This window comes from Bombina bombina, chromosome 5 (assembly GCF_027579735.1).
Source record: "Bombina bombina isolate aBomBom1 chromosome 5, aBomBom1.pri, whole genome shotgun sequence".
In the NCBI taxonomy this organism is placed as follows: Eukaryota; Metazoa; Chordata; class Amphibia; order Anura; family Bombinatoridae; genus Bombina; species Bombina bombina.
In genome coordinates, this window is record NC_069503.1 from 455,485,441 (window position 1) to 455,557,529 (window position 72,089).

The following is a 72,089-nucleotide window of genomic DNA, read 5'->3' on the forward strand; positions in this document are numbered from 1 at the left end:
TGAGAGGTGGAGCACCTAAAAGATGAATGACACTTCACAGGATTCAGAGCCTGAAGCTATATTGAAATTTGAGAAAGCAAATACCTGTATAAGTGTTTTATGCACATGACCAAAACAATGAGGAAACACTGAATGATGCAATTTGAGCCAATGCTTACAACTAGAATATATCACTGAGAGATAATTAAATACATATTAAGTAAATCAGGGCATTAAACAAAGTGAATCATATTAAAAATTAATGTGAAAGCAGCATTATCCTAAAAGTGCTGGGTACAAAATTAGGGGGTATACAATGATTTGTGGTACGATGCAGAGTAAACAAAACTAGTACAAGAGGAGGACTTCCTTGCAGAGACATAAGGTTTGTGGTAGACAGTCATGTGGGTCTAAAGTGAGTCTAAAGTGTATGGGAAGTGCAGAGACTGGCAGAGTGGAGCAGCTGATCGGTGACTTAGGTGGATTAGTCTAGTTGAAGCATTCATGATAGATTACAGGTGAGAGAAGCAGGGTTTAGGAAGTCCATTTAGAAGAAGGGTTTCAGTAGTCAATATGTGACAAAATGAGGAAATGACTGTAGTTTCTTGAGTAAGGAAGGGGCAAATTCTGGAAATATTGCATAGGCGTGCACTGCATGATTTGGTAAATGTTTGTATATGTGGAGTGAATGTGAGTTCAGAGCAGTGGTGTATTTAGGCTTTATGCTGCCCTAGGCACTCAAACTTATGCTGCCCCCAAAGGTTTTACTTCCCCAAACACAATATTGAGTGCTGAAATTGAACAGAACTAAAGGCAAGAGCCAGCTAAATAAATTAAATGTTCAGAGTTACCTCTAACCCGTAAGCTCCATGGGCATTCTCTTATTATACCCTCCTAGAATGCAAGCTCCTTGGGCAAAATCTCTCATTATATACCTGTATAATACTTCTAAAATAACTGTTAGCTCCTTTTAAATATAGCGACAAAAAATTGCAGCCTAGGCAAGAGCCTTGTTTGCCTAGGCCAAAATACGCCCCTGGTTCAGAGCCAAGTGTGACACTAAAACAGCAGACCTGTGATGAGTTGTTGAGAATAGAGACTCCTACAGTAAATTAAATGTCAAGTGTGGGATGTCTAGGAGAGGGAGGAATAAAAAGCAGCTCAGTGTTTGACAGATTGAGTTGGAGGTACTGTGAAGACATATAAGTGACTATTATGGAAAGACCTGATGCATGTGAAGCATGAAAACCCATAGACCCCTAAAATTGGAAGGGTAAGGGAAATCTCTCTGTAGTAATCAGAATATGAGAATATTCTAATCCAGCATTATAAGTATCATGTGGTATATGTCCTCGGTAAATGTAGCTTCTGGATGAGGATTTGTAGCTATTCACCTCATTCAAAAGACCCTAAACTCCCCACTTTTCAAAGTTCATAGTTCTAGTTATTGACTGCATCTGACCAGCAAAAAAAAAAAAAAGAAAGAAAAGCACTAAAGGAGCGAAATAAGGAAAATATTTGCTACAGTGAAGCTCTCACAACACGATACTCAGTAGTTTGAGTTGAAGCGCCACTACGGTAGCTTGATAATGTTTGTTGAACACAAGCGCCACACTTCAAACTATGCAGTGCTGGTCCCAGAGCGAAAGCAGAGTAAGATAAGGTTTTCTATAGATTAGAGACAGCATTTAATAAAAACCTGGAGAAAAACAGTAGGTTAATAAATGTACAAAAACAGGGATATATTTGTTATTAGAGATGTGCATTCATTTTAATAGGAATGCACATTTGTGACAAAAATCTGATTTTCGTTTAATTTTAAATTGAAACGGATATCCAAATGAATGCACCAAAGAAAATGAATCATTTGTTTCCTTTAATTTTTTTAAAGGGGTTAATACTTACCTTAACACACTCTCCAGCGCATAAAGATAAGTATTGTAGCTACAGCACCTGCCTGCCCCTTTATCAAGCTTGATAAAGGGGCAGATGTCCTGAAACGTTGCTTCATGTTTTCATGCTAATAAAGCGTCTTACACTTATTCAGAGAGTGCAGCTCCCCTGTTTTGTTAATTGGACCTTATTGGAGCAAGGGGATTGCTCTGCTAGCTAGAACTCTGAAAAAAATCTTTTTGGACTCTTAACAAATAAATGATGATGATAAAAATCATCATCATAGTCATCATCAACACCATTATTTTTCATTAAAAAACTTAAATCCTCCAAAAGGGTCTACATATTCTGACACAAGCGTTATTGTATAATCGCAGAAGAATGACTTTAGGACTTATACCACCACCCAATTTTTTTTATAACTTTCATTGTTAAAACATATAGATTATAGCATCAAATAAGAGATGAAGATCACATAGGGGTCAATTCTATAAAATCTGCAAGTCTAGATGTGATTTTCCATGCTGACATCCTGACACTTCAAGGAGCAGCCCTCACGGAATTTTATTAAAAAAAGGTTTGCAAGTAGCAGGATGTCTCTCATATAAATAATAATAGAACAGCGGGAGATCCTGGGGTATGTTTAAATTTTAATATTACGCCTAATACAAATCAAATTATGCTGTTTTTAGTGCACTGTACCTTAAAATCGCTGTTACTTTTGTATGCATCGATTTTCTTTTAAGAATAATTAGTTTTTTAAATATTTTAATAAAAGCTCATCACCTTTTCAGTCGCAAGAAAAAAAATGTGAGATCTGTAGGGCGAAAATTACAGAATTACACTGGGATTTGAGAGAAAATTTCATACACACCCATGTTCAGCCCATTTTACGAAAAAACATCAATTACGCTTTGTATTTTGTACTTATAAGTACAAATCTATATGTGTTTTTTGCACATCCAGGATACTTAAATTACAATTTACACTGTGCATATTTAAAATGATTTAGTCCTATGTAATTTACATAGAAATTTTATGTTTTTGATCAAATACAATTTTTGGTGAACAAGTTTGTTTTACGATTTTTGATCATAAGCCGGTGTTTTTAGGGTGTTACTTCTCTCTTTTTCTGTTCCTCAAATCTACATTTGAAGTTACAGTAGTTAGTACTGTTTACATCATTACGGATATGACATTTCATAGAATCATTGTATTTGTTGTCATTAAAATAATAATCTTTATGAATATTTATTTAACATTTTAGTTCCATACTACAGGAATATGTGCGATCTATATAATCATAATATATACATTTAGAAATTTAACTAAATAACACTTAATTAAATAATGTAACATCTAAAGTTCTAGTTGTAGCTTATAAATACATTGTTAATGATGTTTGCAGATAATTTATCTTTAGTTTGCTTGTTTTAGCATCATTTGTTTTTAGAATTTGAAATAATATATCATACTTGCAAATAAATGAATACATAAAAGTAAATGACAGTGTGTGTATATGTATGTATGTGTATATTTATGTGTATATATATATATATATATATATATATATTTATAGATACATTATTATTATTATTAGAAATGAAGAGGATTAAAAGTAGTGTCTAAAAGAGCAGTGGCAATGACAGATTGCTTGGAGGGAAAAAATGTCAACAGATTACATTCCATTCACATGTCTTAGCAATGTAAGAATTGCACAGGTTAATTATTTTTAGCAGCAGTAGAGTTAATGCATATTAGCAGACTAGTCCATAAGATGCCATTGGCTTTAGGCAGCATGACTTATGCACTTCATAAAATCCTAGCTTAGAGCAATGTCATTTCTAAAATTACAATCTAACATATAACGTTGCATCATACATCTATTTTAGTGCTGATATTTATTGCTGTCATTCAAACCTCTGAATTGCAATGGATTTCTTTAATATTGTATACTGTATTTTCTGATACATAAGACACACTTTTTTATCAGAAAGCATGGGTAATTAAATGTCTACTGAAATTTATTCATTGATAAAGACTATGAGTTTAAAATGGAGCTGAAATGTTTCTAGAGTACTAGTGGCATCCTTTATGCTGCCGGTTTTGATACTTATTAATTTTACAAAACACAAAAATATATTTGTGTTTTAATTTAAAGGTGTATTTAAATATGCACCATGCACCAGCATTTTAAACACATCACTTGAACAGAGAGCCTAAGGTGCTTGTACCATCTGGTAATGACTCAATTTGTTAATTGCTGACATAATTATTTATTTAGAAAATATTTTACCAGGAAGGATACATTGAGATTTCTCTCGTTTTCAAGTATGTCCTGGGTCCACAAAACATTGTATTGATACAATAGGGTACAATAAAATACAAAAACAATATTAATACATAAGATATGCAGCATTTAACATAGAACAGGTAGGAAATAAATAATCAACCATGACGGGTGCATTCTGTTTTGAGATATGTAGAGGGATCTCTTAAAGGATTTTAGACTTGGGGAAGGTTTTAAAGTGTGCGGGAGGTCATTCCATAATTGTGGTGCTCTGTAGGAAAAGGAGGATTGAGCTGCTTTCTTTTTGTATTGAGGCAGACTAAATAATGTGCTGGTACTGGATCGGAGGTTATGGGAGGTGGGAACAGCCTTGGAGAGCATTCTGCTCAGGTAGGGTGGGAGCTTCCCAGAAAAGCTCTTAAACACAAGGCTGGAAAGATGGAGGGTGCGTCTGGATTCCAGTTATTTTAGCATGTCACAATGGTGGGTCCTGTAATTACATTGTAGCACAAAGTGGCAGAGCGAGTTATACAATGTATTAAGTTTATTAAGTTGAGTTTGCGGTGCAGGTGCATATACTACGTCCCCATAATCCATGATAGGCATCAGCATTTGCTGTACAATCTTTTCCTATACTGTAGGGCTGAGGCAGGATTTGTTTCTGTACAGGGCACCTAGTTTTGGATAGAGTTTAGATGCAAGTTTTTCTATGTGGAGGCCAAAAGATAGATTGGGGGTCTAACATACCCAAGTATTTGAAAGAGTGGACTGCGGTCAGTGTGCCATTTTTTTTTTTTTTTTTTTTTTTTTTTTTAATCTTCTTTTTATTGAAAACTTAAATATTCACAATAACATATGTCAATATGGAAATGATTTTACAATATCAAATATTGCTAATTAAAGCTGTATGTTCATGAGTTTCGTTGCTGCTTTATAAGCTGTAGTTCCATATTTGTAGTGCAGTTAGTCCATGTAATTTAAATAACAAGATAGATAAACAAACAAACTAATCAATAAAATAAATATGATATCTTACGTCTGCATGTCTTTATCCGGATCGTCACTGGCTCTTGGAGTAAATGTTCAACTAAGTTTTAGTGTAATCTGTTCGCTACATAAAGAAGGTTTATATCTTTTTTGTTTAGTGGTAGTTGGTATAATCAACTAGGGAGAAGGAGTGGCTGAGGCAGGATTTGTTTCTGTACAGGGCACCTAGTTTTGGATAGAGTTTAGATGCAAGTTTTTCTATGTGGAGGCCAAAAGATAGATTGGGGGTCTAACATACCCAAGTATTTGAAAGAGTGGACTGCGGTCAGTGTGCCATTTTTTTTTTTTTTTTTTTTTTTTTTTTTTTTAATCTTCTTTTTATTGAAAACTTAAATATTCACAATAACATATGTCAATATGGAAATGATTTTACAATATCAAATATTGCTAATTAAAGCTGTATGTTCATGAGTTTCGTTGCTGCTTTATAAGCTGTAGTTCCATATTTGTAGTGCAGTTAGTCCATGTAATTTAAATAACAAAATAGATAAACAAACAAACTAATCAATAAAATAAATATGATATCTTACGTCTGCATGTCTTTATCCGGATCGTCACTGGCTCTTGGAGTAAATGTTCAACTAAGTTTTAGTGTAATCTGTTCGCTACATAAAGAAGGTTTATATCTTTTTTGTTTAGTGGTAGTTGGTATAATCAACTAGGGAGAAGGAGTGGCATTCCTAGGGTTATGTGGGAGGAGTGTTGTGTGTAGGGATTCCTGCCATATGAATTTGGCATCTAGTAGGGTGTTTACTTTGTTACGGCACAGGTAGCCGTATTGTTCTAATGTGAATTGTTCTTCTACTTCTTCAAGCCACATTGCTTTAGAGATGGTCAGGTGTTTCTTCCAGTTACGGGCTATTAATTTCCTCACGCTATTAAGGCCTATTTGGAGCACTAAAAGTCGCAGGCGACACGGTAAGTTAGGGAGGTCATTGAGTAATGCTATTTGTGGATTTAATGTAAATTCAGCTGAAAGATTTTGCCTGAAATGTTGTTCTACCGCCTTCCATAGGGGGCGTACTTTGGGACATCGCCACCACATGTGAAGTAGGCTACCATGTCTCTTGCCGCAGCGCCAACATCTATCTGATAAGCTTGGGTAAATGCTGCTTAGTTTTGACGGGGTTAAATACCATCTCATTATAATCTTGTAGTTAAGCTCTAATATTACTGGTGAGGTTGAAGATTTTTTAATCAACTTGAATATGTTGGCCCAATTATCTTTTGGTATGTGATTACCTATATCTGCATTCCATTTAGCTGAATATGGAGGTAGGGTGTCTTTAGTGTCCTTAATTAAAAGTTTGCGGGAGAGCGAAAGTGTTCCTCTTGGTATGATCCCTCCATGGCACAATGTTTCAAATGCGGTAGGTGTTCTTAGTAAGTCCATTTTGAATGGGGAGGTATGTACGAAGTGATGTAATTGTGCGTATTTTAGCCAATTATTGTATTTGCCTTGTGCTATGTTGGTTAATTTGTCCCTTTCTAGTAGTTTGCCTGCCTCTGTAAAATTTAGTAAAGGAATGGTATAGTCCCATTCAGAAAGCCTCTGGAATCCTTTGTCAAGACCACCCACCATCTCTATGTTTAGAACAATCGGAAAAAGGGGAGATCTGGAAGTTGAAATGTACGGTCTGGATGATATTATTTGATCCCAAGTCTGAAATAAGTGTTTGTGGATTTCTAGTTGTCTACACTGAGGTGGTCTTTATTTGCTAGGTACCCAGCATAACGCATGTACCAATGGAGCTCTGAGTATATGAGAATCTAATGCAACTCGCGCCTTACATTCCTGTTTCTCATGCCAATCAAGTATTCTTTGTAATGTAACCGCTAGGTAGTACTCTTCAATTTTTGGCAGTCCTAATCCTCCATCAGTAGTTGACCTATACATTGTATCTCTATTAACTCTAGGCTTATTTTTCCCCCATACAAAGGAATTAAGACAGTTCTGGAGACGGTTCAAATACCAACAGGGTAAGTGCATAGGTAATGTCTGTAGTATATATGCAATCCTAGGGAGTGTGGTCATTTTTAAGGCTTGGATTCGACCCCACCATGAGAGAGGTTTGCTCGCCCATGTCTGAAGGTCTTGTTGAGTGTTGTTTAATAAAGTTACGTAATTTTTGTCAAAGAGTCTTGTTTGTTTGGGGGCGAGGTGAATCCCTAAGTATTTTATAGAGTCCTTTCTTAATTTTAATGGGCATATCTTCGATAGTGATTGAAATTTAGCTTCTGATAAGCTAACATTCAAGATCTCTGACTTTTGTTTGTTGACTAGAAAGTTTGAATACCGTCCATATCTGTCTAATTCTGTTAAGAGTTCTGTGACAGTTGTTAGGGGTGAAGTAACTGAGAATAATAAGTCGTCAGCAAAAGCTGCGATTTTATAGGATTGATTGTTGAACGATATTCCTTTGATGTTTTGATTTTTACGAACATGAGAAGTGAGGACCTCCATCGTTAAAACAAATAAGATCGGGGATAGGGGGCAGCCCTGGCGTGTGCCATTGTGTATTGGGAATGTGTCCGACAATATACCATTAGCTTTTATTTTTGCATTTGGGTGGGAATATAGATTAAAGATTCTGTTAACTATTTTTGGGCCAAATCCAATGTTTTTAAGGGTTTCTAGAAGGAACTGCCAATCTGTTCGATCGAATGCCTTTTCGGCGTCGATGGCTATCATTACAGATTCTATTTTGTGGGTCTTAGCATATTCTATGAGGGTTAAGGCTCTGATGGTATTGTCCCTGGCCTCTCGGCCAGGGACAAATCCTACTTGATCTGTGTGGACAATGTCGTTAAGAATGGAGTTTATACGATTTGCTAAGATTTTCCCCAAAATCTTGAGATCTGTGTTTAGTAGCGATATAGGTCGGTAACTACCTGGGTCTTCTTGTGGCTTTTCTGGTTTCAGAATTACAGATATATGGGCTGTTAGAGATTCTATAGAGAGTTGTGTGCCTTCATCTAGGGATTTAAAAAGATTTAATAAATGTGGAGCTAGAGTAGGACAGTGTGTTTTGTAGTATTGATTGGTTAATCCGTCGGGTCCTGGGCTCTTGCCTGTTGGAAGGCTCTTAATAGCTTTCACTATTTCTGCTAATGTTATGTCTGCCTCTAAGTCGGTTACTTGGGTTTGTGTTAATTTGTTTAAATCCGCTGAAGCTATGTACGCTTTCATGTTTTGTATGTGGTCGTGTGGAGTGGTTTTTGTCAGGTTGTATAATTGTTTATAGAAGCTGCGAAAGTGGGCTGCTATCTCCTTGCTGTCAACTACATAGTCACCCTGTTTAGTTTTGAGCTTATGAATATGTGTAAGGGTATTCTTATCTCTCAGGGTGTTAGCAAGGATTTTGCCTGGGCGGTTTCCTTCATAGTAGTATTTCTTTCTCAGGTTTAGCATTTTTCTTTGGGTTTCAGTATACAGTAGTGTATTAAGTTCTTTTCGTGTGGCTGTCAGCGTTGTTAGAAGGGTTCTGTCTGTGGGGGATTGCTTGTGTTGAGTTTCTAGGTCGTTAAGTCTGTTAGTAAGAGCGTTTAGCTGGGTGTTGTATTGTTTTTTGATGTATGCTTTGTGTTTTATACACTCTCCGCGTATTACTGCTTTATGTGCTTCCCATACATACATCGGGTGAGTTTCTAGGTTAGCGTTTAGGTCAAAGTATTCTGTTAGTGCTGTCTTGAGTTTTTGGGCTGTTAGTGGGTGGTGCAGAAGGTATGGGTCAAGTCGCCATGTGTATGGGTGGAGTGGAGTGTCAAGCCAGTTCAATTCCAAGGTCACCATAGAGTGATCTGACCATGCCGTTGATAATATGTCAGTGTTGGATAATAGGGATAAGCTGGATTGGTCTAGAAATAGATAGTCTAACCTTGAGTACATGGACCAAGGGTGTGAGAAAAAGGAGTACCCGCGTTGTGAAGGGTGTTGTAGTCTCCAAGTGTCTATGAGTCCCAGTTGTTTAAGACATGAGTAGGTAGCATTAGGGGGACGTGATGTGTTGCTTGTGTTTAAGGAGGTAGAGTCAAGTATGGGGTCCAAGATAACGTTTAGGTCTCCACCCATCACTATTGTGCCTTTACGCGATTCATGTATCATGCGGTTGAGGGTATTGAAAAATCTGCTCTTGTTTGTGTTGGGAGCGTATACATTAACTAAGGTGATTGGCCTATTGTATAGTAGGCCTACTAAGATTAATATCCTCCCTTCCTTGTCTGATGTGTTATGGAGCAATTGAAAGGGTAGGGATGAGTGGAGAAGGATTCCTACCCCATTTATCTTTTTTTCGTGAGAATTAAAAAAACTGAGAGGGAAGTGTTTGTTCGAGTATTTAGGTTCATTTGCTCGGGGGAAATGAGTCTCCTGTAGAAATATAATAGAGCCCTTTTGTTTGGCAAACCAGTGTATTGCTACTGACCTCTTTGTAGGCGAATTCAGACCTTTAGCGTTTTGGGATATTATTGTAAGAGATCTAGGGATCATGAGTAATGTTTGTGTGAGCGTCTGCTATTAAGTCTTCCAGACTTGTCTTACCGTACGTGGAAGTTATTCGTTTCTTGGAGGTGCAATGTACTGAAGGGGTCTCAGTATGGTTGTAGTGCTTACTGTGAACATGAGATAAGTGGAGTGTGAGCCAGTGTACCGATCCGGATTTTGCAGAGAATCTGAAATACAAAAACATGCATTGAGAAATACAACATAACAAAATAAAGATTACAGTAAATAACATTAAATACAAATCTAAGTCTAAATCTAGCTTCAAACTTAAATCTAAAACAGGATGGGGGTAGAGTGGTAGCAGACTAGGGTCACTACCGTTCCTCGAAATAGGGCTTGTGCTAGTATCACAATAAGATGGGATTCCCTCTAATTATGGGGGTCTAACAATAGAGATATGATCCCCCTAGGGGGGAGAAATGGTGTGTAATGGGAATATTCTTAGGTCTCTTTATGATGTAACAGTGGGTTGACTATAGACCCGCATCTAAGAGTCAAAATATATACTTCTCGCTGGAATGACATAGTCTCTTTTAGGAGTATAAGTGGGGTTAATTAGGTAGATAAAGTCCCAAATGGTGGGGGTTAGACCTCAAGGTGGGTTTATGGGAGTGTTCAGCGTCGGGCTGGAGGTGTTAGGGTCTATTTTACGCTTCTTGGGTACTGTGTTCCATTTTTGTCTCTGCAGCTTTGGTGGGTACCGGTCAGATGTTGGTTCCCCTTCTTCGTGATCTGAAGTTTGGGGTATATGCTTCGGTAGTGGAATGTTCAGCTGTGTGCAGAAGGAGTTAAGATCTTCTAGGTCTTCGTAAATGATTTCCTTGTTGTCCTTTGTTACTCTGAGTGCGAAAGGGAAACCCCAACGATATGGGATTTGGTGATCTTGTAAGTGAGCAGTCAGGAACTTGACATCCCGCCTTCTAGTGAGAGTAAGCGGGCTAAGATCTGCGAAGATTTGTATTGTATCTCCGTCTTTATAAATTGGAGCTTTCTTTCTTGCTGCATTCAGTAGTTTTTCTTTGTCTTTGAAATTATGGCATCTTAGAATGATGTCTCTTGGTGGAGCTTTAGGTGAGGGCTTAGGTTTCAATGCCCTGTGTACTCTGTCTAAAGAAATGTCTGTATCTTCCTCGCTATCAAGAAGGAAGTTAAATAGGCCTTGTAAGTATTTTTGGAGATAAGTGCTTAGGATTTTTTCTGTCACTCCTCTGATTCGAAGGTTTTGTCGTCTGCCACGATTGTCTAAATCTTCTATCTGCATCTGCATTTGCCTTATCTCCTCTGCTTGTTGTTGGAGTTGCATAGAATGTAGGTTAATTGGTTCTGAGATTTCTTCTGCATGGTTTTCCAATTGATGCACCCTGTTGCCCAAGTCAGTAATTTCTTTTTTAACATCAGAAAGTCCTTCTTTTATAAGCAAACTAACTTGGGTCATGAATGTTGTAAAGTCTTCCTTAGTTGGTAAAAATTTTAAATCAGCTTTAGTTATAGGAGTGAGAAGGTCTGCTGGAGAGTTATCCACTTCCTCTTCGTGAGTGCTATCAGAGCTGTGTGGGGAGCTTGGAGCTGTATTTGTTTTAGCTTCCATTGTTTTAAAAAAAGAGTTTAACTTAGTAGTTGGTTGCACAGTTGATTTGTTAGCTTTGTCTCCCTTAGGCAAACGTTTAGACGTCATTCTAATGCAATGTGTTTTGATGGAGTGGAATAAAGTATTTATTCTTTATAGTGATGTTTGCTGCAGTTATTAATCCCGGATTTTGCACTCTCTTGGTTGTATGAGTAAGTCAGCCTGTGGCTGTAGGTTAGAACTGATTGTTCTGCTGCGGTTGTGTCTCTTAATATTTCTTTTTTATAGTCCATTACATTCTGGTCCCTTTTCTGTGTTACGGGTGTTGCTATCTTGAGATGTAATATAGGGGAATCTCAGCTTTTTCTATTTGCAGCACTGCTAGTAGACTGTATGTTAACTGTATGTTCACTCGGTTACAGGTTCATGCCTGGGCTGATGGCGGCAGTTTAGTATGTGGGCCTACTGTTTCCAAGTGTTTAGGAGCAGGAGCGTGGAGTAACGCTCGTGTTATGCAATGCTGCGTCTGGTATGTGCTTAGTCGGGAGGTGTACTTATCTTTTTCCCACTGTCGGCAGCTTCTTCTCTTCGATCGGGTCTGACTGTGTTGTGGCGTGTGGACGGTTGGTCCAAGATGGCGCTTCTCTTTACCCTGTTGCGTTGTTGCGGCCGGCGACTAAATTCTTATTTGAGATCTGGTTGCTCTTTATATTAAGCAGTTTGGTGCTCCTGGGTATTAGAAGTCTGTCCGGACATCTTGTGGGGTGTTTTGAGTGGTGGGAACCCCTGTTTATAAGCCCTTATGGGGAACTTCACTCGGAGCTACACTTAGTTGCGGCCATGCTGGTCCTTGGCTCGGCTCCGCCCCCCCCATTTTATTTTGTTTTAATGCATAGATGGGACTTTTGTAGTTTGCGTAATTTAGGTACCATTCCAAAGATCATTGTGACAGTTTTGTCAGTGTTTAGGAAGAGTTTGTTTTTTGAGATCCATTTTTCTACCTCTGTGAACTGGTCTTGGAGCACTGCCTCAAGCTGTGGCAGATCAGATTTGTTTGCATAGATTACTATGTCGTCTGCGTACATGTGTACAGTTGAGGATTTGCAGACATTTGGCAGATCATTTATAAATAATGTGAATAGTAAGGGGCCGAGAATGGAACCTTCGGGAACACCACACATGACTGGGAGAGGGAGGGAGTCACTGTCAGAAATGGAGACATACTGTGATCGATCCAATACATATGATCGAAACCAGGTTAGTGGACGATCACCAAAACCTGAGTTTTTTAATTTAAGCAGTAGTATGTTGTGGTCTACTGTGTCAAAGGCCTTTACAAAATCAAGAAAAATAGCTCCAGTTAGGTCTCCTTGTTCCATGCCAGTTTGGATGGCAGTTGTAGTGGAGTGATTCGGGCGAAAACCCGATTGAACGGGGGTAATATAGCTAGATTGTTGGTAATACTCACATAGTTGCATTTTTCTAAGATTTTTGACAATACTGGGAGCAATGATACAAGTGGTGCTCTGAGCAGCTTCATTATTTAAATTGCTGGTGCACTGAGAATATCTAGCTATGATTCACATGCACGTGCAGAGAAAAATGTTAACACTAAAACAGTAATAACTTTTACAAGAAGCATTTTTGCCACTACGTGTATATTGCAAATATGTTTCTAAGCAAAGATGTAATTCATCTTTGTTCATTTAAATTTTGAACAAAATGTTCCTTTAATGTTCAGCAACTTTGAAATTTTAGAAGATCAATTGCATCCAAAATATGTGAGTGACTTAACTGCAATAGATGCAAATATATTTTTAAATGTTTAGATATATATTTATTAATATGCACTTATAGCATTTGAGGCTTTAAGAAGCAGAAACTGCTTATTTTGCCTCTCTGCCACCACAAAAATGGTGAGATCAATACCCCCAACACTCACTTGTTCGTTCTGCTTGATTTTAAACAATATCTTACATTTATAATTATGAATTCTCTATTACTTTAACGAATGATAATGAAATATTTTATATATATATATATTTATATATATATATATATATATATATATATATAGAGAGAGAGAGAGAGAGAGAGAGAGAGAGAGAGAGAGAGAGAGAGAGAGAGAGAGAGTCACAAAAGTTCAAGGAATCAGAACTCTCACTTTCCAGAATCGCTACCAGGGTGTCAGGAACAGAAATCACATAGAAGAAGTTGTAGATCCGCACTTGCTGGACTTTTAAGTGAATATCTTTATTAGTAAATATTGACGTTTCAGGATCAAACTGTCCCCTTCCTCGGATGCCCCACAGATGCTCAATAGGGTTTAGGTCTGAAGACATGCTTGGCCACTCCATCACCTTTACCCTCAGCTTCTTTAGCAAGGCAGTGGTCATCTTGAAGGTGTGTTTGGGGTCGTTATCATGTTGGAATACTGCCCTGTGGCCCAGTCTCTGAAGGGAGGGGATCATGCTCTGCTTCAGTATGTCACAGTACATATTGGCATTCATGGTTCCCTCAATGAACTATAACTCCCCAGTGCCAGCAGCACTCATGCACGCCCAGACCATGACACTCCCACCACCATGCTTGACTGTAGGCAAGACACACTTGTCTTTGTACTCCTCACCTGGTTGCCGCCACACACGCTTGACACCATCTGAACCAAATAAGTTTTTCTTGGTCTCTTTAGACCACAGGACTTGTAATCTTGCTCAAAGATGGGCAAAAGAAGAAAGACACTGGACAGAGAAAGATTAAAAAAAGAGTGTTATGGACAGACGAATCTAAGTTTGAGGTGTTCGGATCACAAAGAACATTCGTGAGACACAGACCAAGTTATTAAATGCTACAGCAGTGCTTGACGCCATCTGTCAAGCATGGCAAAGACAATGTAATGGTCTTGGGGTGCTTTAATGGTGGTAAAGTTGGAAATTTATACAGGATAAAGGGGACCTTGAAAAAGGAAGACTCCATTTTCCAATGCCATACCATAGCTTGTGGACAGCGCTTGATTGGAACCAATTTCATCTTACAACAGGCAATGACTCAAACCACAGCTCCAAACTACGCAAGAACTTTTAAGGGAAGAAGCAGCCAGCTGGTATTCTGTCTTTAATGGAGTGGCAGACACAGTCACCAGAGTTCAACCTCAGATTTAACAACACTGGTTTGGAACTTATAAAAAATGTTTTTGGGGACAAAGCACAGGCATATCTCATAACTCTTCTGTATTAATTAGTACAGTTATTGCAGACAGCTTGCTCACCTATATTGTGAATTACTCGCATGTTTGATCCAGAAATATCAGTACCCCCGTGTAGCTGCTGACATTCAATTTAGCTTGTACTCACAAACTTGCAAGAAATTAGATCCTCAGTCACTTCCAAACAGTAGGATTGCCATGATTAGGCGAGAGCCCTAGCGCTGGAGACTGTATAGCCATAGCCACTACTGGTACTAGCCAGCCAGTGTGCAGGAAGGTGCGGCACATGTGCTGCAGAAAGGCTTCCAGAATTAAATATACCAGTGCTTCCTCTCTGCAGCAGCCAGCATTGACAAACTGTGTGGCAGTGTAGCAAAATTCTTGCTTGATGCTCCTGTCAAAATAAAAAGACAGTGCACTTGGGAAATTTGTAATACCGGAGGGATGTGATGGGTCCTTTACTTTGACCGCAGCATTAAGCAAGATTTCTGGAACACTGACACACTGTTCGTCACTGCTGGCTGTGAATTTCTATTAAAAAAAACAAAACAAAATAACTATATTCACTTTGTTTAAAAAGGATATTTTATACGTCATTGTGTTTGACTGGGAAGGGCTCAAATGTGTGTACATATATATATATATATATATATATATATATATGTGCATATATTTGTATACATGGATGCATATATATACACCTTTGAGCTCTTCCCAATCAAACACCTTGACATATAACATATCCCTTTAAAACACTTTTTTAGACATGTACAGTATTTCAATAATAAACTTACATGTAATATATGTAAATGTAATACTTTATTTTAATATGTTTTACAGTTGTTTATTGTTATACTTTTATTGCAGACCTAAGACTTTACTTCAGGTCTCAAGTATTGTTAACTGTTATAGTGTTGTTATGTAACATTCAATTTGCAATATAAGTGATGTTTAGCGCAGGTTCAATATCAATTAACAGTATAAGGTGCACTAAAGGGGCTGTCGGCTGCGCTAAATATTCTCTGGTTATTCAGTTTTACCATGGATTTGTAATACCAGACTGTGTGCTAATCTTAGCACGGTCCTGCAATATTGATAGCCTACCCTGCACTATCAATAGCGCTCCCCTTGTAATCCAGGCCTTTGTGTCAAAATATTAAAAACACATATTACCCAAGTAGAAAAGCACATGCATAGGACGATACAGGCTATTGTAAGATACTATATATTGAAAACAGGGTAAACCTGATTATTAATGGATCCAAGATTTCATTTTTAAAGTCTTCCCCTGCTCCCTTCACTTTTCGCAACAAAGTTGAATTAATTTTTATGGGAGGCATCTCATGACTACGGTTGGGTGAATGTGTTGAAAGTGCAATTCGCTTGGTAGAATGAATAGTCCTGTGAACATTTGTTTTGGACAATTGAATGTTGATAAGAATGAAAACCGATTAAAATTCCATAATCAAATGTTATTTCCAGTTTTCAAAAGTTACTTTTGTTTTCAAATGTTCATAGTTATATTAAATATCCACATTAAAAATTAAAGTCACATTTGATTTAACAATACTATTAAGAAGTTAAATAGTTCATGTGGTATAGAATTTAGTAAATTGATACATACTAGATACAAATATATCAATTTAAATGTTTCTATTTTGAATATTGCATAATTCAAACATTACATTTAAGGAGAGCAATAGAAAATCTATAACAAATATATCAATTTGAATTTTTCGAATTTGAATATTGCATCATTCAAATTGAATTATTTGAAAAATTTAAATCAAATATTACATTTAAAGGTAACATTAGAGCTGCTATTACATTAAACGAATGTTAGAATGTTGTACAAGCATTCAAAATTTGAAACAAGCGTTTGCCCTCACGACTTGCAAGAACAGACCCTTTTTATAGAGAATTCATCCCCTATGAGTGTCAGCATGTTTTTTTTTTACTCTATCCTGCAAAGTTTAGAACATTGGGCTCTTATTCGTTAAAGTATAGACAACCTTGTGATGCGTTTGCATATTATAGCTTTCTTATAAACTTTAACATACACCTAGGTTATTCTCCAATATTTGTAATGTTGATCCATTTCATAATGGCATATTCCTGTCCATTAAGAGGGGTGGAAAACACTTTTCTTAGGTTTAAATTTGACTCCATTTTATTCCATGAAATACCTTACAAACACCTCCCCCAACCCATAAGAAGTGCGAGAAAAAGTCTGTTTCATATAGTTTTAGATGTTTAGTTTACCCAATCCCAAAGTAAGAAAAACAGATGTTCTCAAAGTCTCTGTTAACTAATTCACACATTCACATTTAACAGTCTAAATGTCATAGTAAACGAAGCAAACAAATATAAAGTTTTCCGCTGAATACTGTTTTATATCATGAAAAAAAGGTTTATTAAATAAGCAGCTTTAATAACTGCCTTGAAATCAATATTTTGTTTGTATTATTTATATATTAGGACTACAAATATAGTATTTTCTTTAAAATTAGAGCAAAATGTTTTGACCTAATATTAGTGTTTTTGTGTTCACGATTATTTTTTATATTGTTTTTACCAATAGTCTTATGTGATTTTATTATTATACTGTCAAATGGTAGAAGGAGATATGAAAAGTCCCTAAGTTATTCTGGGATTTCTGATGTAGACATTGTGGTATTTCTGATGTAACCAGACCTAAATTCCAATGAAACATGTGAGGTTGCTGAAGATACAGCTCACAAAGGAAACTTCTTCTTGTGTGACAACAGATGTCAAAAGGCCAAAACATGACTAGTGAGGTCAAAGGAGGGCGTTGTCTCCAACCACCAATTGAACTCAAGCAGTACTTACACAATAATGTGTAATTAAATCTCTGCACCAAGCTGAGTTCCTGCAGGTGGTATTTACCCAATTTCCAAAGCTATACATGCTATCTATCTAAGGGTCAGTAAGGACACATTTCTTTATGAGTCACAACATTCTCTTTCTTGCTTATTTGTTAAGTACACTTTACCTTTTCATTGTTTTTTTTTTTTTTTTTCTTTCTGGTAGCCGATTAATTGATTATGTATTTAAAAACATGCCTGATTTTTATATAATTAATAAAGGGCTTAATTTGTATTTGACTATTTTTTACAGTTCAGGGTAGGTAAAAACATTTTTAAAGTATTAAAACAATTTAAAAAGTAATGCGTGGATAGAAGTGGACGGGTTGAACCACCAAACATCAAATACATTTTAGTTTAACTTTTAAAAAACTTCCTGTGAGAGCTTTCCTTATTGGGACACTATATATATTGTGGTCCATACGTGTATGTATAGTGAAACCGCTAACATAACAAATATAGCATATTTTTTATAGCATCTCCATATCAAGTGATTGCTTATGACTGGTTGCTATGAGCAGTAAATAAGGCATTTCCAATCCCAGCCACTATAACAGTGGTCCCTATTTTACCAAGGTGACAATATAAAAGCCCAGTCTATAGCAGTTATCCTGCCAAAAGACCTGATACAATAGCTTTATCCAGCACTTTTTCTCTAGTTCTGCACTACCCTACATTATTTACCACTCAGTATTTGTGATACACAAAAAGTTCTTCTTTTTGCTACTTGAATATTATTGTACACTCTGAGTGGAAACCATGCATATGTTCCTGAGTCAGTGTATATGTGAGATTGTGGCACATACCTTGTTAAAGCATTATAATTGAAATAGAAGTGTGTAATTTTGTTTGAATAAGTGAAAAAAATCTGCAGGGGGTCAAGGAAATTGTACTTTTTTTGTTTGTTTTGCATATAATAAAATTGTTTGCCTGTATCATGGCTCTGAATGGTTCCTCAAGACATAGGGGTAGATTTATCATAGTGCGAGAGGACATGATACGATCTAGAGTATCATGTCCGCTGCACATAGATAAATGCCGACAGCATACGCTGTCGGGATTTATCATTGCATTTATCATTGCATTTATCATTGTTGAATATTGTGAGATTATTTATACTGTATTACTATAAAAAAAATTCTTTTTTATAAGGAGATGGTACTTCATTATTTTTCCTGTGTCGTGATGCTCATTATTAAAGGGATAGTCAACACCAACATTTTTGTTGTTTAAAAAGCTAGATAATCCCTTTATTACCCATTCCCCAGTTTTGCATAACCAACACAGTTATAATAATACACTTTGTACCTCTGTAATTACCTTGTATCTAAGCTTCTGCAAACTGCCCCCTTATTTCAATTCTTTTGACGGACCCATTTTAGTCAATCAGTGCTCACTTCAGGGTAAATTCACATGCATGAACTCAATGTTATCTATATGAAACACATGAACTAACACCCTCTAGTGGTGAAAACCTGTCAAAATGCTTTCAGATTAGAGGTGGCCTTCAAGGTCTAAGAAATTAGCATATGAACCTCCTAGGTTTAGCTTTCAACTAAGAATACCAATAGAGCAAAGCAAAATTGGTGATAAAAGTAAATTGGAAAGTTGTTTAAAATTACATGCCCTATCTGAATCATGAAACAAAAATTGGACTTGACTGTCCCTTTAAGTTACTTTACTTTGTATATGTTCACCCCAAAAAATAAAATAAACCAAGTTATATTCATTTTGCAGATGAGAAAACCCAAGTAATACATTTCGTCTAGCTAACATACTAAAACATAAAGGGCTAGATTATGAGTGGCACGCTAACTGTTGCACTCAAGTGAAAAGGAGATTATCATGGATGATTGCGCAGGTTGGGTTTTTCACTAATATTACAAGTTGAAAGTAAACGTGATCACTTGAGCGCAATTTAAATTTACGCGAGTTGGGTTATCGCAACCTCAGAGCTCTTTTGCGACACAGGCAAAGGGCTTTAACATTGAGATACATACATATACATTTCTAAATATGTATATGTATGCATATATATATATATATATATATATATATATACTGTATATATATATATATATATATATATATATATATATATATATATGTCTATAAACGTGTTCATTTGTATTTATATGTTTATATAAGTATTTACAGATATATATACACATATAAACACAAAAATATATATGTACACACACACATATATATATATATAAGTGCATTGGAGCACTTTGCAGTTAAGTAGATGAAAACATGGAAAAACATATTTAACCCTTTGAGTGCCAAGCACTTTCCCACCTGGGTGCTAAGGTTTTCTTAAAGGTTTTTTTATTTGTAATATTTTTTAAAATATTTTTTTTTACTTTTTTTTATTTATTTGAGATCCCCAAGACTTACACCATTGGAAAGGTTAGGCGATTACCGTTCCAACGGTAGGTCTTGGGGGTCTGTAGCTGCTTAGATGCCTGATACAGGCTTCTAAGCAGCATGCCCCCTGCTCCTATATTTAACATTGTTAATGTTAAATAAAGTTGCACGGTGACGCAATGCCTTTCATTATGCAGCACCGATCGCCGAGGTAGGAGCGGGTGGGAGCCTCCAGATCTCCCTCAAGTTGGGAGAGTGCTAGTGACGGTTCTGAACCGTCATTAGCACCAGAGTGGGAAACTCTGTGACGTCCCAGAGCCGTCATTAGCACTCAAGGGGTTAAGCAATATTCAAATGTAATAATGGTTTTTAAAGGGTCAGTCTACAATAGAATTTTTATTGTTTTAAAAGAAAGATAATCCCTTTATTACCCATTCCCCAGTTTTGGACAGCCAACACAGTTATATTAATACACTTTTTACCTCTGGGATTCCCTTGTATGGCAGGTTGAGGGTGGATTTATACAAGAATAGCACTGGTAGGAACAATCTATTACTGGCCTCTAGTGCCCATCCTCCATCCATAAAAAAATATTTGCCCAAGAGTCAACTCATGTGGGTACGGCACATTGTGTCAGATGATAGAAATGTTGAAATGAGAGATTCAAAGAAATGGGTATTTTGTTTATTGAGAGAGGATATAGCAAAGGGTTAATTGAAAAAGAAATTCAAAATATATTTTAAATGCCAAGAGAACAATTACTGAAAACTGATAGCAATAAAAAAGTGATGAAGAAAAAAGAACAAAAGATAGTTTTTGTATCTAGATATAATGATTTAAGTACAGAGATAAAAAAAATTATACGCAGACATTGGTATATACTCAAAAATTGTAATCCACATATTGAGGAATTTCAGGAATTACCAATGGCTGTGTATAAAAGAGTTACTAATATCAAGGATACCCTTGTGAGGGCTGATATAGGCTCTAGTGGTACAGTTAAACAGAAATATATTTCCAAAATGAATCATGGTTGTTTTCCATGTTTGCGATGTTCCCATTGCAATAGTATGATAAAAGTTTCAACCTTTGTACATCCTGAAACAGGGAGAAAATATCATATTTCTGGTCTCCTAACTTTCAACACTGAAGATGTTATTTATTTATTAATATGTCCGTGTGGTTTAACACACATCGGAGAGACGACACGTACAGTAGGTGAACGTATAACAGAACACAAATCGAATATAAGGAGAAAGTATGTTAAATCACCTGTAGCATTACATTGTATGCAGGCAGGCCATAATATTAGCCAACTCAGATTCCAGGTAATAGAACAGGTGTTACCATTCAGATGTGGGGGGGGGGGATAGGGAACAATTTCTAAAACAAAGGAATCCTTTTAGATTTTTCATTTAAATACACTTATGCCAGCAGGTATGAATAAGGATTATTATCTGTCAGTGTTTTTATAAATATGCTGTGAATTGTTTGCTTGATTGAATTTCAAGTCTGTAGATGTAAACTGTGACATTTTGAGTTTGTGAGTATGGCATGAGTAAGGGTGTTTAACCCGAAACTTTGCTGATGTTTCTAATTCATGGTTTGATGACCAATAAAGCAAGTCAAAGAAGCTGAATTTGAGTGCTGCTGCATTTTGTTGCTGTTTATGTGGTATCAGGGTTTGGTATAGTACCCAGTGACAGCTTGGCATCATACATTTGCTTGTGCTGAACCTCTTGTTGAACTTAACCTTGTATCTAAGCATCTTCTGGCAGCCCCCTGATCACATGACTTTTTATTTATTATCTATTGACTTGCATAAAGTACTGTGTTGTACTAAATCTTAAATAACTCCTCAGCATGAAGACAATGATATCTATATTGCCCACATGAACTAGCAATCTCTTGTTGGGAAATGCTAATAAAAAACATGTAATAAGAGGCAGAAATTTAGAGGTTTAAATTTTATAAAGTATATTCATATATATCAATGTTAGTTGTGCAAAGCTGGGGAATGGGTAGTAAAGGCATTATCTATATTTTTAAACAATAGCAATTTTAGTGTAGACTGTCCCTTTAACTATGTATTTACTGTAAATATTTCACATTCCAATGTTCGACACATAGCAGAATATGTTCTAAGTATTTCTAAATAGGTATATATATATATATATATATATATATATATTTGTATATATCTATACCTATATATAATCATCTAGATAGACAGACAGATAGATAGATAGATAGATAGATAGATAGATAGATAGCTATTGTACCAATAAATAGAACATATTCTTCTATGTGAAGAACATTAGAATGTGAAATATTTTCATATTTCAAATTTTCATGTCGGGTTAGCGCACTTAAGAATAAGCGATTGGTTTTGCGTGCAAGTAGGGTGTTTTTCCACCTTTTTTGCTCCATTGACTTCTAGGGGGAATACGTTATTGCATGTACAATATTCTAAGTTTGGCTTTTTACTCGTGTCAGGTTAGCGTGCAAGCGAAAAAACTGTTTACTTTCAATTTGCCTAATAATTCTGCACTCCCTGTATAAATTTTGCTTCATTCTCTTGTTATCTTTTATTGAAGTAGCATAAATGCACTACTAGCTCCCATCTCCTGAACCCACCTAGGTATGCTTTTTAACAAAGGATACCAAGATAACTAAGCAAATTAGATAATAGAAACAAATTGGAAAGCTCTATTTGTGAAAGAAAAAAAATGGGTTTCATGTCCCTTTAAAGGGCAACCATTACAAATTCCAATACAATTATATTTTATATAGCTCTTTGTGTGCTAAAAACAGGACTATTCTATAATAAATAATGTAATCAAATATAAAATAGCAACTTTGCACAATTGATGTAGATAACAAGAACATCTTCACAGTCATTCGGCTAGATTACGAGTTTTTGTCGGTAATGGTGTGCAGTGCTAACGCACAGTTTTTCCTTACCGCTCACCTACAGTAACGCTGGTATTATGGGTCTTTAGAAACCAGACGTTAGCCGCAAAAAAGTGAGCGTAGAGCAGAATTTAGCTCCACATCTCACCTCAATACCAGCGCTACTTACGGTAGCGGTAAGCTGTCAAAACGTGCTCGTGCACGATTTCCCCCTAGGAATCAATGGGGCAGAGCCGGCTGAAAAAAAACTAACACCTGCAAAAAAGCAGCGTTCAGCTCCTAACGCAGCCCCATTGATTCCTATGGGGAAACACATTTATGTCTACACCTAACACCCTAATATGAACCCTGAGTCTAAACACCCCTAATCTTACACTTATTAACCCCTAATCCGCCGCCCCTGACATCGCCGACACCTGCTTTATATTATTAACCTCTAATCTGCTACCCCCAACATCGCCGAACCCTACATTATACTTATTAACCCCTAATCTGCTACCCCCAACATCGCCGAACCCTACATTATATTTATTAACCCCTAATCTGCAGCCCTCAATGTCACCAACACCTACCTACAATTATTAACCCCTAATCTGCCGCCCCCAACGTCGCCCAACGTCGCCGTTGTTAAAGTTATTAACCCCTAAATCTAAGTCTAACCCTAACCCTAACACCCCCCTAACTTAAATATAATTTGAATACATCTAAATAAATATTCCTATCATTAAATAAATTATTCCTTTTTTAAACTAAATACTTACTTATAAAATAAACCCTAAGGCCTAGATTTGGAGTTTGGCGGTAGCCGAGAAAACCAGCGTTAGAGGCTCCTAACGCTGGTTTTAGGCTACCGCCGGTATTTGGAGTCACTCAAAATAGGGTCTAACGCTCACTTTCAAGCCGCGACTTTTCCATACCGCAGATCCCCTTACGTAAATTGCGTATCCTATCTTTTCAATGGGATTTTTCTAACTCCGGTATTTAGAGTCGTGTCTGAAGTGAGCGATAGACATCTAACGACTAAACTCCAGCCGCAGGAAAAAAGTCAGTAGTTAAGAGCTTTCTGGGCTAACGCCGGTTTATAAAGCTCTTAACTACTGTGCTCTAAAGTACACTAACACCCATAAACTACCTATGTACCCCTAAACCGAGGTCCCCCCACATCGCCGACACTCGAAAAAAAATTTTAACCCCTAATCTGCCGACCGCCACCTACGTTATACTTATGCACCCCTAATCTGCTGCCCCTAACACCGCCGACCCCTGTATTTTATTTATTAACCCCTAATCTGCCCCCCTCAACGTCGCCTCCACCTGCCTACAGTAATTAATCCCTAATCTGCCGACCGCAAAGCGCCGCCACCTACGTTATCCTTATGTACCCCTAATCTGCTGCCCCTAACACCGCCGACCCCTATATTATATTTATTAACCCCTAATCTGCCCCCCTCAACGTCGACTCCACCTGCCTACACTTATTAACCCCTAATCTGCCGACCGCAAAGCACCGCCACCTACGTTATCCTTATGTACCCCTAATCTGCTGCCCCTAACACCGCCGACCCCTATATTATATTTATTAACCCCTAATCTGCCCCCCTCAACGTCGCCTCCACCTGCCTACACTTATTAACCCCTAATCTGCCGACCGGACCTGAGCGCTACTATAATAAAGTTATTAACCCCTAATCCGCCTCACTAACCCTATCATAAATAGTATTAACCCCTAATCTGCCCTCCCTAACATCGCCGACACCTAACTTCAATTATTAACCCCTAATCTGCCGACCGAATCTCGCCGCTATTCTAATAAATGTATTAACCCCTAAAGTTAAATATAATTTAAATCTAACAAAATTAATTAACTCTTATTAAATAAATTATTCCTATTTAAAGCTAAATACTTACCTGTAAAATAAACCCTAATATAGCTACAATATAAATTATAATTATATTATAGCTATTTTAGGATTTATATTTATTTTACAGGTAACTTTGTATTTATTTTAACCAGGTACAATAGCTATTAAATAGTTAAGAACTATTTAATAGCTAAAATAGTTAAAATAATTACAAATTTACCTGTAAAAGAAATCCTAACCTAAGTTACAAATAAACCTAACACTAGACTATCAATAAATTAATTAAATAAACTACCTACAATTATCTACAATTAAACCTAACACTACACTATCAATAAATTAATTAAATACAATTGCTACAAATAAATACAATTAAATAAACTAGCTAAAGTACAAAAAATAAAAAAGAACTAAGTTACAAAAAATAAAAAAATATTTACAAACATAAGAAAAATATTACAACAATTTTAAACTAATTACACCTACTCTAAGCCCCCTAATAAAATAACAAAGCCCCCCAAAATAAAAAAATGCCCTACCCTATTCTAAATTACTAAAGTTCAAAGCTCTTTTACCTTACCAGCCCTGAACAGGGCCCTTTGCGGGGCATGCCCCAAGAAATACAGCTCTTTTGCCTGTAAAAAAAAACATACAATACCCAAGCCCCCCAACATTACAACCCACCACCCACATACCCCTAATCTAACCCAAACCCCCCTTAAATAAACCTAACACTAAACCCCTGAAGATCATCCTACCTTGTCTTCACCATACCAGGTTCACCGATCGGTCCAGAAGAGCTCCTCCGATGTCCTGATCCAAGCCCAAGCGGGGGGGCTGAAGAGGTCCATGATCCGGCTGAAGTCTTCATCCAAGCGGGGCAGAAGAGGTCTTCCATCCGATTGAAGTCTTCATCCAAGCGGCATCCATCCGGAGCGAAGCGGCAGCATCCTGAAGACCTCCACCGCAGAACATCCATCCTGGCCGACGACTGAACGACGAATGACGGTTCCTTTAAATGACGTCATCCAAGATGGCGTCCCTCGAATTCCGATTGGCTGATAGGATTCTATCAGCCAATCGGAATTAAGGTAGGAATATTCTGATTGGCTGATGGAATCAGCCAATCAGAATCAAGTTCAATCCGATTGGCTGATCCAATCAGCCAATCAGATTGAGCTCGCATTCTATTGGCTGATCGGAACAGCCAATAGAATGCGAGCTCAATCTGATTGGCTGATTGGATCAGCCAATCGGATTGAACTTGATTCTGATTGGCTGATTCCATCAGCCAATCAGAATTTTCCTACCTTAATTCCGATTGGCTGATAGAATCCTATCAGCCAATCGGAATTCGAGGGACGCCATCTTGGATAACGTCCCTTAAAGGAACCGTCATTCTGCAGTTGGACGTCGCCGGAAGAAGATGGGTCCGCGGTGGAGGTCTTCAGGATGGAGCCGGTCGTCATCGGATGAAGATAGAAGATGCCGCTTGGATCAAGATGGTTGCCGGTCCGGATCGCCTCTTCTTCCCGGATAGGATGAAGACTTTGGAGCCTCTTCTGGACCTCTTCAGGCACCGGATGATGGATCGCCAACCCCCGCTTGGGTTGGATGAAGATTTTGGAGCCAGGACGGATCGGTGATACCTGGTGAGGTGAAGACAAGGTAGGATGATCTTCAGGGGCTTAGTGTTAGGTTTATTTAAGGGGGATTTGGGTTAGATTAGGGGTATGTGGGTGGTGGGTTGTAATGTTGGGGGGGGGTATTGTATGGTTTTTTTTTACAGGCAAAAGAGCTGAACTTCTTGGGGCATGCCCCGCAAAGGGCCCTGTTCAGGGCTGGTAAGGTAAAAGAGCTTTTAACTTTAGTAATTTAGAATAGAGTAGGGCATTTTTTATTTTGGGGGGCTTTGTTGTTTTATTAGGGGGCTTAGAGTAGGTGTAATTAGTTTAAAATTGTTGTAATATTTTTCTTATGTTTGTAGATATTTTTTTATTTTTTGTAACTTAGTTCTTTTTTATTTTTTGTACTTTAGCTAGTTTATTTAATTGTATTTATTTGTAGCAATTGTATTTAATTAATTTATTGATAGTGTAGTGTTAGGTTAATTGTAGGTAATTGTAGGTAGTTTATTTAATTAATTTATTGATAGTATAGTGTTAGTTTTAATTGTAACTTAGGTTAGGATTTCTTTTACAGGTAAATTTGTAATTATTTTAACTATTTTAGCTATTAAATAGTTCTTAACTATTTAATAGCTATTGTACCTGGTTAAAATAAATACAAAGTTACCTGTAAAATAAATATAAATCCTAAAATAGCTATAATATAAATATAATTTATATTGTAGCTATATTAGGATTTATTTTACAGGTAAGTATTTAGCTTTAAATAGGAATAATTTATTTAATAAGAGTTAATTAATTTCGTTAGATTAAAATTATATTTAATTTAGGGGGGTGTTAGTGTTAGGGTTAGACTTAGCTTTAGGGGTTAATACATTTATTAGAATAGCGGTGAGCTCCGGTCGGCAGATTAGGGGTTAATAATTGAAGTTAGGTGTCGGCGATGTTAGGGAGGGCAGATTAGGGGTTAATACTATTTAATATAGGGTTAGTGAGGCGGATTAGGGGTTAATAACTTTATTATAGTAGCGCTCAGGTCCGCTCGGCAGATTAGGGGTTAATAAGTGTAGGCAGGTGGAGGCGACGTTGAGGGGGGCAGATTAGGGGTTAATAAATATAATATAGGGGTCGGCGATGTTAGGGAACCAGATTAGGGGTACATAGGGATAATGTAAGTAGCGGCGGTTTACGGAGCGGAAGATTAGGGGTTAATAATAATATGCAGGGGTCAGCGATAGCGGGGGCGGCAGATTAGGGGTTAATAAGTGTAAGGTTAGGGGTGTTTAGACTCGGGGTACATGTTAGAGTGTTAAGTGCAGACGTAGGAAGGGTTACCGCATAGCAAACAATGGGGCTGCGTTAGGAGCTGAACGCGGCTTTTTTTCAGCTCAAACAGCCCCATTGTTTCTTATGGGAGAATCGTGCACGAGCACGTTTTTGAGGCTGGCTGCGTCCGTAAGCAACTCTGGTATCGAGAGTTGAAGCTGCGTTAAAAATGCTCTACGCTCCTTTTTTGGAGCCTAACGCAGCCTTTATGTGGACTCTCGATACCAGAGTTATTTTTATGGTGCGGCCAGAAAAAAGCCGGCGTTAGATTTTCGGGTCGTTACCGACAAAACTCCAAATCTGGACCTTAGCTAGCTAAAATATAACTAATAGTTACATTGTAGCTATTTTAGGATTTATTTTATTTTATTAGGGGGATTAGATTAGGTGTAATTAGTTTAAACAAATTGTAATTATTTTATTATTTTCTGTAATTTAGTGGTTTTTTTTTTAGTAATTTAGTTTAATTTAATTGTAATTAATTGTAATTAATTTAGGTAATTTATTTAATTATAGTGTAGTGTTAGGTGTAATTATAACTTAGGTTAGGTTTTATTTTACAGGTAAATTTGTATTTATTTTAACTAGGAAGTTATTAAATAGTTAATAACTATTTAATAACTATTGAACCTAGTTAAAATAAATACAAACTTGCCTGTAAAATAAAAATAAACCCTAAGCTAGATACAATGTAACTATTAGTTATATTGTAGCTAGCTTAGGGTTTATTTTATAGGTACGTATTTAGTTTAAAAAAGGAATAATTTATTTAATTATAGGAATATTTATTTAGATGTATTTAAATTATATGTAAGTTAGGGGGTGTTAGGGTTAGACTTAGATTTAGGGGTTAATAACTTTATTATAGTGGCGGCGACGTTGGGGGCGGCAGATTAGGGGTTAATAATTTTAGGTATTTGTCGGCGATGTTAGGGACGGCAGATTAGGGGTTAATAAAATTTAACTAGTGTTTGCGAGGCGGGAGTGCGGCGGTTTAGGGGTTAATATATTTATTAAAGTGGCGGCGATGTCCGGTCGGCAGATTAGGGGTTAAAAATTTTAGTTTGCGATTTGGGGGGCTCGGTTTAGGGGTTAATAGGTAGTTTATGGGTGTTAGTGTACTTTTTAGCACTTTAATTAAGAGTTTTATGTTACGGCGTTAGCCCATAAAACTCTTAACTACTGACTTTTAAATGCGGTAGGAGTCTTGACAGGAGAGGCTGTACCGCTCACTTTTTCCAAGACTCGTAATACTGGCGTTAGGAAAATCCCATTGAAAAGATAGAATACGCAATTTACGTAAGTGGATTTGCGGTATGCTCGAGTTGCGGAAAAAAAGTTAGCGGTACACCTGTACCTGCAAGACTTGTAATACCAGCGGGCGTTAAAAAGCAGCGTTGGGACCTCTCAATGCTGCTTTTTAAGGCTAACGCAAGACTCGTAATCTAGGCGATTGTATTTAAAAATGATAAAGACTAATACATTTTTTGTTTGTAGTATAAGTGGAAATGTTTTTTGTTTTGTTTGTTTTTTGTGTTTTCCAAATACACAACGCAACATATAACAAAAAAAAAAGGCAATAGCTTCATGGCAGTTGTTCAGTCAAAAACAAAGACCAATAATTACATCATCTAATGCATTATTCTAGCATTTATCTACATGAAACTCTCTTCTCGCCCATACATTTTATTTAAACTAACTTGTTTCGTAAATTACTTATGGAATCACTGTATACTTGTTGGGATAACTATACAATATCAAAATATTTCAATCATATTTTGACATCTCCTGATGTCGAGGGGAAAAAAAAATAAAAAAAAATATATATATATATATATATATATATATAAGTATATCCCTTCAACTCCCTCCTCCATCCCACTCCCTCCTATATAGCACACCCAATAATTGTCTATATTATATCAAGGATCCTATCCAGAACTGTGGGTAGTAGGGTTGCCACCTTATTTTTGAAGAAAATTCCGGCCTTGCTCATTAACATAAATTTGCATAAATAATTAAACAGCATAACTCAAACACTAAAGCTGATAGGACTGATTTTAAATGCTCATTTGTTTATAACAAGTATTCATGACACTCAGAAGAAGTATAACTTTGACAGGTGCTTTCTTTCAATATTTATTATTTATTTTCTACATTGACATGAACCGTAAAAATACCGTCCGTGTCTGACAACCCTAGTGGGTAGTAGCCCACATATATACTTTGGAAAACAAAATCTGGAGTACTAAAGGGTTTTACTAATTGTGTTTGTATATTTTCCGGGAGTGCTCTAATTACCGGTATCCATTTATTAAAAAAAGCCTTTTAAGTGTAGATTAGAGGGGTACTGCAGGGTTGTTCCAGTGTACACTGTATTATCAAAGCCTTTTTAAATTCTATGAATTTAGGGGCTTGCATAGCCTTCAATTTTTTGAGGATAAGATTCCTTACTAGCAATAATATTGTATTAACTATTCTTACATTCCTGAGAGTATTGAATGACAAAAAAATACATTTTGTGGTGTAATCTCTAATTCAATTAATAATACCTTCTTGAGCGAGTAATTAATTTGTAACCATAAATAATTGCAAAATCTTAGGGCAAGCCCACAAGTAGTGAAACCTATCTGCAAGATCTGTGCAAAATTTAGGGCAAGAATGTACTATTTTGTACCATTTGGACAAGTAATATGATGTAATATACACACGATTAATCAAGATAGTGGAAAAGAGTTAATTTCATTTTATCTCCTCTACTGTCAATATATATATTTTTTTCTTGAGTATTTTTTTTCTTGTTTGTATTTATACTATTGTGTTGTGGAAAACACTGGCACATTAATAAAGGGACATTAAACCCAAAAATGTTCTTTCGTGATTTAGATAGAGCATGCCATTTTAAACCCTTAATGACAACTGACGTAACAGGTACGTCATGCATTAACAAGCAGTTAATGACAATGGACGTACCTGGTACGTCAGTTGTCTAACAGAGTGCTGGAAGCGATCACAAATGCTTCCAGCAGCTCTGAGGGTATTGCAGTGATGCCTCGATATGGAGGCATCCTGCAATACCACTTTACAAGCCCCTGATGCAGAGAGAGCCACTCTGTGGCCCTCTCTGCACCGGTAGCAATAGTGCCGGGTGTGAGGGTGCGCGTGCACGAAGTGCGCGCACGATGTGCGTGTGTGCACGTGAGCATGCATGTGCGCGTGTGTGCGCGTGCACGTGTGCGCGCGTACACGTGCACCCATTAGCCACACTGACACCAATGAATGAGGGCAGAAAGGGGAAAAAAAAGGGATTTTTTTTAAAAAAAAAAATATAAAAGGATCTGGGAGGGGGTGGGGGTGGGGGTATTATGGGGGGGCTGCTACACTACAGAAATAGTTTTTTAAGTAAAAATAAAATAAAAATACTTTTTGGGGGGGTTTTTGGGGCCAAACTGGGTACTGGCAGACAGTTGCCAGTACCCAAGATGGTGGTAATTAGGTAGGGGAGAGGGTTAGAGAGCTGGAGGGGGGATCAGGGAGGTTGGGGCTAAGGCAGGGGTCCATCACAGCTAAAATACTTTATTATTTTTATTTAAAAAAAAAAAACAACTCTTTTATTTAGTACTGGCAGACTTTCTGCCAGTACTTAAGATGGCGGGAACAATTGTGGGGTGGGGGAGGGAAGAGAGCTGTTTGGGAGGGATCAGGGGGTGGGATGTGTCAGGTGAGAGGCTGATCTCTAAAATTAACCCTGCAAGCTCCCTACAAGCTACCTAATTTAACCCCTTCACTGCTGGGCATAATTAACGTGTGGTGCGCAGCAGCATTTAGCTGCCTTCTAATTACCAAAAAGCAACGCCAAAGCCATATAAGTCTGCTATTTCTGAACAAAGGGGATCCCAGAGAAGCTTTTACAACAATTTCTGCCATAATTGCACAAGCTGTTTGTAAATAATTTCAGTGAGAAACCTAAAATTGTGAAAAATTTTCCTTTTTTTTTTTTTTTGCTCGCATTTGGCGGTGAAAAGGTGGCATAAAATATACCAAAATGGGCCTAGATCAATACTTGGGGTTGTCTACTACACTACACTAAAGCTAAAATTAACCCTACAAGCTCCCTAATTAACCCCTTCACTCCTGGGCATAAAACACGTGTGGTGCGCAGCGGCATTTAGCGGCCTTCTAATTACCAAAAAGCAACCCAAAAGCCATATAAGTCTGCTATTTCTGAAAAAAGGGGATCCCAGAGAAGCATTTACAACTATTTGTGCCATAATTGCAGAAGCTGTTTGTAAATAATTTCAGTGGGAAACCTAAAGTTTGTGACAAATTTTGTGAAAAAGTGAACTTTTTTTTTTTTTTATCGCATTTGGCGGTGAAATGGTGGCATGAAATATACCAAAATGGGCCTAGATCAATACTTTGGGTTGTCTTCTAAAAAAAATATATACATGTCAAGGGATATTCAGGTATTCCTGACAGATATCAGGGTTCCAATGTAACTAGCGCTAATTTTGAAAAAAAGTGGTTTGGAAATAGCGAAGTGCTACTTGTATTTATTGCCCCATAAATTGCAAAAAAAGCAAAGAACATGTAAACATTGGGTATTTCTAAACTCAGGACAAAATTTAGAAACTATTTAGCATGGGCGTTTTTTGGTGATTGTAGATGTGTAACATATTCTGGGGGTCAAAGTTAGAAAAAGTGTGGTTTTTTCCATTTTTTCCTCATATTTTATTATTTATTTTTTTAGTAAATTATAAGATATGATGAAAATAATGGTATCTTTAGAAAGTCCATTTAATGGCGAGAAAAACGGTATATAATATGTGTGGGTACAGTAAATGAGTAAGAGGGAAATTACAGCTAAACACAAACACTGCAGAAATGTAAAAATAGCCATTGTCATTAAGGGTAAGAAAATTGAAAAATGGTCCGGTCATTAAGGGGTTAAACAACTTTCTAATTTACTTCTATTGTCTAATTTGCTTCATTTTCTTGATATACTTTGCTGAAAAGCATATCTAGATAGTCTCAGTAGCTGCTGATTGGTTGCTGCTCATAGATGCCTCGTCTGATTGACTCACCCATATGCATTGCTATTTCTTTAACAAAGGATATCTAAAGAATGAAGCAAATTACATAATAGAAGTAAATTGGAATGTTGTTTAAAATTGTATTCTCTATCTGAATCATGAAAAAAAAAATTTGGGGTTTAGTATCCCTTTAAGTATTATATATGACAATATAGATAATAATAAAAAATAATGTAAATAACATACATTTATTAAGCACTGTTCCTTTCTGTTAATCCATTAGTACCCTGCAGTGTTAAACTTATTTTGTTGGGTTTTGCTTTTATCTAGTTTTCATTAAAGTGCTTAATTCAGTCCCTTTTAAATATTGACATAAATGCAGTGAGAATGCAGAAATCAGACAGAATGTAAATATGTGACATACAGAACTGAATACACAAACGCTTTATATTCTTACCAACTGGTTTTCTAATGTCCACATTCTGCCTAAGCATTTTAAACACCTTTTCACTTATATTACATTGTGAATATGTAGAATCAAATGTGTTTGTTGCTGGTGTTCGTTGTTTGTAAAGAAATGACCTCTATTCAACACTAAACTGCATTCTGCTGGATTATAATGGAAACTATTACCTTTGGGTAAAACATAACTGGTTTGTTTATTATAGTAAAATGGTAATTATATGGGAAACTCTTATATAACAATTTGCCAGAAAATGGTATTTATGCAGTTTTAATATAAAAAAAAGCCCCAAGGTGTTTTCTGAAAAGTAAGTTTGTTCTTAAAAATAATTAAGTCTGAAGACATAAAATTCATACCAAATTAAAAACAAATCTCTTGCAAAATATTGCTGAATTCAATTTATTATAAGTGCAGATAGCGAAAGAAGATGGTTTTAGGCTTTTAGTTATTTTATAGTTATGCATACAAATTTACATAGATAATTCCTTTTCTAACTTTCAAAGTGTTTGTGTTTTTTTTGTGGTGGGTAACTAAATTTAAAGGGACATACAATTCAAAATTAAACATTCATGATTCAGATAGAGAGCATGCCATTTTAAACAATTTTCCATTTTACTTTTATGATCAAATTAGCTTTGTTCCCTAGGTTTTCTTTTTTGAAGCATACACCTAGGTAGGCTGATAAAAGCGTAGGAGCATGCACATCTATTTAGCAGTCCATGGCAGCAATATTTACAACATTGTATAACACTGCTATAAACACTGCTGCCAGATGTGCACGCTCCTGAACTCACCTAGTATTACTCTTTAACAAAGGATATGATAAGAACGAAGCAAAATTGATAATAGATATGAATTGGAAAGTTGTTTAAAAATTCTCCACAATCCACAAGTATGAGAAAAGTAGAATATATAAATAGCTGCACTTTAGTGCACCTATAGTGTGTTTGAACAGATTTGTTTAAATGTTGTTTTCCACATTTGCATAGTTCTAAAATGACAAATGGAATTGTGTTGATTTGCCAGTTTTGTGACCATAGTGGCTACAAAGTCAAACTGTTTGCATCTTATTTATTGTAGAAAAAAAATGCTTTTTTTTTTAAGAAAATTTTAATTGTAATATAGACAGTTCTACAACCAAGATGGCTGAATGCTGGTAACTTTTGACTTGTTCTAAAGACCTTTTGCAGTTTGTAGTTTTATTACTTTTAAATTATTTTATGAAAACTAGCTATTATTTTTGCACCTGAAAACTAACGTGCACAGTAGGGTGCTAAATGTTACCTGCCACAGTACACAGTGTACACAGCAACTCATTCTAAACATATGAAAAAGTGATGTCTAGTGAGAAGAACTATAATTCTAACAAATACCAATGAAGATTCAGTTCAAGAAAAATTATGATGTTCTTATGTTTGTCATAAAACAAACAAAAAAAAGAATTTGTCTTGAAATGAGTCTTCATTGATGAATATATAAGATAAGAAATCTCAGCTGAGAATAAACCATACAATAAACCATACAATAACAATACTGTTTTATTAAATTATATGAATTTAACATTTGGCTCCTTTCAAACAGATGTTATTTAATAAAAAAATAAAAATATATAAATAAACAGATGATACAAATATAAAATAAGGAGTTAATGTTTCCTTTTATGATACAATAGAATCAGGAAAGTAATTGCAGATAATATATGAAATGGGAAATTGCACTTAAATAAACTGAAAAATAATGGTTTCAATATTCCTCAAGAGAGGTTACACTGAGTAAAAAACAGTTATAGACTATATATATATATATATATATATATATATATATATATATATATATATATGTATAGTCTCTGTTTGAATTTGGCAAGCTTATTCAACTAAATATTTTGGTACTACTTTTTTCTGTGCAGAAAAAAATAGATATCTACTTATTCTTATTGTAATAATAATAATAAATAATAATAATAGTTCTGCTACCTATAAATGTAATATTTTGTTGAGTGTTGCTCTAAGTATTTATCTGCACAATACAAAATAAAACAAAATATATACATGATTGACATCATAATCTGCAATAACTAATTTTCTGTCCTATTAACGTTTTTAGATTATCTTAATTTTAATGGACAAAACAATCTATTTTTTATGATTTGCACTTTCCCGGTAATCCAGCTTGATGTCTATATTTAAATGAATAAATCACAAAAGTTTCAATTCATTTTTTGTTCAAATACATGAACGCACACCTGCAGCATCAAATTATGACTATTACACATTAACACTTTGGTAACGCAGGCAGATTAGGAAAGAATTTGCCTTTGGCCAAGTAAAACAAATTAGTATTGTCAATGAACGTCACATGTGTATTATCTCTTCATGCCACTTCAAACACATCCTCTTTGAAAGAACAAAAAAAAAAAAATAAGTTTCTTATCACAAGTAGTTCTTGCTTGTCAGACCCTAAAGGGGAAAAAAAAAAGGTGACATTGTGACATTTCAAAAAGAGGGGGCTAAGGGTGAGGGAATGTAATTTCCTTGCTATTCAGGAAGTAGTAAATCAAACTAGGTTTGTTACATTTTGTCTCAGGCTTTGTTTTGACAACTAAACTTGCTCTGTGCAGATATGGGCAGTTAGGCGTATCTCTTAGGCAATTGGATATAAAGGGAGGGTTGTGGGGGAGTATTGACCACCCAAAGTCACAGCAGCAACAATCTTTGCCTGTTTTACACACAGTTCCTTTGGGATAATGATTAATCCAAGGTGAAACATTAATGACTGCACTGTATATATAAACAACGGTGCTCAACATAAACAGCTAATACCAAGGCACAAGCTGACTGAGATTCCTAGACTTTATTATACAGCCTATTTCTATATAGACGAATTTGATAGATTTATACTGAATTTCTAGAACAGTATAATGAATATCAAGACTAGAAAAGAAGTTGCCTGCTGGCTACTGTCTGCCTCTTTCCTGATACTAACCATAGGGGTAGGGCTGGCCGAACCGCTGCATTGTGCTCAGTGCACTGAGGAACGTTTAGCCCTCTGTCCTCAGGTTTCTTCAGACTGCCAAGAACTAGCAAGAGAGCCTGGCTGCGGCTGCTGTTTGACCTGTGCACTGAAGCGTGGGGAGCCTTGTGGTGTTTACACTGCGAGGTGCGGGAGATCCCTCAGCTGCCACGCAAAGGCAGGAGAGGCCAGACCCCTACATGCACTCACTAAAGGACAAGGGATCTGCATGGATGCTGATGAGCTGGAGAAGTTAAGAGCAACTGATTCTGCAGGTGAGTTTACTGCTGATGCATTGGTTACTTTGCTTAGTTTTAATCCTATTAATAATGTGCAGTTTTTATGTGGCTGTCTGTAATTTAATTTGAAATTAGCTACAATACAATTATTTAAGGAATGGGTGGAATAAATATGTAATGCATAAAATACAGTGTGTTGCATAAAAAAACAACCCTATTGTATTTAGTAAAATAAAGGCGAGTTCATATCCTATTGGGGTTAATGTGCTTATTTATTACCCCTTTTAAAATTGTACTCAATTTTGACTTCACTGGTTGATTGTTTGCAAAATAACAATTGAATTACAACTAAATATATTAGTTATATGTTAGGGGGACAAAATATTATTCCATATATGTATTGCATACCAGCAAACATGCATTTTCTTGCAGCTTTAGACAGTGTTAGTGCTTTTATATGACAGTAACTAAAACAGCAGTTTTCTATCGTTATACATATACCACAAAATGTACACATGATTAGTGTTTCTATGATTTATGCCCATAGTATCTATAGTAAATTTATGGTTTTGCTCCAATGCATTGTATTATGTAATTAGAACAATTCATGCCATTGGAATCATGGTTTATCTTTCATTTTCACTTAGTTTATGCTTGAGAGTTGGCAATGGCATCCCTGAGCACTTCTATGAAAAAATGTTTCCATTTTAATGCCAAACACCTGCCTATTATAAATCAAAAGGAAAATGGTTTATAGAAACTAGTATTTTTCCTTAGCAACACATTTTTAACATATACATTTTACATATATTTTATGAAGTATATGGTGCTTACAATTTAATTTAATATTGGATTTTACATATCACAAATAAAATTCATATTTTATTAATGGCAACCTTTTGAACAGTATGGGTAATAGGTTCATGGGTAAATAATGGGTAAGAAAACCATTTTTTATTTCTTTGAATCTATATATACAATAGATTAGTAGTGGTGAAAATAAAGACAATATAGTGCATTTTAACACAAGAAACATACATTAGAACAGATACCAAGTTCCTGCTTTGAAGAGTTTACAATCTGCTATTTACTTATTGCTGTTCATCTATCTATCTTTCTCTCTGTCTGTCTATCTGTCTATCTATCTCATCTCTTTGGATCCATCTATCCTATATTACCTATCTGTAAATATTATCTATATCGGAAAACTATATATCCTTCTATCTATCATCGATCTAATATCTATCTATCTATCTATCTATCTATCTATCTATCTATCTATCTATCTATCTATCTATCTATCTATCTATCTTATCTATATCTGAAAACTATATATCCTTCTATCTATCATCTAATATCTATCTATTTATATTATCTATATCTGAAAACTATATATCATTCTATTTATCATCTACCTAATATCTGATATCTATTGATCGATCAGTCGGTCTATCTATCTGTCTATCTATCTATCTATCTATCTATCTCTCTGTCTGTCTATTTATCTCATCTCTTTGGATCCATCTATCCTATCATACCTATCTGTAAATGTAATAATATCTATATCTGAAAACTATATATCCTTCTATCTATCATCTATCTAATATCTATCTATTTATCTGTTTATAATCTTTCAACTCTCTCTCTCTCTCCCTCTATCTATCTATCTATCTATCTATCTCTTTATCTATTACAATAGATAGATGATAGATAGATAGATAGATAGATAGATAGAAGAAAGATAGATAGATAGATAGATAGATAGATAGGTAGGTAGAAGAAAGATAGATAGAAAGAAAAAGATAGACATATATATATATATATATATATATATATATATATATAGAGAGAGAGAGAGAGAGAGAGAGAGAGAGAGAGAGAGAGAGAGATTTTAGATATATAGATATAATTACATGTAAATATTCTTAAAGGGACACTAAACCCATTTTTTTCTTTCTTTCGTGATTCAGATAGAGCATGAAATTTTAAGCAACTTTCTAATTTACTCCTATTATGAAATGTTCTTTATTCTCTTGGTATCTTTATTTGAAATGGAAGAATGTAAGTTTAGATGCCGGCCCATTTTTGGTGAACAACCTGGGTTGTCCTTGCTGATTGGTGGATAAATTCATCCACCAATAAAAAAAAGTGCTGTCTAGAGTTCTGATCCAAAATAATTGCTTAGATGCCTTCTTTTTCAAATAAAGATAGCACGAGAACGAAGAAAAATTGATAATAGGAGTAAATTAGAAAGTTGCTTAAAATTACATGATCTAACTGAATCACAGAAGAAAAAAATTGGGTTCAGTTTCCCTTTAAGTAAAGCACTTAGCAATTTAAGTTCTATAACATCTGTTTTCAATCTACTTAAGTACTTTTCGGAATTGTACTATCACCTGCTTACATGGTCTTTTGCGCACTTAAATGATCTCTTGACACTGCTGCTTGTTATTGTAACTTGTGACCTAGTTCCTTTCATCAGTCAGGTTAAAGAGCAACGTGACATAGTATTCACATGTGACTTGTCTACATATATTTAATGCTGATAACACTCAGCCACACATTTCTCATCATGCTTTCATCAAATTAAGAAGGGGTGAAAAAAAACACACCACATCTTAAAATATTAATGGGAGGAAAGAAATGCTGTTGATTAGGAATTTTGACCCTGATGAGCATTGTATCCTTTTAAGGGCTAATGCAATTAATCAATAACAGTGCTTGCTTCAGCAACTCATATACTAGAAGTTTAAAGATCCAGAGGATTGTCATGACTCCAGTACAAGAAATAAATAATATAAGTATGCACAGCATTCTGGCTAAACATTTCATAACCTGCATGTGTTCTACAGAAGTCAATTTACGTTGTATTTCACTTTTAAATAACTTTATTTATTATTGAAACAATATAGAAACAGACACTAGAGCTAAACTCCATTTATATTACAGTTTTCTAGCAATATTCATGTCAGTCCCAGAGGTATGACTAGTGGTCTTCATTTTTCCTTTACTTGAAGAAAAATATTTGTCTTTATCTATACAAGGTAGTGAACTAAGCTCACCACATAATATAAATATTTCAGAGAAAACGCTGCAAAGTAGCTACATCTTCATGTTTAATATACATTAAAGGGACACTATACCCAAACATTTTCTTTCATGATTAAGGTAGAGAATATAATTTTAAACAACATTCCAATTTACTTCTATTACCTAATTTGCTTCATTCTTTAGATATACTTTAATGAAGAAATAGTGATGCACACGGTGAACCAATCAGAGGAGGCATCTATGTACAGCTACCAATCAGCAGCTACTAAGCATATCTAGATATGCTTTTCAGCAAAGAATATCAAGAGAATGAAGCGAAATAGATAATAGAAGTACATTAGAAAGTTGTTTATAATTGTATGCTCTGTTTAAATCATGAAAGAAAAAATGTGGGTTTCATGTCCCTTTAAGCATATAAACTACCTAGAATTTGTTTGTAAAAAAAATGGTCATATTAAAGGGACATGAAACCCAACATTTTTCTTTCATTATTCAAATACAGAATGCAATTTAAAAATGTGTCCAATTTACTTCTATTATCAAATTCGCTTTTTTCTAATGCTATTCTTTGTTGAAGAGATACCTAGGTAGGTAGCGTGCACATGTCTGGAACACTAAATGACAGGAAATAGCGCTGCCATCTAGTGTTCTTGCTATTGTATAACATTGTTGCAAAGCTGCTGCCATATAGTGCTGCTGCAGAAACGTGCCCACTCATGGGTTTACATCCCTGCTTTTCAACAAAGGATAACAAGAAAACAAAGAAAAAATTGGTCATAGAAGAAAATTGGAAAGTTGTTTAAAATTGTATGTTCAATCTGAATGATAAAATATTATTTTTGGGGTTTCGTGTCCCTTTAAATTCTATTAGACCATATCTTGTATTAACTAAAGTCAGCACTCATAGAATTGTACAATCTTGTCTTCCTTGCGCTGTAGATATAAAGGATTATGCAGAGCAGGAAAATACAGCTCCTGAAGGCACTGACATTTCACAAGACCAATATTCCCCATTCTTCAGATTGTTTCCTGATGGCTTTGACAAAGTTGATCCCTGGAATGCAATCACTGTGTTTGAGCGTCTGAAGGCAAAGAAAGTCTTTGAGCGTAACAGGAAGTGGAAGGACCAGCAGGTAAGACCCTAGGAAATGCCTCCGGTGCAATGAAAACACTTAAATGATACATTTTATAATTGGGAGGCCCTAATCTGTCACGCACATTGAAAGAATGATTAAAACATGACATGGAAATGTAAAGATCTAAAGGCTATAAATCTTGTTTATTATGCGGCTGCAGAAACATGTCTTGGCAACCATTGCTCTATTTTTTATAGTCTCACAATAGGGGCTTGACTTTACCTAATTTTATTCGCAATATATATAAAAATCTGCTCAAGTTATGGTTGGTTTACAAAATAGCAATTTGATAAATGAAGGGGGTTGTCTGGGATGTAAGATAAAAAGACAGACATCTTTCTAAAGATTAGATCTCTCATTTTACATGCAAATACAAAACATCTTTAATAATAAAATGCAATGAAACAAATAAGTGCTCTTGTTTAAACTGCAGTTGCCACTCACAATATTCTTATAATTATGGTGTAATAAAAAAAATCAGAAAGTGTTGTGACTGCACGATAATGAGAACCTGGTCTTATATACACATTAAAGGGACAGTATACTGTAAAATAGTTTTTCCCTCAATGTGTTTACAATTGCTTTTATTACCAACTGCAGAGTAAAAAATGTATGAAAATAAGCTTTTTAAGGTTTATTTGTGTATTTTAAAGCTCTTATTTTGTGTTTTGAAGCCACAACCTAATAAAATAGGTTGAGCTTGTAGATCTAATCAGATCTCATTACTGTATCACATTGTGCACATATACCTGCTTCTTTATCTTATATCTGTCCATAAAACAATCACCAGTACTTGGAGAAAACAATGGAAAATCAACATTTTATTACCTTATCTTTGCTATATGCCACTGGGAGTGTAATTTATTCTGCTGGCTGTGTTTACAAAGCTTATCTATAGCTTGGACCTGCGTCCACAAACTTTTAGAATAGGTGGGGATACCACATGCTAAATCAACTATTTCAAATGCTGATATAAGGGTAAAGGAGCTCCTTGTAAGCAATTTAATACCCTCCAGCAGGTAAAGTGGATTATTGGGAACAAATTAAAGGGGAGAAAATTTTTGAGTAAACTGTCCCTTTAAGTCTATTCTTGATGGTGTGACTATGATGTAAAATAAACGACTTAAAGGACCAGTCAACACAGTAGATTTGTATAATCAACAAATGCAAGATAACAAGACAATGCAATAGCGCTTAGTCTGAACTTCAAATGAGTAGTAGATTTGTTTTCTGCCAATTTTAAAAGTTATGTCTTTTTTCCACTCCCCCTTGTACCATGTGACAGCCATCAGCCAATCACAAATGCATACACGTACCATGTGACAGCCATTAGCCATTCACAAATGCATACACACTTATTCTTGTTCAGTAGGAGCTGGTGACTCAAAAAGTGTAAATATAAAAAGACTGTGCACATTTTGTTAATGGAAGTAAATTGGAAAGTTGTTTAAAATAGCATGCTCTATCTGAATAATGAAAGTTTAATTTTGATTGAGTGTCCCTTTAAAGAAAAATCTTCAAGTTAGCAATTATGTAAATTTAAGTCAAATATTTTTGTTTAATAATTGACTTGTACTGACTTTGGTAATACAAGTCAACTATTTATAAAAAAAAAAGCAACTTGCCAAATCCAGATGCCTTCAAAGCTAAAGTCAGAATTTGTAAAATGCATGCACTGCACCTGCCAGCTTTCTAGTATATAGCATGTCTGAGGTATAACATCAATATCTGTTTCTAAACATTTTACACCTAGTATCTTTAAATTTAAAAAGAAATCTGCATGTATAATAAATGCCTGATTTAATTAAAGGGACAGTTAACACCAGAAATGTTGTTGTTTAAAAAGAAAAATAATCCCTTTATTACCCATTCCCCAGTTTTGCATATCCAACACAGTTATAATAATACATGTTTTACCTCTGTAATTATCTTGTATCTAAGCCTCTGCTGACTGCCCCCTTATTTCAGTTCTTTTGACAGACATGCAGTTTAGCCAATCAGTGCTCACTCCTAGGTCACTTTACGTGCATGAGCTCAATGTTATCTATATGACACATGTGACTAATGCCCTCTAGTGGTCAAAATGTATTCAGATTAGAGGCAGTCTTCAATGTCTAAGAAATTAGCATATGAACCGCCTAGGTTTAGCTTTCAGCTAAGCATACCAAGAGAACAAAGCAAAATTGGTGATAAAAGTAAATTGGGAAGTTGTTTAAAATTGCATGCCCTATTTAAATCATGAAAGTTTTTTTTGGACTTTAATGCTAGGGTAGACTGATTACTGTTTAACAATAGTAAGGCTCCCTTGAAATTAACCTATTGCTGCCAGTGGCATTTGTTATAGGTTAAACTTGTAACATCTTGGCTCAGTAATTTAATAATAATTAAAAAATAAAAAGAACAAAAAAAAAAAACAACAATCAGAATGGAATTAGAAAGACCCTGTTAGACCAAGCTTGACTGATTCAGACAGGCAAAGTTGACTGGATAATTAAAGGGCCACTATAAGCAAAAATGAAAAGTTTCATGATTCAGATAAGGCATTCAATTTAAAAAAAACAAAAAAACTTTCCAATATACTTACATTATCAAAACATGCACATTCACTGACTACGACTGAGCATGTGCAAAAGTGCACAGTATATACATATATGCATATTGTGATAGGTTGATTGCTGTCATATAGTACAGGGGGAGGGAAACTTGAGTTAACTTTGAAATTTGCAAGAAAATATTTTTCTGCTCATTTCAAATTCAAAATAAGTGCTATTGCATTGTCTTTTTTATTGTACATTTGTCAATTATTCAATAATACTGTATTTAGAGGTCCTTTAACATTTATAGAATATACCCCAATATCTTTAACAGATGCCATAACTTTATAGTACAGTAATAGTATGTCTTTACACTTATGTGCATGTATGTAAAATATTATTCATGCCTTTTTTTCATTCTATTAGGGCCCATGCCAGAAAGAACTGTATAAAGCAATGGATAAATTGGCCAAGGCTCAACAAAGAACAGGAGAAGAGATTTATAGATTCCATATTCCCAATTGTAATAGAAATGGCTTCTATCACAGCAAACAGGTACATCATTTTCTTTTTTTCTTTTGCACCATAAGCAAATACGCTACCTAGATTCCCTTCACTAGCACATCTCCAGTTGTAAAAAAAATACAAGGCATCATAAAAAAGAAGAAAAAAACCCAACACAAAACAGAAGGCTAGTTACAACCCTACTTGAGATTACAGCCTATATTTGTTGCCAATTATTTTGGCATTAGACAACATTTGTATATACGCCTCATCAACCTGATTCTCAGAAAAATAGCTGTAATATACTTAGCCACTATAATTACTCCTAGAAATATTTTTTATGCTGGAGTTCAACTGAATTGAAAAAAAATGTCCTAATTTATGCCACTTTAGCAGACTCCGAGCTCCATTTTTCATATGGAAAATCATAATCGTAAATCATTTGCTGCTGTTAAAGTGTATATTCATATTTTTTATGCAATTATTTTAAGTATAAATATTATTTTTCTTAATTTTAGTGTGAAGCATCATTAGATGGAGAACGTGGAAAATGCTGGTGTGTCTATCCATTAACAGGAAGAAGGATCCCAGGTTCTCCTGAGATCAGAGGAGATCTTAACTGCCAGCAGTATCTGAATTCTCAAGAATAGATTTTATTATTCCAGTTTGTATTCTTTATAAATAACTTTTGGTGTAAATTGCATAAGTATTTATTCTAAGTATATATTTTCTTTTTCCCCCCTCACTTAATGTATTTTTTTCATAACTTTATTTATAAATATATTATTAAGGTCCTTAATATTTACACTATTTTTTTAAAACAAATTATAAAATGTAAATCTAACAAGCATTTATTTAACACAAAAATTATATTTTTTACAAATATGCAAGAAAGTCTGAAAATATAAAAAAAATAAAAAAAACTTAATTTTTATGGTAATATATTCTGAAACATACTTGTATTTAAGCAAACATTTTGCTATTCTTGGCACCTACTCGATTTGGAGTTTCTCAAGTTATTTTCTTTAATTGGTTAAATACAGTTTTTAATTTAATTACAGGGTATCAAGGCAGTGTGAATATTCATGTTAAAAAAATGAGAACAAATATGTTGACTAACTCCATTTATTTATGAATTAATAATAAAATAAAATCAGATTTAATTTATATTTCCAATGTTCCATAAATATATAGTGCTAGATGACAATAGGGGCACAGAATGGCTCATTGTTTTTCTCCTCATAATACCATTTTGCTATGTTTTGAGCCACCAAAATATCCCCTTTGTGCACAATTAGAACAATTAATATGCTTCGTGTGTTCATAAATATATTACCACTAAGCACTCGTTACACTAAAAACTCTACCTCTGTTATAGGTGGTCAAGGTGCAACACAGTTGCATTAATATTCTGTATACATTACTTCATAGATCATTTTAAAAAGGTGACATTTCCAAATATTCTATCAGCATTTTAAGAAAAGCATGTTTTAGCCAATATTTTTTTAATGAAGGAAACTTTGTGATAGTTCAGAAATGTTACAACTATCTTGCCACACAGGCACTTAACAAATCTCGCTACCTCAGTTTTAACAGATTGGTTTAATTTTTTTTGTGTCAGCCAATAAGAACTTCTATACATAGGTATTAAAAGCCAATCCCATTTGAGAATATATGGGTAGCGTAAAATCATTGGAACAATACCTGATTGAATGTCGCAAAGGCATAGATTTTACCATAAAATAACCAAAACAATGGCAATGATTTAGATCTCTGAATTTTCTTAAATATAATCTGTCTGCTAGAATATGGGAATTTATATAAACACACAAAGAAGATCACTGTACAAATTCTGACATTGTAAAGGCATATCTTTTTCTGCAAAATGTGTATTTTTTTCTGTGAACTTTTATCAATCTTTTCTTTTAATGACCTTACTTGTGCATTGTTGTTATAATGTGTTGATTCTACCTAGCATATATCATATGCACTTCGGTGGTAGACAATGTAAATAAGTATATAAATGACACACAATTATATTTATATATACAGTATTATTTAATGTGTATGATTGGCATAATTGAAATATATGATTTCTTTTTCATCCATTATATTTTAATGTCATTGTAATAGATCTGACAATGTTTTACCAATTTTGCAATTTAGAGACTCTAACTCAATTACTCTATTTAAAAAAACAACAAAAGCAAAACCTATATATATATATATATATATATATATATATATATATACTGCAGTGTACATGCGGCTAAGAAAAAATATGCATTTTATTTATATCCAGTAATGTGTTAGTGATTTTCCACAAAATATGGGGAATTGGTTTTATTTATTATATCAGAGAAATAATATTTAAATACTCTGCCTCATTGTTACATGCACTGACGAATGGGCATATTTCCCAATATTTGTAATTTTTGTGTTGCTGAATAAATACTTTTCAGCTTCAAATATATAATGGACCTAAATAGAGAATTTTCAGTCCCAGCTAGTAACATACCAAAACACAGAAAAAAATGACGTTATATATATATATTTTCAAGAATTTTTTAATGTAACGTGATAGTTATATGACCAAATCAGGCCTAATATAAAGAATACTGTGTCAGGATAGAGCATTGGGTTTTCTTCATGATAATTTTTACAGATTTGACCTCATATATTAATTTTATTTTACAAATAGTATTAAAATTAAGTGGGAAAAAGAGGACAATAAATTAATTTGAAAGAGTTACCAGTTTACAGTTAATTAATTCCTCCGTAGGGCTCTGCACACACTCTTGATATCAGGGTGCATTTAAATCCAATCCATAACTCCCAAACAGAGAGCACTCACCGGGTCTTCAATAAAAAAATTCAATTTACTAGAACTGCTCTAATAAATTGAAGTGAGTGCTTTCTGTTTGGGAGTTATATATATATATATATATATATATATATATATATATATATATATATATATATATATATATATATATATATATTGTATCTGTATAAATACCAAATAAATCTGTAATGAAACCAGGAATACTATTTGGTTGGTATGCACACATATTAATGAATAAATCACAGGTGTTGATAATTCACTGTTTCAATATCCCAATAAGTGTTAAATGCATACATTTTAATTAGATCTAGTCTAGTAAGAAATTGCCAACAACAAATACGAACTTAGGCTTTCGCTTTTACTGAACATTGAGTGGACCAGTACATTTTTCTCTGACATAGATGATATCTATATAACCATATGACTATAATTATAAATAACTATAACTGTTTTGGCATTGTTTCTGTTTTTATTTTGCAATATTGGTTAAAATTGCAGTCTGAGAATATAAGATATTCAACAATTCATCATGTGCTATATAATTTGCCTTAATATTTGCTTTTAGATACAGCTTTCTTTCACCTTGTATTTCCAAACAATTTAAAATATTTTGCAAATTATGTTTTTCTCCTCTTGGTTTAACATATTGAACAAATTTTAGAAAACTTATGGGAATCAAATTCATAAAAAAAAAACTATATTTATTTATTAAATAACTGTAACACTGAATAACATATTTTGGACTGCGTGTTTGTATCCATGTTGAAAATGGTGTAATTTTTTTTTTTTTTTACATACAAAAAAAAGTTGACTGGCATTCAGTCAGAATTTCCATTTTGCTGCTACTTTTATATAAATATATGTCTGTTCATTTGTGTTTCATAAAAATGTATGACTACGCTGCTGCTAAATATTTCATATACTTTTTGTACGTTATTGCTTGTATTTTATTGATCATAAAGTTTGTTTCTTTTGTATCTTTGAGATTGTATCTTTGAGATTGTTGAGATTGTAATAAACTTTACTTTTCACATATATGACCACTGTATTCTTAAATATATACACTTTCTATATGTAGATGCTTGATTGCAGAAAAGCACAAAGCTATGTTTCCTGTTTAAATGTGAGTTAAAATAAAAGCAAGGAAGAGGTTTTATTCAGGATATCACAAAGACTATTTAAAGACTGGTTAAACAGTACAATTCAGATATACCATGGGTCAAATGTGACCAAGTAATGCCACCGCCCACCGGTAACATTGTCATGGGAGGGTGCATGTCATTAACACTTTGGTTGCCAGCAAGATATTCAGTGCAATTATTTCTAGCATCCAAATCTTAATCACAATCTCTAAACTTTACCCAGTTCCTCACCTTGACCTCAATCCCTAACTGTAATCTTAACCCAAATCTGTAACCTCAACCCACAGATCTTCAGTTAAATGGTCAGTCCAGTATTTGAAGTACCAGTAACATAAATGTAACGAACTGGAAATAAGTATTTCTGTCTTGAATGAATTCAGACCTGGACATAAACAAAATGATTATGAAATATGGGTGTGATCTGTGAAATGGCACTAGCATTTATGTGACAGAGTACACAGGCACTGGGGCCTGATCTGAAGTCCAATGTGGTCATAACTGTCAGGATCCTTCATAGCCATGGGTGTGATCTGTAGTCCACAATAATTAGGGTGACTATATTGCCACTTTAAAAAGGGACACATGAAAAATACATATGTCAGGGTTCTTATACAAACCATTTCTTTAAATAGCCCTGAAAACAGCCCTGACATATGCATTTTTCACATATGTCCCTTTTTAAAGTAGCAATGTGGTCATCCTACCAATAATATATAATTGAAATGGACTATAGGCACCAAGGCCTGATGTGGGCATAAGGCTAGGAGGACTGATGTAGACTGATCAGAGGACTGATCATGTGATGTTGATTTGAACAGATAACTGCCATGAGGGGGGCAGTAAGATTTTGGCATGCACATCATCTCCTCCCACAACATCCCAGCCAAATTATATCTAACCTTAAAAATACTAAATACTTATAAAACTACAAACCATTCTGATTTCACCAATGAGTGACTGTTATGCCCTGGTGCTTGTCAGGACAACTGAGGTCTCATAATAGTACTGAAAAAAGGGCATTTGACACAGCACACAAGGATGCAGTATAATAATAACAGTTTATTATAAACTATTGCATTAATATAAATCAGTACTCAGCAAGACAGTGACATTAAGCAAGACAGTGATTAAACTATAAACTCATTACTTATCTTTGGGTTTCATATAAGGCATGAAAGGGACATGAATTTCAAAATGTATCTTTCATAATTCAGTTAGAGAATACAATTTTAAACCACTTATCGATTAACTTCTATTATCTAATTTGCTTCCTTTTCTTGGTATCCTTTATTGAAGAAGCAGCAATGCACTACTGGGAATTAGCTGAATGCTCTGGGTGAGCCAATAAGATGAGGCATACATTTGCAGCCACCAATCAGCAGTTCCTGAGTCTTCCTAGGTATCCTTTTCAACAAAGGATATCAGGAAGACAAAACACATTAGATAACAGAAGAATATTGGAAAGCTATTTAAAATTACATGCTCTTTATAAATTGTGAAAGAAATTTTTGGGGTTTCATGTCCCTTTAATATCAGCCTACAAGGGAGGACAGTAGTAACATAGCTATATGCAGCATTATAACAAAGAATCACACATCAGATGTAAAAGGTGCTTCCCTCTCAGGTGTAGCCCAGAAAACATTTTCTTCAATCTGATCTGCCCCCCTTAACAAATCTAATAATTAAAAATTGCAGTTAGGAGGCGTGTCTAATGTTATGTCATTCATATTATTTTGTATCAATTGTTTTAGTTTCAATAAGAGTTTTTCTCATAACAAGGAAGGATTCTCACATCAGTGCTTCTATTGGAATGTTCCTCTACTCTTTATCTGTATCAGAATAGACTATGAGAACAGACTAACAAAGTCAAACTTTTCCTCTCAAATGACTATGGTTATATCATAGGTTGTTGTGATAGTTAACTTTTGCCTTTATACATTATAGTTTAAATTCATCAGAGTTTTCTATATATCAGGGCCGTTATATCCAGACTTTGAAACACTACAAAACTGATTTGAAGTCATTTTATCACATACTTTTTGAAATATTTTAGATAAAAAAAGGAGTTTGAGTTAAAAATCCCCTAGGCTTCACATTTGAGTTCTGGGTGAATATATGGGTAAAACAGTTGCACAGATCTATTTGAAAATTGGTATTATAATATATCTTGTTGAGAGCTAATTATCTTACATTGGGTGAAAATGTGCATGATTAATAATTTTTGTGCTATTTTAAAAAAACAAACCAACCCCAGAACTGAGATTTCTAAAATACATACGACTAAATTACGAGTTGTGTGTTAGGTTTAAAAAGCAGCGCTTGGACTTCTGGCGGAAGTGGAGCTCTCACGACACGCTGCTCCAACTTCAGCGTTCACTGAGGGCGGAAAGAACGCTATCCACGAGTGAGACCGCCTTTTGGCTGTACCTAACAGCAGCTTGTAGGCACTATTCTGGGGGATCTATCCCAGACCTCAGCCGAAGTCAGTAAGCGGATACGCTACTGCCCGTGCAAGGGACACAGACCGGGGATCGCCTGAAAGGAGAAAAGGCACGCCAGCCAAGGGTACTTTTGCGATACCTGCCTCTATCTGAACTTACCTCTGGGAGAACATTCCGACACCTCAGGAAAAAGGAATCCTGTGCCCTCCTGGTAGGGCGTAACAGGTCAGTGACGCTGGGACCAGAGCAGCCGTGTGTGCCACTCCTTCCGGGCTGGACTTCTTTTGGGTCCGTACCGGCTCTTCATTGACTGCGGGCAGACGCAACACAGCGCTCCAGAGGCGTTACTCCTGCAGAGGTACCAAATAGCTGAAGGACTTCGGCACAACAGAAACCACACCGGAGCTTGGTATAGGTATCGTATGAGATAATACACCCTCACACGGCACAGGCGATCTCCCCTTTGCACTAGCATGTCTTATTTTACTAAGTGGAACTGAGCTATATGAATATTGCTGAGAGTTATCCCCTGGGTATTCCCCCCTTCTTAGTGCAGCCAAAGTCTGCACACAGTTTGCTTGTTATAACTAAGGACACGGGGAGAGACGGAGCAAAAGTCTGAAAGAAAGAGAAAAGAATCCGGGAAAAAAAAAAATTAGAGAAGGACAAAATAATTCTTCCTCATGGACTCCCCTTTAAACTTTCCTAGCTGGCTGATTTGTTTTTCTGAAAGAGCCTAGAGGAGGGAAGGAAAACCTTTTTTATCTTAACTCATCATGATATTTGAAATAGTATTCGAATTGAGTTAAGGAAAAAAAAAATGGGGACTGGAATATACAACTGGTTTGCTTCCCAGTGTGGCATCAGGACAAAATTCAATAGAACTGCCAACCAGTAGATATATGTCCACAAGGGTATAATTCTACACTGCTTTGCCCTAGTTTTCTGTTTGGTTCTTTTGAATGTTATTTGGGTGCTATTTGTCTTTCTTCTCTTTTTATTTTTTACCTCTTACCAGCATTCATTAGTCTTAGTAGTTGAAGTGATATATTGCTCATTCCGCTGTTTGTTATGTATGTTATGCTTATTAGCCTATTATGGTATTTTTCATTGTGCAGGCATTATCAGCACGATTCAGATTCAATTCTGAGTTCTCACTATTAATTTAACTCTAATCCCTCAAAGGGAGGGAAAAAAATACAAAGAAAAAAGGGGAACATTTTCAATAGCAATAGTCTCTAGCTGATTGATCAGTTAGTAAGTCTACACCTTTACACCAATTTTACGATATCCATCACTTTAATTACACATTCCCCGTTGTTCACATCAGTTTGTTCACTATGGCCTAGATTTGGAGTTCGGCGGTAAAAGGGCTGCTAACGCTCCGCGGGCTTTTTTCTGGCCGCACCATAAATTTAACTCTGGTATCGAGAGTTTAATCAAATGCTGCGTTAGGCTCCAAAAAAGGAGCGTAGAGCATTTTTACCGCAAATGCAACTCTCGATACCAGAGTTGCTTACGGACGCGGCCGGCCTCAAAAACGTGCTCGTGCACGATTCCCCCATAGGAAACAATGGGGCTGTTTGAGCTGAAAAAAAACCTAACACCTGCAAAAAAGCAGCGTTCAGCTCCTAACGCAGCCCCATTGTTTCCTATGGGGAAACACTTCCTACGTCTGCACCTAACACTCTAACATGTACCCCGAGTCTAAACACCCCTAACCTTACACTTATTAACCCCTAATCTGCCGCCCCCGCTATCGCTGACCCCTGCATATTTTTTTAAACCCCTAATCTGCCGCTCCGTAAACCGCCGCAACCTACGTTATCCCTATGTACCCCTAATCTGCTGCCCTAACATCGCCGACCCCTATATTATATTTATTAACCCCTAACCTGCCCCCCTCAACGTCGCCGACACCTGCCTACACTTATTAACTCCTAATCTGCCGAGCGGACCTGAGCGCTACTATAATAAAGTTATTAACCCCTAATCCGCCTCACTAACCCTATCATAAATAGTATTAACCCCTAATCTGCCCTCCCTAACATCGCCGACACCTAACTTCAATTATTAACCCCTAATCTGCCGACTGGAGCTCACCGCTATTCTAATAAATGTATTAACCCCTAAAGCTAAGTCTAACCCTAACACTAACACCCCCCTAAGTTAAATATAATTTTTATCTAACGAAATAAATTAACTCTTATTAAATAAATGATTCCTATTTAAAGCTAAATACTTACCTGTAAAATACATCCTAATATAGCTACAATATAAATTATAATTATATTATAGCTATTTTAGGATTAATATTTATTTTACAGGTAACTTTGTAATTATTTTAACCAGGTACAATAGCTATTAAATAGTTAAGAACTATTTAATAGTTACCTAGTTAAAATAATAACAAAATTACCTGTAAAATAAGTCCTAACCTAAGATATAATTAAACCTAACACTACCCTATCAATAAATTAATTAAATAAACTACCTACAATTACCTACAATTAACCTAACACTACACTATCAATAAATTAATTAAATACAATTCCTACAAATAAATACAATTAAATAAACTAGCTAAAGTACAAAAAATAAAAAAGATCTAAGTTACAGAAAATAAAAAAATATTTACAAACATAATAAAAATATTACAACAATTTTAAACTAATTACACCTACTCTAAGCCCCCTAATAAAATAACAAAGCCCCCCAAAATAAAAAAGTCCCTACCCTATTCTAAATTAAAAAAAGTTACAAGCTCTTTTACCTTACCAGCCCCGAACAGGGCCCTTTGCGGGGCATGCCCCAAGAATTTCAGCAATACCCCCCCCCCCAACATTACAACCCACCACCCACATACCCCTAATCTAACCCAAACCCCCCTTAAATAAACCTAACACTAAGCCCCTGAAGATCTTCCTACCTTGTCTTCACCATACCAGGTTCACCGATCCGTCCTGAAGAGCTCCTCCGATGTCCTGATCCAAGCCCAAGCGGGGGCTGAAGAGGTCCATGATCCGGTCAAAGTCTTCATCCAAGCGGGGCAGAAGAGGATCTTCCATCCGATTGAAGTCATCATCCAGGCGGCATCTTCGATCTTCTTCCATCCGGAGCGAAGCGGCAGGATCCTGAAGACATCCAGCGCGGAACATCCATCCGGACCGACGACTGAACGACGAATGACTGTTCCTTTAAGGGACGTCATCCAAGATGGCGTCCCTCGAATTCCGATTGGCTGATAGGATTCTATCAGCCAATCGGAATTAAGGTAGGAATTTTCTGATTGGCTGATGGAATCAGCCAATCAGAATCTAGTTCAATCCGATTGGCCGATCCAATCAGCCAATCAGATTGAGCTCGCATTCTATTGGCTGATCGGAACAGCCAATAGAATGCGAGCTCAATCTGATTGGCTGATTGGATCAGCCAATCGGATTGAACTTGATTCTGATTGGCTGATTCCATCAGCCAATCAGAAAATTCCTACCTTAATTCCGATTGGCTGATAGAATCCTATCAGCCAATCGGAATTCGAGGGACGCCATCTTGGATGACGTCCCTTAAAGGAACAGTCATTCGTCGTTCAGTCGTCGGTCCGGATGGATGTTCCGCGCTGGATGTCTTCAGGATCCTGCCGCTTCGCTCCGGATGGAAGAAGATCGAAGATGCCGCCTGGATGATGACTTCAATCGGATGGAAGATCCTCTTCTGCCCCGCTTGGATGAAGACTTTGACCGGATCATGGACCTCTTCAGCCCCCGCTTGGGCTTGGATCAGGACATCGGAGGAGCTCTTCAGGACGGATCGGTGAACCTGGTATGGTGAAGACAAGGTAGGAAGATCTTCAGGGGCTTAGTGTTAGGTTTATTTAAGGGGGGTTTGGGTTAGATTAGGGGTATGTGGGTGGTGGGTTGTAATGTTGGGGGGGGGTATTGTATTTATTCTTTTACAGGCAAAAGAGCTGAAATTCTTGGGGCATGCCCCGCAAAGGGCCCTGTTCAGGGCTGGTAAGGTAAAAGAGCTTGTAACTTTTTTAATTTAGAATAGGGTAGGGAATTTTTTATTTTGGGGGGCTTTGTTATTTTATTAGGGGGCTTAGAGTAGGTGTAATTAGTTTAAAATTGTTGTAATATTTTTATTATGTTTGTAAATATTTTTTTATTTTCTGTAACTTAGATCTTTTTTATTTTTTGTACTTTAGCTAGTTTATTTAATTGTATTTATTTGTAGGAATTGTGTTTAATTAATTTATTGATAGTGTAGTGTTAGGTTAATTGTAGGTAATTGTAGGTAGTTTATTTAATTATTTTATTGATAGGGTAGTGTTAGGTTTAATTATATCTTAGGTTAGGACTTATTTTACAGGTAATTTTGTTATTATTTTAACTAGGTAACTATTAAATAGTTCTTAACTATTTAATAGCTATTGTACCTGGTTAAAATAATTACAAAGTTACCTGTAAAATAAATATTAATCCTAAAATAGCTATAATATAATTATAATTTATATTGTAGCTATATTAGGATGTATTTTACAGGTAAGTATTTAGCTTTAAATAGGAATCATTTATTTAATAAGAGTTAATTTATTTCGTTAGATAAAAATTATATTTAACTTAGGGGGGTGTTAGTGTTAGGGTTAGACTTAGCTTTAGGGGTTAATACATTTATTAGAATAGCGGTGAGCTCCGGTCGGCAGATTAGGGGTTAATAATTGAAGTTAGGTGTCGGCGATGTTAGGGAGGGCAGATTAGGGGTTAATACTATTTATGATAGGGTTAGTGAGGCGGATTAGGGGTTAATAACTTTATTATAGTAGCGCTCAGGTCCGCTCGGCAGATTAGGGGTTAATAAGTGTAGGCAGGTGTCGGCGACGTTGAGGGGGGCAGATTAGGGGTTAATAAATATAATATAGGGGTCGGCGGTGTTAGGGGTAGCAGATTAGGGGTACATAGGGATAACGTAGGTGGCGGCGATTTGCGGTCGGAAGATTAGGGGTTAATTATTTTAAGTAGCTTGCGGCGACGTTGTGGGGGGCAAGTTAGGGGTTAAGAAATATAATATAGGGGTCGGCGGGGTTAGGGGCAGCAGATTAGGGGTACATAAGTATAACGTAGGTGGCGGTCGGCAGATTAGGGGTTAAAAATTTTAATCGAGTGGCGGCGATGTGGGGGGAGCTCGGTTTAGGGGTACATAGGTAGTTTATGGGTGTTAGTGTACTTTAGGGTACAGTAGTTAAGAGCTTTATAAACCGGCGTTAGCCAGAAAGTTCTTAACTCCTGCTATTTTCAGGCGGCTGGAATCTTGTCGTTAGAGCTCTAACGCTCACTTCAGAAACGACTCTAAATACCAGCGTTAGAAAGATCCCATTGAAAAGATAGGCTACGCAAATGGCGTAGGGGGATCTGCGGTATGGAAAAGTTGCGGCTGAAAAGTGAGCGTTAGACCCTTTAATCACTGACTCCAAATACCAGCGGGCGCCCAAAACCAGCGTTAGGAGCCTCTAACGCTGGTTTTGACGGCTACCGCCGAACTCCAAATCTAGGCCTTAGTAAGCAGAAGTAATCTGCTGGACACACATAGTCTTGATTCCATATAATTCACGTCTTTTTTTTTTCTTTTTTCTTTTCTTCTGTTGGTTTTTATTCTATTATTACACGTCACTTTACACGTTTTGGTTATTTCTGTTTTTTTAATTTTACATGGAAAAATATTGCACACAACACCTTTCTAAAATGCCTGCCAAATCCAGGGAAAAGAAAAATAATAAGGGGGCTGATCTGAGTTTTGACTCTTGTGAAACGTTATCTTTATCAACTGATAATCAGACATTACTGGTACAGATGAGTAATCTTTTTTCACCGCAGTTTGACATAATTAAGAAGGAGCTGAATGGTATATCTAGTGAACTTAATACTCTTAATCAGGAAGTTAAACAATTTGCCACCAGGATAGCGGAAGCAGAGGATAGGATATCTGTTCTGGAGGATATGGTTAATAAGCAAGAAAATATGCTAATAAAACAACAGTCCATAATTCAGAATATGGAAGTCCGTCTGGAGGATCAAGAGGATCGCTCCAGGCGTAATAATATTAGAATTTTAGGTATACCTGAAACTGCAGATTATGAAAACTTGATTGAATTTACTTCCCTAACGTTGCCTCAAGCCCTAGGGTTTCCTCCACACGCTTTACCTCTATCTATCGAAAGGGCACATAGAATAGGACCAAAGAAAATCTCTGAAAATGGCTTAGTAAGGAATAGAACATGTATATTTAAGCTGCTTAAGTTTCAAGACAAAGTGGAAATTTTGAGGCTGTATAGGAAATTTGATACTTTTACTATTAACGATAAAAAAGTTATGTTATTCCAAGACTTTTCTAATGAGACTGTCCTAAAAAGGAAAGCTATGTCTCCCATGTGTACGAGTATGATAAACAAGGGTTTGAAAGCACGCTTGATATACCCCGCTAAGATTATAGTGGAAGACAATGGGAAAAAGTTGGTCTTTACTGAGCCCTCTAAAGCAAGAGAATATATTGATTCCATGTGTTAACCAAGGGAGATTGTAACTCTCAGAGCATAGATTTAATGATATATTCAAGGTTATGGCTATGTTGTATATGGATAAGTATTCCTTTTTTTTTTTTTCCTTCCTTTTTTTTTTTTTTTTTTTTTAATTTTTGTTGTGTCTCCCCCCGATGTCTCTGCTCTCTGCTCTCTATCCCAATCTTTTTCCCACACCACGGATAGATGTACATGGATTAGTGAATTATACCTATTTAGGCTCTCTCCTGGTAATTGATCCAAAAGATGGATAAAACTATATCACTCTGTTACAATTTTAAGTATCATAGTTAAAAGCTTGTGTTATTTTATTTTATATTATGGTTGATTTAACGGAAAATTTTAAGATTCTCTCCTGGAATGTGGGGGGCATTACTAATCCAATGAAGCGTAAATTAATAATTAAGACATTAGGTTCACAGGAACCTAGTGTAGTGTTTTTACAAGAAACCTATTTAAAGGAGAATGAGATACCCAAATTGAGATCTAGGTGGATAGGTGAAGTAATTGCCACACCGTGTAGTAGAAGGAGATTGGGGGTTGCAATTCTTTTAAATAAAAATCTAACCTATCAGATAATACAGATGGAACTAGATCCGGAGACTAGATACATCATATTACAAATACGAATAAAGGGGATAAAATTAGTTTTTTGTAACGTTTATGCGCCAAATGTTTTTTCTAAACTTTTTTGGGAAAAGTTAAAGGGTAAACTGCTACCATTTGTATCAGACAATTTAGTGATAGGGGGTGATTTTAATCTTTCATTGTGTCCTGAGCTGGATAGACTCTCAAAAAAAAATATAGCAGTATATAATAAACAAGCTAAATTTATGAAAAAATTCTGCTATCAGTTAAAAATTATCGATGCATGGAGACTCCAGAATCCAGACCAGTGTCTATATACTTGCAAATCTAAAAAGCAAAGGACATTTTCTAGAATAGATTTCATTTTAGTTGCCAAATCTCTTTCGTTGCAAAAAATGAAGGCTACAATAGAGGACATAGTGATCTCCGACCATGCGGTTGTTTCACTGTCATTTCAATCTTTAGTGAATCAGGTAAAAGAGAATTTTACCATTGTCTTCCCGCGTTATTTGTATAAAAATATCAGATTCACTTTATGGTTAAAACAAAAATGGAAAGATTATTGCACTCTCAACATTGCATATTATCCAAAAATTTAAATTTTCTGGGAAGCTTCTAAAGCATATTTAAGAGGAGAAATAAAGGCTTATATGTGTAAAAAAAAGCGTAAAGATAATCTGAGAGAAAGTCAACTGGTTAAGCAAGTTAGAAATAGTTACAAGAAATATCTTGGGGATTCAACCAGTGATCATTGGGAGAGGTATTCTAGGGCTAGACAGGAAAGGGATATTTTCCTTAAACAGAAATCTTTGGAAGAAGAGATTAAATTAAACCTACGTTTTACGGGACATTATGGTTATTCTGCTAAGTTCCTTGCTAAAATAGTTAAAGGCAGAAAAAAGAAGAATTACATTTTAGCAATCAGAGATCAGGACAAGAGATATACGGAAGGGTCAGATATCAGTAAAGTATTATTTGAGTATTATCAAAAATTATTTACAAAGAGTAGTAACAACCTTCAAAACCGAGAAAAATTCTGGTCGCAAATAGAAATCCCTAGAGTCTCACAGGATCTTCTGGAGAAACTTAATGCCCCTATATCAGCGAAAGAGATAAGCGAAGCAATTGAAAACGCTAAGTTAAATAAAGCCGCAGGGCCCGATTGTCTACCCGTAGAATTCTATAAAATATTGGCAGAAGAGATTAAACCCACTTTAGATAAATTATTTAATAAATTATTTAATAGTTATTTTATGAATAGTAAACCACCTTCAGAATATTTTTATCTCTAATTCTTAAAAAGGATAAAAACGCGGAGGATCCAGCTTCATACAGACCAATTTCAATACTCAATGCGGATTATAAAATATTGTCTTCTATCATAGCATCTAGATTAATGTTCTGTTTTGATGAAATTATACACCCAGATCAGACGGGGTTTATGGTCTCAAGAAATGCTTCTAAAAATATGCGAAAAGTTATAACTTTATTAGACTACATGTGGAACCTATGTGAAAAGACGGGTAGACAATTTAAACAATTTAAACACGACAGTGCCCTTTTAACACTAGATGCGGTCAAAGCATTTGACTCCATAGAATGGGAATACCTATATGAGGCTCTTGAAAAATTTGGGTTTAAAGATCATTTCGTACGGTTTATCTGCAATATCTATCAGTGCCCAATTTCCTACTTGTTGATCAATAATAATTTAACTCCAGGGATTAGATTGAAAAAGGGTACAAGGCAAGGTTGTCCGTTGTCCCCCTTGCTTTTTAACTTAGCATTGGAACTGTTGGCTATAAGGTTAAGGGACATAGTAGAAGGGATCACTATCGGTAAAACTGTTCTTAAAACCTTTTTATATGCAGATGATATCTTAATCTGCCTATATAACACACATAGAGCTATCCCTATAGTGATAGAGTGTCTGAATTTATTTAGCTCTTTTTCTGGATACAAAGTAAATTATAATAAAAGTGAGTTAATGTGGATTCAAAAAACAAATCATGTGTCAGTTAACCTAGAGTTTAGAGAGGTGGAGTCTCTCAGATATCTTGGAATCTATCTCCATAGAAACCCTTCAAAATGCTATGCACTAAATTTCTATCCTTTATTACAGAAAATGTATTCTGACTTAAAACTTTGGGCAGTATTTCCGCTTTCAATGTCCGCTAGAGCAAATCTTATCAAGACAATTATTTTCCCCCGGCTTCTTTTTCCATTACAGAACCTACCTTTAATTTTAAATAAAACAGACATACAGAAATTGAACTCTAGCTTTTCCAAATTTATTTGGCATAATAAGAAACCGCGTATTGCATTAGAAAAGCTAATGCAACCACGTGAAGTTGCTGGTCTAGCCCTACCCAATATAAGATTTTATAACCTTGCAGCTTTGAGCAAAATTGCGCTGGACTGGCTTATAGAAACAAGCTGGTTTTCAACTCTAGAAATGGAGAATGCTCTAGTGATTCCTTTTTCACTTAAAGCCTTATTGCATACTCAATCTAAAGAAATCCCTAACAATATAAAGAGTTTAATATCCTTTCAAAATATAATTCTCGCCTGGCAAAAACTTTGCACACTAATAAGCGTAGATTATTCGTATTTAGAATATCTACCCTTAATAGGCAATCCTGAATTTCTTCCTGGAAATTATCAGAGGACATTTAGAGAGTGGTGTAATAAAGATCTTAAATTAGTAGGCCAATTCTTTACAGAGGAACGTCAAATCATATCCTTTGATGATCTAAAATCCCAGTTCGACCTATCAAGCAATAGCTTATACGCTTATTGGCAAGTGCATCATTTTATAACATCTAGGGGATGGAATGGCAGTGGGACGGCTGCATGGTCGGAGATAAGGTCCATTATGGTTATTGCATGGGTCAAAGCTCCTTCAATCTTACTGTTATATAGCATTATGCTTGCTAAACAAAGTGATTCCTTAATGGAAAAACTGAGTGCAAAATGGAAATCTCTGATCCCAGATATAGATCATGACATATTAAGAGACAGCTTTAAAACATTAAATAAATGTTGCATTCCAATAAGCTGGAAAGAAAGCCATATGAAACTTATCAATAATTTTTATTGTACTCCAGCTAAAATGGCTAAAATGTATACTGGTCAGGATTCCTCTTGTCCAAAATGTGCTCTAAGGAACGCAGACATACTGCACATGTTCAGGCAGTGTCCCAGAGTTGGACAATTCTGGAAGAAGGTTGTTTTTTGGATTAATAGACTTTATCAAATCAATATTCATCTCGATGTGGAAGAAACACTTTTTCTTTCTGATTGCTCCAGTCTAGGAGCAGTTTTACAAAAAAAGACTTTAAATACAATTATATTATCAGTTAGACAATTAATATTAAAAAACTGGAAGACCAAAAAAATGCCGGGTTTCTCAGTGTTTATCAAATCGATCCAGATGCAGATAATTTTTGAGTCTTTCCATCTTAGAGAGGCAAATGAACGAGAAATTAAAAGGTTTTTAGTGGGTTGGTTACCTATAATCAAGACATATTCGGAAGATTTACAAAAGACAATATTATACTCATTCTTAAGTTCTGAATGTTTCTATGAGCTGGTATTATTAGGTGACTTCCCGTCTGAGTGGATCACGAGCTATAGGTAGACTTATTATAATGATTACGAGAAGCATGGTAAGGATTGGGCTACGTTTGATAAGTTGGTGCTGCAGGGGAAAGTCAGTGGGGTGGGGTGGAGAACAGGAGTGGGAGTGCCCAGAGAGCCAATCCTATATATATATATTTTTTTTTTCTTCTCTTTCTTTTTTTTTCTTGTAATCTTTGGGTATAAAAAAGCTGCCAAGACCAAAAAGATGATATAATCTTTGGCATAATATTTCCACATCAAGATGATAAAATAGATGTGTGATGTTCATACTTTATGCCATTTTCGCATGTTGTATATTATTTTTTGTAATTCTGTCTTGTGATGTCAAAGACATATTATGTGTTCACCCGGTGTGGTGTCTTTACTTTGTAACATGGTTAAATTGTATGAATCTTTTTTTTTGGCAGCAACAAATAAATAAATATTTTAAAAAAAGGTTTAAATAGCAGCGTTAAGAGGTCCTAATGCTGCTTTTTACCGCCCGCTGGTATTACAAGTCTTGCAGGTACAGGTGCACCGCTCACTTTTTTGTCCAGACTTGGAAATAACGCAAATCCACTTACGTAAATTGCATATTTTTTTTCAATGGGACTTGCATAGCGTCGGTATTACGAGTCTGCCAAAAAGTGAGCTTTAGACCCTCTCCTGTCAAGACTGGTACCGCATTTTAAAGTCAGTAGTTAAGAGTTTTACACTACAACGCCGTAGCATAACACTCTTAATTAAAGTGCTAAAAAGTACACTAACACTCATAAACTACCTATTAACCCCTAAACAAACATTAGTTAAATATTATTAACCCCTAATCTGCCGTCCCTAACATCGCCGACACCTGCCTACATTTATTAACCCCTAATCTGCCGCCCCCAAAATCGCCGCCACTATACTAAAGTTATTAACCCCTAAATCTAAGTCTAACCCTAACACCCCCTAACTTAAATATAATTAAAATAAATCTAAATAAATATTCCTATCATTAACTAAATAATTCCTATTAAAAAACTAAATACTTACCTGTAAAATAAACCCTAAGATAGCTACAATATAACTAATAGTTACATTGTATCTATCTTAGGTTTTATTTTTATTTTACAGACAAGTTTGTATTTATTTTAACTAGGTAGAATAGTTACTAAATAATTATTAACTATTTAATAACTACCTAGCTAAAATAAATACAAAGTTACCTGTAAAATAAAACCTTACCTATGTTACAATAACACCTAATACTACACTATAATTAAATTAATTCCCTAAATTAAATATAATTAAATAAAATGATCTAAAGTACAAAAACCCCACCACTAAATTAGAGAAAATAATAAACAAATTACAAGATTTTTAAACTAATTACACCTAATCTAATCCCCCTAACAAAATAAAAAAGCCCCCCCAAAATAATAAAAGCCCTACCCTACACTAAATTACAAATAACCCTTAAGAGGGCCTTTTACAGGGCATTGCCCCAAAGTAATCAGCTCTTTTACCTGTTAAAAAAATTACAAATCCCCCCCCCAACCCTTCTCTAAAACCCACCCAAAACCCCCTTAAAAAAAACCTAACACTAACCCCTTGAAGATCACCTTACCGGGAGAAATCTTCATCCAACCGGGCCGAAGTCCTCAATGAATCCGGGAGGCGTCTTCATCCAAGCCAGGCAAAGTGGTCCTCCAGATGGACAGAAGTCTTCATCCAGACGGCATCTTCTATCTTCATCCATCCGGCGTGGAGCGGGTCCATCTTCAAGACATCTGACGTGGAGCATCCTCTTCATCCGACGGCTAAGACTGAATGAAGGTTCCTTTAAATGATGTCATCCAGGATGGTGTCCCTTCAATTCCAATTGGCTGATAAAATTCTATTAGCCAATTGGAATTAAGGTAGAAAAAATCCTATTGGCTGATGCAATCAGCCAATAGGATTGAGCTTGCATTCTATTGGCTGATTGGAACAGCCAATAGAATGCCAGCTCAATCCTATTGGCTGATTGCATCAGCCAATAGGATTGAACTTCAATCCTATTGGCTGATTGCATCAGCCAATAGGGTTTTTTCGACCTTAATTCCGATTGGCTGATAGAATTCTATCAGCCAATCGGAATTGAAGGGCCGCCATCTTGGATGACGTCATTTAAAGGAACCTTCATTTAGTCTTAGCAGTCGGATGAAATGGATGCTCCTCGTCGGATGTCTTGAAGATGGACCCGCTCCGCGCCGAATGGATGAAGATAGATGATGCCGTCTGGATGAAGACTTCTGCCCGTCTGGAGGACCACTTCGCCCGGCTTGGATGAAGACTTCTCCCAGCTTCATTGAGGACTTCGGCCTAGTTGGATGAAGACTTCTCCCGGTAAGGTGCTCTTCAAGGGGTAAGTGTTAGGTTTTTTAAGGGGGTATTGGGTGGGTTTTAGAGTAAGGTTGGTTGTGTGGGTGGTGGGTTTTAATGTTGGGGGGGGGATTTGTAATTTTTTTTACAGGTAAAAAAGCTGATTACTTTGGAGCAATGCCCTGCAAAATGCCCTTTTAAGGGCTATTTGTAATTTAGTGTAGGGTAGGGCTTTTTTTATTTTGGGGGTCTTATTTATTTTGTTAGGGGGATTAGATTAGGTGTAATTAGATTAAAAATCTTGTAATTTGTTTATTATTTTCTGTAATTTAGTGGGGGGTTTTTTGTACTTTAGATAATTTTATTTAATTGTATTTAATGTAGGTAATTTATTTAATTGTAGTGTAGTGTTAGGTGTAATTGTAACTTAGGTTAGGTTTTATTTTACAGGTACTTTTGTATTTATTTTACCTAGGTAGTTATTAAATAGTTAATAACTATTTAATAACTATTTTACCTAGTTAAAATAAATACAAACTTGCCTGTGAAATAAAAGTAAAACTTAAGCTAGATACAATGTAACTATTAGTTATATTGTAGCTAGCTTAGGGTTTATTTTATAGGTAAGAATTTAGTTTTAAATAGGAATAATGTAGTTAATGATAACAATTTTTATTTAGATTTCTTTTAATTCTATTTAAGTTAGGGGGTGTTAGGGTTAGACTTAGGTTTAGGGGTTAATACATTTAGTATAGTGGCGGCGACATTGGGGGTTGCAGATTAGGGGTTAATAAATGTAGGTAGGTGGCGGCAATGTTAGGGCCGGCAGATTAGGGGTTAATAATATGTAACTAATGTTTGCGAGGCGGGAGTGCGGCGGTTTAGAGGTTAATATGTTTATTATAGTGGCGGCGACGTTGGGGACGGCAGATTAGGAATTAATAAGTGTAGGTAGGTGGTGGCGACATTGGGGGCGGCAGAGTAGGGGTTAATAAATATAATATAGGGTTTGGCGATGTTGGGGGCAGCAGATTAGGGGTTCATAAGTATAATGTAGGTGGCGGCGGTGTCCGGATCGGCAGATTAGGGGTTAATAAGTGTAAGATTAGGGGTGTTTAGACTTGGGGTTCATGTTAGGGTGTTAGGTGTAGACATAAAATGTATTTCCCCATAGGAATCAATGGGGCTGCATTAAGGAGCTTTATGCTGCTTTTTTGCAGGTGTTAGACTTTTTTTCAGCCGGCTCTCCCCGTTGAGTCCTATGGGGAAATCGTGCACGAGCACGTTACCCCAGCTCACCGCTAACATAAGCAGCGTTGGTATTGGAGTGCGGTAAGGAGCAAAATTTTGCTCAACGCTCACTTGAACTTCTTGTCTGGTTTGTAAAAACCCGAAATACCAGCGATGTCTTTAAGTGAGCGGTGAGCATAAACTGCTCGTTAGCACCGCATAGCCTCTAACGCAAAACTCGTAATCTAGCCAATAGCCTATTAAGAATGCCTGTGCAATGGTTTCTTTTTATGTGTAGCTTGTGTGTGGCCATATGACCTCCAAGCGCTCTATTTGCCTAGTAGAGTGCAGATAGTGACAGAGCCAATACAAGCTGCACTGCATGAATAGAGAGACAATGTAAGCTGCTGCTAAGCAATTCCCTCTGTCTAGCACATTTCAGAGCTGCTAATGGAGGTTTTCTGTGTGTCTCAATCATTGGAACACCTTACTGTCCATAAGGGGAGTGCTTATTTATCGCCCACCACAAACGGCAGAAATTTGCCAGTTCGCGGGAGCGTGATAAATAATCAACCATTACAAGTGGGTGGTTATTGCTACCGTGGGCTTACGGTAGCAATTAGTGCTTAGAAAATTAACCAGCGATCAGATTTCTGGTTAATTTTATAAATGTGCCCCAAATGCCCCCAAAATGCAGTGGTGTGTATTTTATTAAAAATTGTAGCATTTTTATTTTTTTATAAAATTACTGCACCAGGCACATTTTGGGGGCTAAAGTTGGCGGCGTGGGGTGTTAGAAAAAAAAATGCACTGAAAAGTGCCTTTTATTTGTAGTCTATGGGAAATGTGTGTTCCCAGTAAATATATATGCTTATATACATATGTATATTTATATGTTAATATGCATATATACACATATTAACACACACATGTATATGTATATAAGCATATACATATATATTTACAAATTGCTGCCATCTCTGCACAACTTACCCCCTTTGCTGCGCTTTGGTTCTGTACCGTGTATGACGGCATCAGAATGAGGCTCCCATTGGAGTCTATGGAAGAACGCTCTCATGAGCAGAATGTTTCCCTGCAATGCTTGTGTTCGCTTTGCTGTCAACTTGGAATACCAGCAATATCACTTTCACAAAAGCGATATTTAGCGCTCCACACACACACACACACACACACACATATATATATATATATATATATATATATATATATATATATATATATATATATATATATATATATATATATAATAGTCTAATAATAGTTGTTGCTATTGGCCATGTGTCCTGCCGGGAGAAGCATCAACCTGTGACATCACCCCAGGGAGGGATTGGAGGAAATGGCCCATCAAAGAGTATCTGAAAATAAACATTGTAACAATTTATCAAATGACAATATTACAAATATTACAAATAAAACAACTGGCATATATCATGTGGTATCAAATAAGATACACATTGCTGCCAATATACAACTAATTGCTAGCAACGCCATAACATGACACAGCCTAATAGTGCCATCTGCTGGTCAATGTCAGAAACTGCAGAGTATACATTAACTTCTAATGTATTATGAATTAAGATGCAAGCAAGTATGAAAACAAAAATAAAAATCTGCAAACAAAAAATAATAAAGATACACAGAAGAATTTAGTTTTACTCAAAAAACGTTCACCAACATATTTTTAAATCCTGTTTGCTGTTGAAAAGGACCAGTGAGTGCCGACTTACTGCTCATTATATATATATATATATATATATATATATATATATATATATATATATATATATATATATATATATATATATATATATATGTATATAGTGATTATGTACTAACTTGCAGTCCAGGAAAATAATAACATTGTCAGGAGCACTGTAAATGGTGCTGTTTTTAGGATGGCACCAGGAACTCTTGGTGTTAAAGTTGGTGCTTGAAGGATTTAAAAAAAAAAAGTAAATAATTATTATTTATTTTTTGCTGTCATCCTAATGTCAAAGTTATTTCCCTCTACAGCACCCCCTGTGCTTCCCTCCTCTTGAGCTGCCTCACCCCCCTTCCTCCAAGCACAGTGGAAGAATCCATGCTCACTTTCTTTATTCTATAGAAGAGCACAAGTCAGAAAGTGGGAGCATGTGCAAAACAGTATGTGATGAAGCTTGATACTCCATGCTATGTAAGTACTGCTGCTTAAAGGGACACTCAATCAAAATGAAGCTTTCCTTATTCTGATAGCTCATGCCATTTTAAACAACTTTCCAATTTACTTCCATTAACAAAACGTGCACAGTCTTTTTATATTTGAACTTTTTGAGTCACCAGCTCCTACTGAGCATGTGCAAGAATAAGTGTGTATGCATTTGTGAATGGCTGATGGCTGTCACATGGTACGTGTATGCATTTGTGATTGGCTGATGGCTGTCACATGGTACAGGGGGAGTGGAAAAAGACATAACTTTTAAGATTGTCACAAAAAAAATTTACTACTCATTTGAAGTTCAGACTACGTGCTATTGCATTGTCTTGTTATCTTGCATTTGTTGATTATGCAAATCTACTGTGTTGACTGGTCCTTTAAAAATGTATTTAACCCTTTCTGCCAAATCTTAATGCAGACTCTGGGAGTGTAATGTCTTCTGCTGGCTATGTTTACATAGCTTTTCTCTATCCAATATTTAATTATTTCAGTAAGGGTGGGGATACCACAGGCAAAATCACCTATTTAAAACACCAAAATAATGGTATATTATATTTTTGTAAACAATTTAATATACTCCAGCGTTTAAAATGGATTTACTGTAGTCTGTCACTTTAGTTTCCAATCTTCTCTGGACAGGGTGTGGTCATTGTGTTTTCCAGCTTCCTCTTGTGTCACTGCTCTCCCACTCTATGGGTAAGGGTGCATTTTTTGGAAAAGTATTTTCACATAAATGATTGGCAAACACAAAGGAAAGGTTCATTAAACATTTATATTAATCTAATAAGATTTAACAGTTAGCCTGAGAAGATCACATTTGTCTCCAAGCTACAATAGGCAAATATATATTTTGTAAATAAACAAGTCAGTATCTTGTTCTGATTGCCATCCCAGATTAACAAACACAATAATGTTCATAAGATAAAATACCTTATGGGACCATACATACATAACATGGGTGCATTTGTGAATATATATAACAGTAATGTAATGACAGGAATCATTTAGTCATGTCGGGGACATTGAAAATACCTTTCCTCTCTCATTGAAAGAATGGGGCTTTCCTGTTTCCAAATGGTAGTGTTTATGTAAGTGTACTAGTGTCCCTTTTAGAGTCCTGAGACAGGTAACAGCCATTCCTGTGACAATAACTCACTAAATATAGGGTGGATGCACTTAAATAAAAAGAGAATAATTTTCTTTTTCATATGAGAAGTATTGTGTGGGTCATGTATGTTCTATTGAAGGGATGGGGTCCATTTATTAATGTGCGGATGAACATGATCCAATATAGCGGATCATGTCCGCCGCACATCGATAGTTCTTGTGAACTGCTGGTGCAATACCACCCCCTGCAAATTCGCAGCCAATCGGCCGCTAGCAGGGGGTGTCAATCAGCCCAATCGAATATGATCGGACAGATTGCTGTCCGCCACCTCAGAGGTGGCGGACGAGTTAAGGAGCAGCAGTCTTAGGACCGCTGCTTCTTAACTTCCGCTTTAGCCGGAACTGAAGCAGAGTGGGTCGGAGGCAGAATCCGCTGCTTCATAAATAGACCCCATTGTCCTAGTTGGGGCAAATTAATCATCATTACCCTGGTGATCACCTTTAAATTAGAGTAGTGTGTGACCCCCTATTCAAAAGAGGGACGACTGCTCTTTCAAAGGAGGGCTCTCATCCTCCTCTAAATAAAACAAAGTGGGAGGTAGTTCTCTGTAAAATACCACTTCCCTTCCTTGGAAAAAAAAAACACTTTGGCCAGTAAGGCTTGTGATCACCAATTATTTCCATGATCACTTGTTACTCTATGTTAAATGTGTGTGTGTGTGTGTGTGTGGGGGGGGGGGGGGGATAGGAGTTCTGCCCTCAGCCAAAACAGCAATTTAACTGTTACTGTAGATGATCTCTGTTTTTAAAGCAATAACATGCAGCTCACACTCTCTTTCAAACAGAGACTTTGGCCTCTATTTGACAAGCTCCGCTGCTCCATAACCTGTCCGTCTGCTCTGAGCAGGCGGACAGATGTCGCCGGAAATCAACCGGGTTGATTGACACCCCCCTGCTGGCGGCCTATTGGCCGTGAGTCTGCAGGGGGCGGCGTTGCACCAGCAGCTCTTGTGAGCTGCTGGTGCAATGCTGAATACGGCCAGCGTATTGCGACAGACCTTGATAACTTGGGGCCGATGTGTTGTCCGTATTCAATAGAATACTTTGTTTATGGCCTCCTATGATGGTATTACAAACACACCTACTATTTCCAAAGGGATCAATGGTGTTTACATATCTATAAAGAACTTACATTTACAAGCCTCTGTTATACAAATGACTTTAATATTACATGTGTTTTCCCTGATTGTGAAACTGAAAGATGGATTAATTATATCTTTTAATAGACATTTTAACAGAATTTCAAGATTGTTACTTTGCTTTAAAATTTTAAGTTGCTATAATGAAACAGACAGACAGATAGACAAACAGATAGATGATAGATAAACAGACAGACTCAGTTTATGTTCCATCATTTGTATGTGCATTTACATAATCAGCAGCTTACCTTTGTGCTAAAGATTGAAGTAAAAAGGATAAAACTCCAGACCTTTTATGACACTTTTGTTCTAAAAGGGACAATAAACACTTAAAGGGACAGTACACTGTAAAATTGTTTTTATATGAATGTATTTTCAATGACTTGTTATATCAGCTGCAGAGTATAAAAAAATTCTGTTTTTTGGTGTATATGAAGTAGCTGGTTTTGTGCTTTTAAACCATAGCCTATTACAATGGGTTGAGCTTCAGGTAATATCAGATCTCTTTATGTCAGGGGTGTCCAAACTTTGCTCTCCAGAGGTTTTGGAACTACATTTCCCATGATGCTCAGCTAGATAAAATGCTGGCTGAGCATCATGGGAAATGTAGTTCCAAAACCTCTGGAGAGCAAAGTTTGGACACCCCTGCTTTATGTTATCACTTTTATGTACACAGACTTGCTTTCTTATCTTATATTTGTCTGTAAAGCTAAAGCTCAATACATAGAGAGAACAATGGAAAATTATCATTTTATTACTTAACTATCCCGCCCCCCACTGAGAGTGTTATCTCTTCTACTGGCTGTTTTTACTTAGGCTATTCGATAGCATATACTCCAGTATAGAAACTTTCACAATAGGTTGGGCTACCACAGGCTAAATCAGCTATTTCAAATGCCAAAATAGGGGTAAAGGAGCTACTTGTAAACAATTTAAAACACTCCAGCAGGTAAAATGAATCATTGGGAATAATTTAAAGGGGAGAACATTTTTGGGTGAACTGTTCCTTTAAGGCCATATAATGTTTGCAAGCGATAAGGGGTTTATCACAACTGTTTAAACTTGTAGGGTTTACTGCTGGTATTAGCAGTTGAAAGTAAACTAGAATGCTTGAGCGCAATAGTAATTTACGCTAGAATGATTACCGTGTCCTCATTAGTGATGTCGCGAACAGTTCGCCGGAGAACAGTTCCCGGCGAACATAGCTTGTTCGTGTTCGCAGCGGCGGGCGAACATATGCGATGTTTGATCTGCACCCTATTCGTCATCATTGAGTAAACTTTGACCCTGTATCTCACAGTCTGCAGACACATTACAGCCAATCAGCAGCAGACACTCCCTCCCAGACCCTCCCAGCTCCTGGGCAGCAGCCATTTTAGATTCATTCTGATCCTGCATTGTTAGTGAGAGGAGGGACAGTGTAGCTGCTGCTAATTTAATAGGGAAATCGATAGCTAGGCTAGTGTATTCAGTGTCCACTACAGTCCTGAAGGACTCATCTGATCTCTGCTGTAAGGACAGCACCCCAAAAAGCCCTTTTTAGGGCTACATCAGTCGTTTTTTTTTTTCTTTTTCTTTGTAATCTAATAGCAGTTGCCTGCCTGCCACTGCCAGTCTGTGTGTCAGGCTCACAGCATATACTGTGCCTACTTGCTCACTGCCACCACTCATATCTAGTGTAACATTAGTGTAAATTTAAAAAATAAAAAACTTTTACATCAGTCTGCTAGTGTAATCTAATTTCAGTAGCCAGTCCAGACTGCCACTGCCAGCCTGTGTGTCAGGCTCACAGCATATACTGTGCTTACTTGCTCAGTGCCACCACTCACATCTGGTGTAACATTAGTGTAAATTTAAAAAAAAAAAAACTTTTACATCAGTCTGTTAGTGTAATCTAATAGCAGTTGCCAGGCTAGCCTGCCACTGCCAGCCTGTGTGTCAGGCTCACAGCATATACTGTGCCTACTTGCTCAGTGCCACCACTCATATCTGGCTGGTGTAACAGTAGTGTAATTTAAAAAAAAAAAACTTTTACATCAGTCTGCTAATGTAATCTAATAGCAGTTGCCTGCCTGCCACTGCCAGCCTGTGTGTCAGGCTCACAGCATATACTGTGCCTACTTGCTCAGTGCCACCACCAGTCATATCTGGTGTAACATTAGTGTAAATTAAAAAAAAAAAAAACCTTTTACATCAGTCTGCTAGTATAAACTAATTTCATTTGCCAGGCCAGCCTGCCACTTCCAGCCTGTGTGTCAGGCTCACAGCATATACTGTGCCTACTTACTCAGTGCCACCACTCATATCTGGTGTAACATTAGTGTAAATTTAAAAAAAAAACTTTTACATCAGTCTGCTAGTGTAATCTAATTTCAGTTGCCAGGCCAGCCTGCCACTGCCAGCCTGTGTGTCAGGCTCACAGCATATACTGTGCCTACTTGCTCAGTGCCACCACCAGTAATATTTGGTGTAACAGTAGTGTAAATTAAAAAAAAAAACTTTTTTGACTGTGAAACATCAGTCTGCTAGTGTAATCTAATTGCAGTTGCCTGCCTGCCAGCGTGTGTGCCAGACCCAATTGCCCAGTGCCACATCACTCATATCTGGTGTAACAGTAGTATAAATTAAAAAAAATAATAATTTTTACATCAGTCTGCTAGTGTTATCTAATAGCAGTTGCCTGCCTGCCACTGCCAGCCTGTGTGTCAGGCTCACAGCATATACTGTGCCTACTTGCTCAGTGCCACCACCAGTCATATCTGGTGTAACATCAGTGTAATTTAAAAAAAAAAAAACTTTTACATCAGTCTGCTAGTGTAATCTAATTTCAGTTGCCAGGCCTGCCTGCCACTGCCAGCCTATGTGTCAGGCTCACAGCATATACTGTGCCTACTTGCTCAGTGCCACCAGTCATATCTGGTGTAACAGTAGTGTAAATTTTAAAAAAAAATAACTTTTACATCAGTCTGATAGTGTAATCTAATTTCAGTTGCCAGGCCAGCCTGCCACTGCCAGCCTGTGTGTCAGGCTCACAGCATATACTGTGCCTACTTGCTCAGTGCCACCACTCATATCTGGTGTAACAGTAGTGTAAATTTTAAAAAACAAACTTTTACATCAGTCTGCTAGTGTAATCTAATTTCAGTTGACAGGTGGCCAGCCTGCCACTGCCAGCCTGTGTGTCAGGCTCACAGCATATACTGTGCCTACTTGCTCAGTGCCACCACTCATATCTGGTGTAACATTAGTGTAAATTTTTTTAAAAAAACTTTTACATCAGTCTGCTAGTGTAATCTAATTTCAGTTGCCAGGCCAGCCTGCCACTGCCAGTCTGTGTGTC

General features: G+C 36.1%; 1 protein-coding gene across 1 annotated transcript; it reads left to right on the forward strand.

The window, feature by feature from the left end:
* Positions 1 to 35,589: 35,589 nt before the first annotated feature.
* IGFBP1 (insulin like growth factor binding protein 1) lies at positions 35,590 to 47,319 on the forward strand. The gene is made up of 4 exons (XM_053714332.1): positions 35,590 to 36,252; positions 40,207 to 40,400; positions 43,364 to 43,492; positions 43,960 to 47,319. Exons 1-4 carry the CDS (start codon positions 35,886 to 35,888, stop codon positions 44,089 to 44,091), a joined length of 822 nt encoding a protein of 273 aa, XP_053570307.1. The 5' UTR covers positions 35,590 to 35,885; the 3' UTR covers positions 44,092 to 47,319.
* The last annotated feature ends 24,770 nt before the right edge of the window (positions 47,320 to 72,089 follow it).

What these genes read in the sequence shown, in the direction of transcription:
- IGFBP1 (XM_053714332.1), top strand. Translation starts at nt 35,886, where the DNA reads ATGAATATCAAGACTAGAAAAGAAGTTGCCTGCTGGCTACTGTCTGCC. An exon ending in AAGAGCAACTGATTCTGCAG is followed by an intron (nt 36,253 to 40,206) that starts GTGAGTTTACTG and finishes CTTGCGCTGTAG; the next exon opens with ATATAAAGGATTATGCAGAG. An exon ending in GGAAGTGGAAGGACCAGCAG is followed by an intron (nt 40,401 to 43,363) that starts GTAAGACCCTAG and finishes TCATTCTATTAG; the next exon opens with GGCCCATGCCAGAAAGAACT.